This window comes from Zonotrichia leucophrys, chromosome 2 (genome assembly GCF_028769735.1).
Source record: "Zonotrichia leucophrys gambelii isolate GWCS_2022_RI chromosome 2, RI_Zleu_2.0, whole genome shotgun sequence".
NCBI lineage: Eukaryota > Metazoa > Chordata > Aves > Passeriformes > Passerellidae > Zonotrichia > Zonotrichia leucophrys.
Genome location: NC_088171.1, coordinates 123818788 through 123890876, shown reverse-complemented (window position 1 = coordinate 123890876; position 72089 = coordinate 123818788). Strand labels below are relative to the sequence as shown.

The 72089-nt window shown below is 38.9% G+C and overlaps 2 protein-coding genes across 2 annotated transcripts; one reads left to right on the top strand and one right to left on the bottom strand.

The window, feature by feature from the left end:
• The first annotated feature begins 15783 nt into the window (after positions 1-15783).
• LOC135443347 (interleukin-7-like) lies at positions 15784-22221 on the top strand. The gene is made up of 4 exons (XM_064703560.1): positions 15784-15897; positions 18905-18991; positions 19759-19911; positions 21253-22221. The coding sequence occupies exons 1-4, from the start codon at positions 15829-15831 to the stop codon at positions 21397-21399; spliced, it is 456 nt and encodes a 151-aa protein (XP_064559630.1). The 5' UTR covers positions 15784-15828; the 3' UTR covers positions 21400-22221.
• Positions 22222-24799: 2578 nt separating this feature from the next.
• On the bottom strand, positions 24800-59782 carry ZC2HC1A (zinc finger C2HC-type containing 1A). Its single transcript, XM_064706257.1, has 9 exons — positions 59670-59782; positions 48035-48108; positions 47197-47313; positions 46852-46987; positions 43702-43850; positions 42797-42896; positions 41988-42096; positions 30836-30943; positions 24800-30181 (listed from the first exon to the last, which is right to left on the bottom strand). Exons 1-9 carry the CDS (start codon positions 59683-59685, stop codon positions 29995-29997), a joined length of 996 nt encoding a protein of 331 aa, XP_064562327.1. The 5' UTR covers positions 59686-59782; the 3' UTR covers positions 24800-29994.
• Positions 59783-72089: the final 12307 nt, after the last annotated feature.

The following is a 72089-nucleotide window of genomic DNA, read 5'->3' as shown; positions in this document are numbered from 1 at the left end:
TATTCATGGGCAATCTGTATTCAAGGGCAAAACAACAGTCTCACAGGTGACACAGAAAGGGGAAAGCAAACAAAGTCTCCATTGGTTATTGAAAAGGAGGATAGGGAATCAAATCACTTGTTGATAAAGGACAAAACAAACAATAAATTACATAAGAAACAGCATGCAAATGTTTCCACTGTATGCAACACCTTTTATTTTGGCCCTAACTCCGCTGAGCAATGAAACACTTTCCATAAAGCTTTTGCCACTAATTTCCAAGCTGCTCCAAAGCAGGCCCTTCTCTCCCATCCTACTGTAAGCACTGTGAAACAGCAAGAGAAGGAAGGCCATCCTTCAACTTTGGCACACACAGACAGATGCAGCCAGCACTGACAGATACCTGCAAAAGCCAGAACAAATATTTACTACAGATGACAGATCATTTCAAGTTTTAACTGGAACGTTAGAAATGTTTTGTGTGAGCTATGCCAATTTTCTCCTACCTGTGGGCAGCTAGAGTGAACAAGTTCCATCCTAGCAAGTATTTTTCTTCAGTGCTTCTCCTTTCAGAAGTCAACCAGCCTGTTTTTACTTAAATTTTCCTAAAATAATCTATCAATAGTATTGTTGGGTTGGAAACAAACCTCTTTATTCAGCTTAAAGGTAAAGGGACATAAGAAGAAAGCAGAAGCCGAGAAGATCTTGAATCAAGACTTTTACGTATAACTAATGATAAAAATAATCAGGGTGGGGGGTGCAGGGGGTGTTCCAGCTTAAAAGCTCTATTCTAGTCTAATTCCTCCCCTCAAAGTAGCCTTGGAAAAAAAAAAGATGTTCAACCTTTTTTGGTGAAGATACTAGTAAAGGATGACACTTGAGATATCCTGATAATAATAGAAGATAAAGGCATCTGACTTAGAGAAACATGCTTTATTCACTTTTAGTGAAATTTTTTTAATCTCCTAATTCTTCAGCATTCATTACAGAAGTATTGAAAACTATACCCTGTATGTCAATCTCAGCTGTCACTTCCAAAAGTGTTTTCAAATAGTAAGAAACGGACAATTTAATTTTTAAAAGCACAAGCCCTGCGGAGAGCACCAACAGGCAGATCTCTCCTCCTAAGCGAGATGACATATTAGCAACTTCCTTCTCTTGGGGTTAAAGTATGCTGCATTCCTGATTGCACCTTAAGCTTTTTCAGAGTGCTTAGCTTACAGCCTTGCTCCAGAAGTCACCGTGAGGCACAGAAACCTGTGCAGCAGCCACTGCACCTTCACACACGCTGCTGCCCTTCCAGCCTGCCCTGCTTCGGGCACGTTTCTCCCCTGTCTCACTGGTTGGTTTAGCTGCTGACTCTGTCTGATTGCCATGTGGCATGTGGCAGGGTTTCACATGTGGCACAACCACAGCATCATGCAGAGAGTTGCCTGCCTGAAAGGTGAAAGCCATTCCCACACTACCCACTCCTTGCCCTTCTCCTGTTATTTGGTGCCCCTGTTCAGACAGGAACAGCCAACTGTGGAGATGTAATTTAACAAGGAGAAACCTATGCGGGAGCTGGCTGGGGCTGACACTGCACACTTATGCATGGCTTTGTCATTTTATTCTCAAACAACTTCTTTCTTTGTTTCCTTTGAGTGCAGTGATGCCAACACATTGTGAGAGGTCAAGGTGCTGAGCAGTGCCTCAGTCTTTGACAGGCACACATGGCCCCAGGCCACAGAGATTCATCCCTTACCCCTGGGGCAGTCAGCACAGGAAAGTCAGGAACCAACCCCACCTCCATGACACCCAGCCATCAGCCCATCTCCTGCCATGATAACCAGACTCACATCTGTGTTTCAGGCTATCTCTGAAGAAGGAGTTATCATCAGACTGATTTCATTCTGGCAGGCTCCCTATAGAGTGAGGAGAACTGATAATGGAAAAAAACAGGCTAGCCCTTAAGCTTTTCCAAAGGAGATCTCCAACATTTTAATATTAATGTTGTACCAGAAAAATCATGAACACTTTACCTTCTTGCTATTCTTTTAAATATTATTTTAAAAGAAGTAGGAATCTGCCTTATTTATAATCTTCAATTCGTGTCTGTGGTGAGGCAAAATAACCAAAAATATTCTCACAAAGTGTTTTTGGAGCAAAAAGCAAAATGCTGTAGCCTTCTACTCCCCTGTGCCCACAAATTGAGCAGAAAATCTGGGAAGGGGAGGTTGTCACATCCCACGGCCTGTAAACGTGGGACACTTTATCATTTCCATGGAGCCAGTTCCCTTTCAGCCCCCTCAGGCTGGCACACCAAGCCATCCATCCCTGGTGCACACCCTGGGCATAGGAATGAAAAGGGAGGGAGGAATCCCTGAATATTTGATAACTTTCTTACCAGCTGGTCTGGCACTGCCTTGCCTTTGGATAATCCTCCTGGTTCGACCTAAGCCTCTCACCCAAACTGTGCTCCAGGGCTTGGTAGTGGTAACTCCAATCTCGACAATCCAGAGCACTTCTAAAATTTCTGGACCTGGCATCTTTTTGAGATACTTCTAGAAAAGGGCAATGAATAGACTTAATTGTCACCAGAAGGACCTGAGAGGCAGGTGTCCCACTGAATCCAGACATCCAAGGGAGGGAAGCTGGCTTCCCATTGAATTTTCTATAAATGTGCCTTGTGGAAAATGTCTTGATCACTTTCTGAGGCTTATGTTGGAAGCACCTCTCCAGACAAGGAGCAGAAGGATGTCCTCCAGTTCCCCCTCCCTAATGGGGCTGTCCTATCTTGTTCTGATCAATTTCTGACAGCAATTTCTGGTCAATGCCTGGGTAGATCTCCATCTGGGATGGAAACAAGCTTGAAAGGTCACTGTAGGATGTAAGTTTTCTTGACAGGCTCTTAGATAATACGCCAAGGCAGAAGTTACTGACAATGGAGGGCTTCTTCACAGGTGAATGGCCAAAAAGATCTTTTGACAGTGTCACTCTTGTGCCGAGAATGACACAGGAACAGGTGAGAGGCAGTATTGCAGAAAGAGCAAAGAAGGCTTTATTAAAGAGAACCACGTGGTTTATACAGAGTGATACCACGCATTCTATTCGATTGGCTAGTTAACAAAAACACCTTTCTCATACTCCATCCTTGAGAATAACAGAGAGATGAAGTAGAAAAACACTGCCTGCAGATTGTTCATACTTAACAAGTTATTTTATTCTTACAACTCCCTGAAAATTCTCGCAAGCTGCTGTGAGAAACACTAGTTTCTCTCTCTCTGTGTCCCATGGCATCCACACAGAATCAGGGAGAGGCAGTCTTCCAGGGACCTTAAGATTCTGGTTAACTTTTAACCTGGTTAGAAGTTATTCCAGAATCCTTCCTCAGGTGGCTTCTAGATGACCAGAAGACACTTGTGACTTGACTTGTTACAGCCTTGTGCCACACATTGACTCCAAACAGTGTGATCAGGAAGGACAGAATAGGAAGGGACTGATCATCTTTGAAGAAGAAAAATGGAAAAGCTGGTGATTCCCTAGTATTTCCCATGCACTAAGCAGCTCTTGGTAAGCTGTGTACATACAAACAGCCACATGTCAAAGTGCACTGAGAACCCAGCCCAAGAGAAATCAGATGGAAGATGGGAGATGGTGTCTTACTGGGGGGATGACAGTGATGCCCACGCACCATCATGTCCTCATGTTGTTCTTTGCGCAATCCAGCATCAAAGGAATGTACTTCTGGTATTCCAGTCCAAACTCTCGTATAATGTTGTCTTTGCAGTTTCATACGCTCCACTGTATCAACTGAAACATTTCTTGTGAGACAAACTTGGCTTTTAAACAGTTTTGTGACCCATTTGGATAGCACTGGTTTGTTTCTGCTATTTTACTCAGCTATGGTGAGGCAGCAGGAGCGGGCCTTCAGGGTCCTTGGCTGCTGTGGGACCAATAGAGTTCATGCAATAGTTTGGGCTGGGAAGGGACCTTAAAGATCATCTTTTTCCAACCTCCCTGCTGTGGGCAGGGACACCTTTCACTAGAGGAGGTTGGTCAATGCCTCAGCTGACCTGGCCTGGCTATCTCCATACTGAGACCCTGTGTGCAACTTCTTCTGGGTCCACTCTCTATTCACCATCTCCAAGTGCTAACAAGCCAAGGCGTCTCGGTTTATACAACAGTAAAAATTTATTTTATTCCTTTACAAGAGTCAGAGAATTTGGTGCTTTCTTTGCATCTGTCTCCTAGACTCACATAGAAACTCTTTTCCTAAAAGCACACAAACCAAGGAAGTTCCCATTCTTCTACCTGACAAACAGTAACAGTGAGCTCTGATTCCCACTGAGGAGAGGCTTACATGGCAGGGAAATGGAGGATATAGCAATTTGAGCTTGTGTCCCAGATCTGCAACTAGTGGAAGCAGTCCTTACATCTCCTGAACACCTCAGTCCAAATCCATGGAAGCAAAGGTGCTAGTTTATTCACCAACTGGCACTGGGGAGGACTCTTGTCCAGGTTCACAAGCTGTGTTATGACCACCACTGGGTAAAGAATTTGCATTCAAAAAAAAACAGAGCAGGGCACAGGAATATTAAGCTGGGGCAGGATAAATGCAAGAAGAATGTCCCATGGATTTGAGACTGGTATTTTTCCCAAGAGTGCTCCAAGTAAGGTTGCATTTGCTGTGCCAGAAGTCCCTTAAGGGATCACAAATAAATGTGCAAACACTGTGGCACAGGATCTCTTGCCAGGGTGTTCTTCAGAAGCAGCTCAAGGCAGTGTGTGTGATGTCCCAGTATCTGCAAGGCTCTGTCTCTGTGGAAGATACTGCAGCTCCAGCAAAAGCCCTCCTGATTTAGGGGCCCAGGTTGGGAATGCTAGCCCACCACTGGCAAAGAGACCCCTAACTCCCTGCTGAAACCCCCGTCCACCTCCTGAAATGTCCCAGTCACACAGTCTTACCTAAACACATCTTCAGCTGCCTTGCTCACAGCCCTGCCCTAATCTTAGCCGTACACAGACAAAAGGCACTAAATTCTATCATCTGGGTCAGGAAAGATAACAGATAACTCTGGGTGTGACATACAGAGAAAATGCGACAGCTTCTCAGTTCCCCTATAAAAACACATTAAATAAAGCATGAGGCAAAATGGAACTCTGTCTGCGGAATAACTTGTGAATTACTGGCCAGTTATTTTTCCTTCCAAAACTGTACAGCCCAGAATTCCAACAAATAAACCAGGGATAAGAATGAAGAGATGTGTAGTATATTTCTTTAATACCTCTAGAGAGGAAGGGGTTAAAAATTGCAGAATCAGGAAGCCTTTACTATTAATATACCAACCTTTATTAGCTGCATATCCTATTGTTTCTTCATAATGACATGCCTTTTTAATGAAAGAGAAAGAGACCCAAATCTTCAATACAAGGTGGGAAATTCAAGAATATGTTTCTGAAATCACAACAGCCTATTAAAGACCAAGTAATTCAACAGCAGTAATTGAGGATGCAAGGTATGGAGAGTCTCAACAGTCATGTTTAGATCGAGTCTTCATCACCATTCTGAAAAATGTCACTCTTGAATATTTTGGGAACAATTTGTTAATGAAATTTAAAACAATAAAAATAAAGATCTACTACTGGCACTCACTTTTTTGATCCATTTTCTGTAGGTAAGAATTATTTCAGGTCTTTTTTTAAAGCTAGTGGTGTTATCTCTGCTGAGGGAAACAACACAAACCAAAGGCAATAAAAGCCCAAACATCTCAGAACAAGCACACACATATCCATTCAAATTTAGCCCTTTAAAATGGATGGATAAAACAAAAAACACAGTACCTGCACACTGTTCTTACGAAATACTGTGGCTAGATCTTCATGTAATATATAAGCATACATTGTTAAAAAAAGAAATTCAAGTCTCAGCGTGTGCTGACTGTTTTGATTTGCCAGGTGATGGTTATTGGGCAAACTGCATTATTAGATCATATCTTAATTGTAGTTTTTCTCTTTCTTAACCACCCCCTCCCACTGTAACCACACACAGATCACACACTCAAGGAAGAAAGACCCATTTGTAATGGTCTCCACTACTATTACAACATAATTTGTAATCTTCAATGATAGAAATGTGTTTGGAATTATTTCAAGGCAACTCCAGGCAGCAACAAAATAATTTTAAGAAATAATTCAAATATTCGAAGGGGAAATCTCAAAGTTCAAGTTTCAAATCTGCAAATTAATCTTTTGCTTACAAATAAGCTAGGTATGGTAAATTGGGGATAAGCAGGCACAGGTTGCAGGATTAGGCCCACAAAATCCACACTTACAATAAGAATTCTCTATTTAAAACCATTGTATTCAAACCATTTGTATAGATTTTTTTAAATTAAATAAATTTTAATTTAATTAAAAATTAAATTAAAATTAATTAAAAAAAATAGGTTTTAAGAACAGGATTCCTCTTCAGGATAGTTTACCATCATGCAATAAACGCATCTTCTTGATAGTTAAGTGTTCATCTCATAAGGTTTTTTAAGTGGATAAATTTAAATCAAGTAAAAGTTGATAAAGTAAAACCATACCAAGGCTGGAAAGGTATGATTAGCAAAATCAAAAAGCCTGAAGTTCACAGAATTCATCATATTTAAGTAAGATTTCACACTATGAAAAAGGAGTCAGCTTTATGTTATGTAGGAAGGACACAGAATATTTCTTCCTAAAATAAACATTTAATCAGAGAGGAGATTTCACAGCAAAAACCATAGAAAAACTAACAAACCCTCCCCTCAAATACCTCTTTCAGATGCAGAAAAAATGTCTTTTAATTAATTTAGGAACAGACCTAAACCCTTCATTGGATCTGTAATTGAACACACAGTCATTTATTAATCCAAAGCAATGATAAAAATAACCTTTAGCACTTGTATCATATTTCCAAGATTTAAGACCTAGTAATCATTCCTCAGGTAGTCTTCTGGTTCTAAAAAATTTGTAAATATTTAATTTTACTCCCTATCACAGTGGCTCCAATTAAGTTGCTGTGACTTTTCAGGGTGATTTTCTGGCTGCCTTTAAAACTACCCTGGAGGAAGACTTCCAGTTCTTTTTAAAAAAAAATAAATTTAAAAGCATATTAAAAGAAAAAAAGGAAAAGCTAAAAACTGGAAGAAATTGAGTATTATTTCAGGGTCAGTTTGCCTGAAACCAACTCACTAACCACATTTTCTCAAAACAAATCATGGGCAATGAAGGAGAGGAGAAAATTAAAAAGTTCAATAAATGCGTTTTTGTACTTGTATATATAACATTGTAAAAAGAAATACCACTAAGACACATAGGTTTACTCAAATCATAAGAAATATTTTATTATAATTTTGGAAAACAAACTCCTTAAAGCACAGCACCAAACTGAAAGGAGATTTCACGACCCTGAAATACAATGAAATTGTCATAATTTCAATATGGGTTAATATCTGCAATGATTATTGCTGTTACCAGACCTCCCCTCCTCCCTAAAAAGTCACTTATTGAAGTGGGAAAAGTAGAAGAATATGCACTGACAGAAACTAACAACCAACCCCTTCTTTCTTCTAGGCCTCCCTAAAGCAGGAACAGTATTTTCATATTTTTCCTGGCTGAAATATTCATTTCTCCCACACTCAGCCTCATCTGAGGCACTGAAACAAACAAGAATCTGCTCAAAAGCTGGTGTGGTGAGCAGCACTGTCCCACTGGAGCTGCCACCCGGCAGTGATGTGAGCCGGGGCACGGTCCCAGCTGGGTTTCGGGCACACCCCAGCACCAGCAGACACCACTGTGGGGAGGCTGGGGTACAGCCTGACCCATGCACCGGGCTGGGGGCACAGCCCTGGCAGCCAGGAGCGAGAAGCCTGAGTGCCACCATCTCCTCACCACTGCTGGTGCTGCTGCCCTTCCTCATGGTGTTTTCTCAAAACACACTTATTTGGCATATTGCTCTTGATAAAATCTTTATTGGCATCATCCTGCACAGCAAGACAGGAAGATAAAGTAATTACCCTTTCCATTCTGCAGCTTGATAACAAAACATTCCTGTGAGTTTCCCACATGCCCACAAATCTTATCTTAATAGTTTTCCAGAAATGGTTTTTCTCTTTAATTCTTGCCAAAGAAAAAGAGATCCATACATTACATTTGAAAGAACTGAAGATCTAATTCCACATTAAAATCTGTTTATCAGTCAGTTTGTGTGTTTTTTTCAGTGCTCACCTCAGTGACAGGGCAAACAATTTGTACACAAAAAGTACCAACAATAATTTATAAAAAGTGAGTGTTCTAGTGCCATGATAATATTAGGTCCTTTGGTCTAGCCCAAATGCAGCAGATTAGAACTTCCCAGACCAGAGCATCAATGAGAGTTTTGGGTGCACAATAAACATAACTCTGAATCCCAGCTAAGCAGGGATTCTCTTGTGGATTCAGATCCATTTAGTGGAAGGAATAGGGGCCAATATGTCTCTTTTTCTCCCCACCTTCCCCATGTTAATTACAAAAAATTTAACAATCAGACATATTTATTCTTAAAAATAAGAGCGTAACAGTGGTCATACTTTTCTGAACTCCACCAGTTTGCAGCAACTGGAGCACATATTTTTTATTCCAAAATGACATAAAAATATTTATGGCTTTTTAACTAATGTTATTCAATAATTCTAATGGTACTGTAAATTTGCAAGAAGCCTAAAGTCAAATCTAAAGTCATGATCAAAAGAGCTTTTCAAGCTGACAAGCAACATCTGGAATAAGACAGCAACAATCCCAGACATACTTAGTCTTTGGAGAACTGAATCGTAACAAGAAATTATGTGCTTTGCAATCATGTAGTTCTCATGTAGCAATATCAGTATTCTGGTAGAGGTTAATATGTAATGCCTGCTTTTCTAAGAATGAATTTGACCATGTCAGCATGATCTCTAAATTTAAACTCGTTTGGAGAAATTGTCCTCAGGAAATGTATTGAACGTGACATATGTTCATACACAAACAGCTAAAATTACTGGTGCCTTTCAGTTGTTAGATACACAATTTGCAGTACTCTCTTTTATGGTTTAAAAAGCTATTTTCAAAAATAGTGTGAAAGAGAAAACTACACACATTTGCAGCAAAGCCCTGTATTGGACTACATCTTTCCAGAGACTGTTTAATTGGAATCTTACTTAGTCAAATTATCTACATAATAAAGCTAATATATCTCCTATTGACACAGTCAGCTCTGTAAATTCTCCAGGTATGAAAGTGAAAAGGGACACCTCATGTCTTGGAAATTCTACAGAAATATTTCAGTTTTTTTCTACCTCCAAAGGTTCTACCCACAGCCCCAGACAAGCTGCACCTTAATTCCACTCCAGAGGAAGATGTCTCTAGTACAGTTCGGCATCAACTGTGTTTTGCAAAACAGGTAAAATTATACCAGTCATTTATTTAAACAAATAGTTGGGATAGACTTTTATATGTTCAGGACTCTTTTCATGATTTCTTGATTTAAATGGGTTGTTAAGACAATAGTCACATAATCAATTTTAAATTCCTTCATTTAATTTTTCAACTGGTTGGTGTTTGGTTTTCCTTTAAAAAAATACAGAATTCTTTTGAACACTTGAATTTGATCTTTTGGCAAGTAATCTTTTCAGAAAGAAGCCCCAAAATAATCCTAAATCACTAAAGAAACACTTTGAAAACAAAATTAATATAGGGATTTAAGATATTTTTAAAAACACATAAAAGTTACAAAGTTTGAATATTTTGCATACAAATACATCAAATACAAGTTTATGCCATGGTCCAGGGTTAGGTCACATAAGAGGGATTGACTGGATCTAAACACACTATATGGGGCAAAGTACAGATTACACCATCTATTTTACACTTTGACTGAATAAAAAGTTTCCCATACATTTACCAGACTTCACCTTAAAGAAAAAAATCAAATCCTGCCACTACTGAAGAAAAGAGCAAAACTCCTGCAAAAGACTCCAGCACCACCTTTCAGTCATGTTTTCATTAATGCATTAAGCTATTATACTGACTTCTTCCATCAATTACATTATTAAAAGAAAAAAATTAAATTGAAGCAATTACCAGTCTTTCTGATGTTTCAGCCAGAAAACTAACATAAACAAAGAAGTTAAAAAAAAAAAAATTCCTATATATTTTGCACCCTGACAATCTGCATAAATGATCTCATTTTGTGAACACACACCTACTGCTGTAAGAAATTGGAAGAACTACCTGCCTAGAAGGAAAGTTGATTTTGGTGACAGTTTTGTGTGACTGGAGCTTCACAGTGCAACGTTTTCAAAACATCTGACTATTGACAGTGCAAGTCTCTAAGTACCAGACCATAGAACAGATATTCACAAATTTGCTTGCATTACACCAGGTGCTAATCTCCCCCCATAAGAAGAGTCCTGTGTCATTCTCTGAGTTGCACATGCCAGCAAATTGAAATGCACAGAGATGTTTTCAGACAACATTTGACAGAAGAGAAAACAAGAAAACAGTAAATGAAAACAAGCAAAAAAGTGACACCTTAAGACACAATAAGAACTAGATAATCTAGCCATGAAAGAGGAAAAATCCTTGTTCAAATTCAAGAACTGAACACTACATCACATCCAAGCTGGCACTCACTTAAGGAACAAGCAAGCACAGGCGCTCCTTGTGTTGATACTGATCCCTGCTCTCGGCCCAAATCGTAGTCATGGGTAATCATTAGTGAAATCAAGCAGCTCAAAGCTGAAGGGGTGGAAAACCTCCTGTCTCTTGAATCTTGACAGAATACTTCTGAAGAAGAATTGACTAAATTCTTTTCCAAAGAAAAAGAAATGAGAAATGTATAGCCAATCTAAAGCAGAGTCTAATTCACAGACAATAAAGGGGACGAAGGACCTCCTCACACAGGAAGGAAGCAGCACGATTTCACTTCAAGAGAATGGGAGGAAGCCATCCTGAGCATTCCACATATTTGCTCCTTAATATTCTCACCTCAACCTCTATCTCCCCTTAGAAAAGCACTCTTGTGAGAAGAAAGAGAGGTTATGGAATCAGCTCTCTGTGCTCATGCAGAGCAAGAAGAGTGGTGCTGAACTTGAAACTCAGAAAGTTTTTGGGCAGGAGATGTGAAGGGGACTCTACGAAGGCATTTTATACCCTGTTTTATTCCAAGCCTTTTGAACCGCACATGACAATTTTTGCATTTTGAATTTACCAAGAAATGCACATCTTTCTACATGTTTGCCTTATAGAATTTGGGTGTCTTCCAGGCTGAAACACCTTCCTGAGCCATCCACCATTCTTTCTCAATCCTTTCAGATTCCACAAAATGATTTTGTGGAGGAAGAGAGCAGGAGGGTGGGGGGGAAAGGGTGCAGACGACAAACTGTGCAGAAACCGTCCATCTTTCGCTTCTGAGCCCATGCCAAGAGTCTGGGGTAACCCTTGACCGGAGACAGAGCCCTCTTGGCAGTCCCGCCTTCCACAACCCCTCCAAGGGCAGCTGAGGGAGCGAAAGGGCAGCGCATCAGCTTTCAAGCTAAGCCGCTCCCCTCTGAAAAAGACACTCCACAACACGCAGTGATTTTTTTTTTCTTTTTCTTTTCTTTTTTTTTTTTTTTTTTGCAAGGATATCCTCCCCGCGGATGAGCGGCTCTTTCCACGCGTAGTGCCAAGATCCATCCTTCCCTCCCCGGCCGCACACACGGCACTCGCTGGGCGTGTAGCCGGGGCTCTATGTAACCCCTGGCGGCACAGCCCGGCCCGCCACAGCCGCTCTCGGGGATGCCGCCCGCCCCGGGGGCCGCGCCGCCGCCCCTGTCCGCCGCCGGCCCGCGGGCAGCACCGCCGCGGCGGAGCAGAAAGTGAAAGTGCGGCGGCCGGCGGAGCCCCATGGGAAAGGCGAAGCGCGGCCGTCCCGCCGCCGCTCCGGACAGCGCCGCGGTGCCCGCGGGCGGGCGGGCGCCGGGGGGCTGCTGAGCCCGGCCCGGCCCCTCCCGGCCCCTGCGCGGCGCTCCGCGGGCTGCGGCCGTCATGGCCCAGGCGGCGCCGCCACCATGACCGCGGACCCGTCGGCGCAGCTCCCCGACAGCCTCCGCACGGACCATGTTCCATGGTAAGGAGCGCGCCCCGCACCGCCCCGCTCCGTAGGAGGCGCCCGCCTCACCTGCCCCCGGGCCGGCCGCGCTCCGCTCCGCACCCCGGCTGCGCTGGCTGCTCACCTGCTCCGCTGCCTCCGAGCCGGCCCGCCCGCTCTGCCGGCGCGGTGCTTCCCGGTGCCTTTTAAACCCTTGGTGACGGCTGGGGAAATTCCCGGTTTTGCTTTTTTTTTCTCTTTTCCCCGTAGAATGAAAGTAAAAGAGTCCGGTTCCCATCACGCCTGCTGCCGGGAAGGGCGGCTCGGGAGTGGCAGAGGCAGCGGGACAGCGTGGGGCGGGGGATCTGCGGGAGGCACTGCTCCGCGCCGGTCCGCGCTGCTCCCACCGCCCTTCCCGTGGGCACCTGCCTGCCGTGGGCACCTCCTTTCCCGTGGGCACCTGCCTGCCGTGGGCAGCTGCAGCCCCGTGGGTGCCCGGGGAGCAGGTGCGGCGCAGCGCCGGGGGTGCCTCGCCCCCGGGCGGGAGCGCTCGCCGCTCGCCCCTCCGCACGGGTGCAGCGGGACCAGGAGGGAAAAGAACGGCAGTGACCCGTCCCGTTCCCCGCGGGAATTGCGGGCTGCGGAGAGGGGAAGGGGGCAGAGGGAGCGGCCCCCGCCGAGATTGGGGTTGTGAGACACAGGGGCTGCTGCGAGGATCCCGCTGGGTGCCGCCGAGGACGTGCCCCCGGGTGTATGCACAGGAGGGTGTTTTAACGTTAAAAAGCCAAGAGGTTTTGGGATTTTTTTGTTTCCTTTTTTTTTTTTTTTTTTTTTTTTTTTTTTTTAAATATGTGGAAATACTGGAAAACTAGCTCTTCCTGGATATTTTCTAGGAGAATTTTTGGGGCTTTCCAGATATGACTTTTGAGTTTCTGGGAGTTTACTGGAAAAATGGGTTATTACCAGTAATGCTGTCTTTCTTTTGAATTGCTGGCCATATGGAGCGCCATAAACTCCCATTCTTTCGAAGTTACCCAACTTCAAGAAAATCCCTTTCAATTTTCAGTCTAGATCTCATAGAATTTTTTAATGACACATGTCTAATATTTTTTCCAGAGGACTCATTTAGGAATGTCTGAAAAATTTTGATTACCATCCTGCAGTGGCTCAAGGGACCTCATGAGTGTGCATGTGATCTACTTTTATTCTGTAATTTCGTCATTTAAAAAAGATTGGTGATCTGTACAATATCTTATCTGTACTCGTTGCTGCGCAAGCCAAGTTTAAAGTGATGGAGTCAGATTGTTTTAATTTAGAGGATTGCTATTTTCGTCCCTTCAAGTATGTTTGTGAAGCAGCATATCCAAATTGTTTGTATTACCCTACTGGTGAACAAACATTGCAGTTCATCTTTTGCACTGGAATCAAGAGGTGCAATGGGAGATTGGAAAAATGTTGCCCTATTGTTGAATTCTTCAATATTTTTTGTGTCTTTTAAAATACTAAATCTTAATCCTTCAAACTGTTAAATCATTCAGCAGAGATACAGTTAGCATAGAGATTTACAAAGATAAAGCTCTGTGGAAGTCAGGTGTGTCCACTTGGAGTTTGAAGATCATAATAGTCACAGAGTTTTAAAATTTACTACATGTAGCATCCATTTAAGATTCACTTAGCCCATCAGGTTAGATTTCTTGAGACATTAATAGACCTCAGTTGATCAGTATATGAAAAGGTCAGAAAATCTGGTTTTCAACCTGTGAAATTTCCAATTAGAATTTCTCAGGCAGCTTGCTCAAGAATTCTGTGATTCAGCTTGTACGGGTAAGATTTTTCCAGTCCTGTTTCTAGGACAGAGGTGTACATAACCACACGTTCACATGCAATCTATCAGAAAGAGAAGGCTTCACTAGTCACTATGCATTCTTCTTTGAGGATTCAGTCTGCTGTGTGTGGTGGGAGCTGGCTGGGATGGGCTGTAAGGGACTGTGTTTCCTTTAATGGCAGTGAGCATGTGCTGTGCCTGTGGTTCTTGCATTTTGCATTGCAGAGGATAGGTGGGTCAATGCAAATTATCGCCAGGTTTCATTGCTGTTTTATTAGTTGCTCAAAATTGCTCTCTGAGGCCATGATTTACTAGTGATGCCCAGGTCCAGAGGTGCCCATCTCTTGAGTGCTGGACTGGCTGTACCCAACAGCCCATCCCTGACAGAGAGGAAGGAAAGCAGCAGCTGGAGCCAGGGCATCCCCTCTTTCTTTCCTGGCTCCTGTCCCACAGCTACTCTTTGTGCAGTTGTTGTTCTTACCCAGTGGTGAAGATGGGCAGAAACACTGCATACTCCTCCAGGAACTTGCTGTGATCTTTGCTAGTCCTCCATCATAAATTTCTACCTTTGTTTTTCCCAAACCTTCAATTTAAGCATTCTCCTAGTCAGACTAGCAATAGGCCTGAGTCCAGTTATTCCTGATCATGTATTATCACGTACTTGGTCTCCTTCTTTCCCAGCACCAGGTGAGTCACCTGCAGCCTCCTGTCAGTCTCTTCAGGCTCTTTTGATGTTTTGGTCTTTTCTCTCTGCCCATCCTCACAGAACTTATAGTTTCCTGGATGTCATGCAAAGACAGAAGACCAGGGGTCAGAGCAAGGGAAAGCAGTCCAGTACAGAGACAAAGAAAGTGACGGGCAGTGAAGTTTGCTCAAAAAGATTGCAGAAATCTTGTGGAGAAGGTTGTCTTGCTGCTTTATCTCATGTTATGGCCAGTAAGCATGGATTTGTACGTTTGGTCAGCCTGAAAATGTGTTTAAACACGCTTTTGTTATGGAGGTGTGTTCATGGGGATTTGTAGAAGTTGTCAAAGGAAAAATGGACAGTCAAGATTCAGCTGCAGGTTAAGACACTTGAATGTCTAAACATAATATGATTAAACACTTCTCTACATGTGTCCAATGTGGTTACGGTCCAATAAAATACCGTGTGAATTCGGTCAATGCTGAGGATGAATTCAGCCCAAGCAGTCACCAAGTAGCTGGTCAGCTCAATAGCTGTAGGCTCTTATCTTTCACCATAACATTTTTGGAAAATTCCTTTGCTAGGATTTTTCTCCTGAGAAGCTGAGAAGCCTCAGAAAAGAAATGTAAACAATAATTATCTGATTGCTTGGAATGTGTTCTGGAGGTGGCTTACCAACAGGTGCATCTTTGATTGGTTCCATGTGAATTGATTTTAATTAATGACACAGTCCAGCTGTGTTGGACACTCTGGTCAGTCATGGGTTTTTCTTATTCATTCTTGTCTAACCTTCTGATGTCTCCTTTGTCTTTCTTTAGTATAGTTTTAGTATATAATTTCTTTTAATATAGTATAATATAAAATCATAAAATAATAAATCAGCCTTCTGAGAACTTGGAGTCAAATTCTTATCTCTCACCTCATCCTGGGGACCCTCAACAATGCCACAACACTTATCCACACTGGCTGAATCATCTTGTGGTATGGGGGAGTTTAGACACCCAAAAAGTGTCTTAATCTGGAGATGAATCCTTCCCTCTAGCAAGGCACAAGTCATTTGGTTGTACAAAGATCCCTTTTAAATTATTTTAACAGATTACAGAATGTATTTGTTAATACAGCACACAGTCTGACATTAACTAACATGTACCTTACTGTTCTTACAATCCAGCCTTTTTTAGATCTACCTTACCAGTTCTGCCACTACTCCTTGTTCTGTCTCCAGTGAATGCATCTACTTGTGCAATGGGAAATAAAACAACAGAAATCCGTGTGAAGTATGAGAATATACTAAGTCACGACATCAATGAGCTGGTAGGTAGCAGCTCTTGGGCTTCCAAAACATGCTGATTATTTTTAGATGCTAACAATTATTCATAAAAGCTCTAATGTTAAAACATGACAAAAGACCAATTTAAAGCCACACATTATCCTGGAATGGTGGTTTTATTTGAGGAGGTGCAACAATTCAGTCTCTTTAAAGTCTCTGAAATCTGTGGATAGTGCCTATTTGCATGTACAAATACTGTGATACAGTTTTTTGTGCCTGTGCATTATGTACAGACACATGTACTATTTGGCCATACATCACATATTTGATTAAAAAGTACTTTTTTCTAAAGTAATTTCATTACTACTTCTTTTTATATGATTTTATCAAGAGAAGAAAGCATTACAGCTGTAATTTGTTCTACTACTTAGAGTTCTTGACTGAAGTTTTATGTTGTCCATTGAATACAAATGCACAGTGGCACAAAATTCATATGACAGTAAAAGTTTGTTTGTGTCCTAATAGGTTTCTTTGTACCTATTAATATATCTTATTTAGCCAAAACAAAGTATCTTTTCTAGATAGCAGCAGAGAAGAGTTTAACATTCTCATGTGTAAATCTCCTCCATTATGGCTTTATCAGCCACATTTATTATAGCTTTGCAAAATAGTTTCTTAACAGTTTACCAGTCCATGCCCAAAATTTACCTTCCAATTCTTCCTCATGAATTATTAGCAATTAAATTAATCTGTCAAGAACACTTCCAGGGGAGAACAATTAAAACAGTTGTATTAGTAGAGGCATTCCCACAAAAAATGTGATTTTCCTGACAGATTGTCACTAAATGAGAATTCACCATACTGTTGCAGTCTTAAATCAAGATCTATTTGCTTGAAATACAAATAATATGCAACCTTTTTCCAAGGGAAAAATCAGGAATCATTGCATTTCTTCACACTTATGAACTACCACCATTCTTCAGAGCATTATGGCAGTGGTCTCCAACCCAAGACACATCAACCCTCATCTGGAAACAAAATACCTTTAGGATCAAGGAATGATCTTTTAACATTTTGATCATGTTATGTTGGTTGAGATTATGAAGAGAGAAAGGTATTTCTCTGCAGATAAATGACTTTATCCTGAATGAGGCATCAAATTTAGAGAGAATATTAATGGCCATATTAGAATAGAGGAGTATTCCCTTTAGTTTGCTGTTGTATTTCTGACAAAGACAAGTAGAGAACAAAACCAAACTCTCTTGGTGAGCATTTAGAAGATAGCTGACCTGTAAGAGGAAATGATACGAAGGAATAATATCCTCTGGGAAGCAGATCCTGCTGCCTTCTGGTGCTGGGGATCCATGAGGTGCATCCCAGCCCTGCTCAGGGAGGCTGGGGGACTCTCCTGGCCTGGATAGGGCCATGCCTTGCCACTGTCCTATTGTAGGATGGAGCTTGATGTTATATATCAAAATAAATACATAAATAAAACCTTAATGAATTAATATTTGTGAAAACTAATGGGAATGTACTGAGCTCTGAAGCTTTTACTTCCTAGAAGACATACACAAGCAACTACTATGTAAGTTTCTTAATTTTTTCTGCCTTTACTTTTCACTGTTTAAGAGAAATTAAGAGTTGTTTCCTGCAACTGCAGAGCCAAAGTCAGTAGCTTTCAGTTCCTTAGCCAGATGTTTGGAGCAGCTGTGGGTTTGCTACAGAGCAGGATAGTGAGTCATATACTAGATCTCTGTAAGGTAATTAAATTTTCACTAATGCCTTTTCTGAGCTCAGGATTTCCCTTAGGTTGGTTTAGACACAGCCAATGAACTGCCTTCAGATGTGGTTACTGTACATTATAATAAAGGTGATCTCAGGAAGCTAGAGAGGATGGGAAAATCTCATAGGAGTTAGCAAATAAAGTGACAGATCTATAGCTTCTGGATGATTATATATATACATATATATATATATATCTGTAATTATAAATTTTGGTGCTGTGACTGGAGCAATACCTGTTGTGGTGCAAGAAAAGATGTGCATTAGCTTCCTGATGTTTGTGGTTTGGGCTTTTTAATTTGGTTTTGCTGTTTTGTGGTTTTTCCTTTGTCAGTGAATATTTGATTCCTAAACTCTTGGTTTAAAAATGCATTTTGGATAAAGTTCTGTTTATCTTGGGTGACCTTCTGAAATTCAGGCAATTTCTGCAGAAAAACTTTAGGAATTAACTGTCTGATGTGCTCATACGCATGGCTAAGTGAAGAGATCTAAAACAATACTGTTGTGAGCTGCCTTTTTTAAAGCCCTTTGGCTTAACTAGAATGTCTTGATACAGGCTGAAGACAAAGTTTCTATTGAGTTGACTTCCATTGTCATCTTGATGACAAGTGTGAAAGTGGAACAAAAAACTACAAGAGAGGATAAAGTGTTGATAAAATATTATAATCAGGCAAAAGACCATGTGATGTTGCTTAGGCCATCTTCTGTTATTACATATACAAAGTGGGTGCTGCCATCTGTTTAGAGCTGAGACATGTATTTATTGAGACAAACATTGACAAACACTGTATTCAATGCTACAATTCAATTGTAAGATTTAAACATTGCTCTCTGTCTCAAAATTTCCAAAGAACAAAGCAATTTGATAGAATGTGAAGATTTAAATTGAACAGTTTTGTGTCCATTTCTGGGCTCCCCAGTATGAGAGAAATATGGAGCTACTGGAGAGAGTACAGCAAAGGGTCATGAAGATGCTGCAGGGACTGGAGCATCCCTCTGATGAGGAAAGCTGAGAGAGCTGGGGCTGTTCAGCCTGGAGAAGAGAAGGCTCACAGGAATTTCATCCATGTGTGGAAATACTTCAAGTGAGTGGGCAAAGAGTGCAGAGCCAGGCTCTTATCCACAGTGCCCAGTGATGGGACCGGGGCAGTGGGCACACACCAGCACACAGGAGGTTCCTTCTGAACATCAGGAAAGAGCTTTTTACTGTCAGGGTGACTGAGCACTGACACAATACTTCCATGTCTAAACATATATGATATTTTACAGGTAAATATGTCTGCAGAGAATTATGACTCGTGCTGCAGGAAGAGAAAATATGAAAATATCAAAGTGTTTTTCTGCAATGATACTGAGGTAAAATTTAACTTTTCAGAATGTAGAGAATACAAGCCCAAGTGAGTTCTTTTTGCAGTCCAGGATAAAATAGGGTGATAGGGTAGTATTTGGTTTTAAAAGTCAAATCACAGTGTTCAGGATGGTTTGTTTTTTGAATCTGGAATTATGTGTTTTGAGTAAATTGATATTTTAAACATTTAAATATTAAGCAATTCCAGATTCAATAAATATGGGGTTTTATTCCCTACTATGAAGATTTTTCTATATTTTTTAAACAAAATAGATACTTTTCTTTTTACCAATGGAAGTAAATATTACAATTTCCCAATCTCTTTTTTAAATTTTTTTACAGAAAGTTTTATTAGCTAAACTTTTCACTTCAGACCTGAAAGCTTTACAATAGTAGTTTGGGCAGATCTCAAATGCCAGAAAGCACAATTGTCAGCTGTTGCTACAGATGTTTTCACGACTTGGTAAAAGGACTGGCTGCATAAATCATTTGTTTTCCTAACTGCATCAATTGATTTGATTACAGCTGTGATTTCTCCCTAACATACTTATGCTACTATTACTACTACTAAAAATTGCTGCTTTAAATATCTCAAAAAGATGGCAGGTAAGTCAGATTACTTATGTATTTTATTGAAAAAGATGTATACTATGAAAACAAGAGAAACCAATAGTAATTGATTGAGAGTTTGGGGTTTTTTAAAGATAGACCAACATTACAAATAATTAATGGTGCACAAACTTTTCAGGACATATTTTCCTTGCTCTCTTGACAGGAAATAGAATCACTACAGAGCATGGCGTGCAACATGCTCAGGTTCTTTTATAAGCAGAGGATCAACAAAGCCTTTAGACAGAAAGCAGCATTTGTCTCATGTGGGACATTACAAGTTCTACAGTGTAAATGTGAAAGACGTAAAAAAGAAAAGGTGAGTTGTACTCAACTTTAGTGAGTAATAGTTTAACTACTTGCCTTATTTTCAAGAGCTCTTCAACACAGACTGCTCTTCAACACAGACTGCTCTTCAATACATTTGCCTCTAAAAGATACAACCATCTTGCACATGTTCCATGCCAAAGGAAGTTTCCTCTGTATAGTATTTGTCTTGTAATAGACATTAAGCCCAGTGCAAAGACTCAGAAAATCATCTGGAGGTCTATGGTGAAGATACCTGCTCTGGTCCAGTGGTGAAATGAATTTCACTAACTAATTCTCCAGTGAGAGACAAGGACCAGACCTGTGCAAAGAAGGCTTTTAAACTTCTCTGGAGTATTGTCAGAGTTGTAACTTCTCACTAACTCTAAGAGTAATGTTTAATTTGGTTTCTTTCAAAAAACAATTAGGGTGAGATTCTCTCTTTTCTGTAATATCTTTGGTCTTTATTTTAACCACAATCTCTCAAATTCAACAAGAACAATTGGGTATGATAATATTTAGGTTTTTAGTCTTTGCAGAATCTTCTTTTTGAGGTGCTACTTAAATGTAGCACAGTGTTCTACCGACTGCTGTAGCAAAGGAAGAATGTTCTTTTAAGTGTGGCTCAGTGTTACCTATTGAACACAAAAATATTAACCAGCATCAAAAAGTCTCCTCATCGGCACGAAAAATATAATGTTTAAACAGATGGATTGAAGGCTTCATTTAGCTTTTTATTTTTCTCTTTGAAGTAGAGAGACAGCCTGGGACACTATCTTCAAAGAAATGTTGGTGTTTATATTTTGCTTTGTCACCTCTGGTGAATCCAACATTTGCCTTACTTTAAAGGTATCCCAGTCAAGTCACAGAAGTCAGTATCACCCTTGCAACTTCTGCCTAACCTTATGGATTCCTGCTTTTATTTAAAAATTTAATTTCAATTAAAGTAATTTAGAAAAAAAATATGAGCAGTCATTGAATATGAACAAGAACTACAGTAGTTTTGTCTGGCTGAGATCTTGAACATTAGAGCACAGCATCAGCCCCTGGAACTGTTCTGTCTTGTTCCATTGGTCTTGACACATATAGTCAAAGTTTACCTCACAAATTAATTTTCTCAGTCCTTCAGACAATGGAGGATAAATTTTAATCTGTGATGGAGGATGTACATGTTCTTGGTTGGACACGCTTGTTTCAGATGTCCTTATTTGCTCTGAGTTAAACCACATTCTTACAGTCCCATGGGCAGGGTCTCTCCAGTATTCAGGTGTAAAGCAATTGGTTTGCTTTGAAAGGTGGCTACAAAAATAGAATAAGCACTTCTCAGATAACAATTCAATCTGTTCTCTTTCAGGTTTGCTCAGATGTATTTAGTTTAGAAGATACAGAGACAGGTGAACAGTCCAAAAAGAAATGTAACCAAGAAGTTTGTGAACTGAAAGAAAATATATCTAGCCTTCGATCCTGCTGGAATAAATTTGAAAAAATAATTTCCAGGTGATTCCAGGTGAATCCTGCTCTTTTCTTTCAAAGTGGCATTACTTGGTACCTTTGCATTTTATATGCATTCTTCAAGTAAACTTGCTCGCTTATATGAACACTTTATGCCAGAATTCTGATGAGAGGCTACTGTACCCTGTTCCTGGAGATGACAGAAGCAGAAATGGCTGAACCAAGCTGCTGAAGTCTGAGAAGTGAAAATAGAAGACCAGCATTTGAAAAAAAGAACTCTGCAGAAGGTCTGTGTCCACCTTTTGTGCTCTGGAAACTACCCTGAATTTTCCGATTCTTCGAGTAACTTTATAGTACTGTCATATCAAAGCAGCCACTTACATGTCTACTGGATTTTACAAAAAAACCATGGAATCTGCAGGTGAAGAAAAAAAGAGTATGAAAAAGTAGCTGGTTTCTTTATATCTATGCAAAACACACCAAGGACCAAAAGTAACAATTTACCAAAGCAGCAGATTATCTTGGATATGTTCTCCTCACACAGAAGTGGTTTTGGTATGGGTCCGATGAGTCTGCTAACTGATTTGGGTTTGGAAAAACAGGGAAAAAGTTAGCTTTTTGAAAAACTGAAGAAGGGTACTGATTTTTGAGAGATGCAGCATGCCTCTGCTGGCTGAAGCACAGGCAAGACTGAATCCTGTGGAAGAAGAAAAAGATGCCTGAATGTAAGTTGTTCAGTTGACTGGAAACAGCACTACACTCATTCATTTTATCAACCCAGTGTTAGCTGCAGGAGGAGCTAGAATTCCTTAGCTTCAGATTGTGATTTCTTATATACAAATATTTTATGTAACATGTTTTAAGATGTTAGGCAAACATGACTTAAAATATGTGAATATTGTCAGAGAATAATATATTGGCATTTAACTGATAAAGTGCTCATATTTTATTTTGAATAAATAGAAGTATTTTTATAGTTATTACACTTTTGCAGTTTCTTACTTTGATATAACTCCTTTGGTAATAAAATATTTGTCTTCTATGAAATTGGGCTGTTCACTTTTTGGCTACCATTACTCGTTTTTTAGGTTTTATTCAGAGATAGTCAGTCATTTGAAGCCCAGCTTCAAATTCTCATCCTGAAATACCCATTTCTTAGCTGCTTGTAACCTGCCCAATTTAGGTAAACATTTTCATACCTGCCTTGGACTGACTACTTCAGGAAAGCTTTAGTTTAGTCAGCCTGTTGTTTCCTGGTTTGAAGTAAACTAACATAAATTGTTTTATCCATGCTAAAAGAATTTTTCTGTAAAAGTACTCTGTAAAAATGTTGGTATTCAGAACAAACACCCTAAAAACCAGTAGGATGTGCTTCAAAGACATGTTTGCTCAGTTGATTGTAAACAGCACTAGTTTATGTATTTTACTGGAATAAGATTGCTGTACTGAATCTGAGAGGGAAGAGGTTAAGAGCAAAGCATGCCATGCTTTCCTGAAATACACCCTCTCCACCCCCCCATGTATTTATGGTGACAATGAGGCAGGAGTGGTAGCTTTGTAAACTGTGACTGAGAATTTCAGATATCCTCTAGCTCTTTGTACAAGAGATAGCAACTTGCTCCAAACACCTTAAAAAACTGAAACCAACCCCAACCCATAAATCTTTATGGAACAGGGAAACATTTCCCAGTATCAACTGCAGATAAAGATAATGTAACCACAATTGTAAGGACTTCACTGGAAATCCTTTCTTCTGAAAGAGGACCCAGGAGACTGCGGATTCAGTTGGTCTCCAAGACTGAAGAACAGTTGTTTTGCTATTTTTTTGGAAATTCAACAACAGTTGAAAGCCAGCACTTATTTCCTAATAACCATTTGGCAAGCAAAGAGCAGTGTGAGTTAAAACAAAAATACACAGATGCAGTATTAGCTACTACAAAACTGAAAGGTCAGTCAGTTTAAGTTACTTAAGCAGCAGTCCACAACTTAAGTCTTGAGAGAAATAAAGCAATTCCAGGATCACCCTGGGCCAAAGACCAAGGATAGATCCAGAGCAGAAATTTAAATGAAGTGATTATGAAATTGTGGATTTCTTCTGATTACTTCTCTTAATAAATATCCTGTCTGTCTGATTTTTGTTGCCAAATTTCCTGTTGTCACCACTTACATGTAAACATTAACTGCTAAATGCATTGACTTGTGCTCTTTGATTTGTTCCTTCAGTTTGAGAACTTCCTCAGGTTTCCTGAACTTGCAAATGTGGCACTAAAGCGCTTTTCAGCAACTGGCAAAGGAATGAAAACCGTGCATGGTATCATCACCATCATGCCTACCTCCCTGCCACCTTCACTTATGCATTTAGTTACTTATTTGGCCACAGAAAAGAAATGAGTAGGTCAAAACCATGATTTAGAAGTACATGGAATTTATGGGAAAGTGTCAAGGATAAAAATAGAGGTATTTAAATGGAAAGGATTTTCACAATGTTGTTGCAAGAGGTTCAGGTTTGAGACCATCTAAAGAACCTACACAAGTCCATGGGACCTGATGTAATACACCTGTGGGTTCTGAGGGAACTGGCAGAGGAAGTGTCCAAGTCACTATCCATGATATTCGAGAAGTCATGGCAGTCCAGTCCCTTTGGATGGCATCCTGTCCTTCAGCTTGCTCAGGGTGCACTCAATCTCACTGTGTCATTGATGAAGATACTAAAAGAGCACCAAAACAAGAGTTTTAAAACAAGAGTCCTGAGGGACAGCACTAGACACCAGCCTCCATATTGACCACAACTTTCCAGCTGAATCCATTCAGTCAGTTCCTTTTCCACTGAACAGTCCACCCTTCAAATCTATATCTTTCCAAGTACATTAAAGAGCTCAGTAGAAGGAAGTTTCACGCAAAAAAAGAATGATAAGAGGCATTGATCTCTATTCATCCATATTTAGCAAAAAAAAAAAAAGCAATCCAAACCCTTATTGAAATTTTTGCTCACATAAATGAACTTCTGAAGAAAAATATAAACAACTCTCCTTTTTTCTTAATAATTTCATCAATACAACAGTGCTCTAATGTCATGAAGGAGAACAAACCCAGATCAAGCTAAGTATCCCTTACAGTTTTATTATTAAGAAGAAGAAAAAAAGAAATACTAAAGATGTCACGGTGATGGGCTCTACATAAAGTAAATTCTCAGTATAGCTGGGGAAATAGAGGAGATAGTGGGTTAACTTTATATAAGCAGATCACACTGATTTAGATATCTGGTACGTTTTTCAAGGTGATTTAGGAATTCAAATCTCATCTCACTAAATTAAAACCCCTATTCTTTTTGTACCTGAGATCAGACATCACAATACGACTGAAATTATATTACCTACCTGTATTGCTATGTTATAGAAGATAATTTTACATTTCACTACAAAAAATTGCACATCACAAGAAGCTTTCTTGGCATATTTGCTTTATTGTTAACAAGTGCCAAATTAGCATTAGGTGGTGATTTACATTTATTAATTAAAACACAACTGACACTTTAAAATAAACATAATATAAAAAGTAAGAGGCAAACAAATCAAGGAATTCTGGCAAAAAAACACCTCACTGGATGGTCGCAAACAAATATTCCATGTACTGAGGGGCAAGGCAAACATAATAAATGCAATGGTGAAAAAATTAATCACGTCCAACACATGAATGAACACACAATTTAAAAACACAGAACATTAATAAATAAACTTATGAAGAGAAACATTTATGTGTCATATGAAGGATGAACACCAAGAGTTAAAGCAATTAAATAAAGTAGGTTTTGTAACAGTTGTACTGTACTCAGCACTTTACAGATCCCACCCAAATCCATTCATGGTTCTGCCAGAAAGCCAAACTGAAATACAGAACTATGGTAAACCATGCACTTCTGTTTAGAACGTGGGTTCAGCCATATTAAACTGAGCATTTGATTTGCTGACTAAAATGTTTAAATTAGGAAAATATAATTTCCCTATTGATTATTTTTGTTAAGAATGAACACTTATTAAGAGAAAATATGAGGAAGCTGCTTTCTGGCAAGATGAAGTAGAATGGGACTGAATAGGATCCTCCAGAAATGTATATTATTCTGGACTGATGTAACACCAAAAAACCAAACCCAAAACAAAACAAAAAATGAACTAGTATGCAAGAGTAATCTCTTATACTGTGAATACTGGAACGAAAATATCAACCAAGTAACTACTGAATTCAGCTAATGAAGTCTTTTACCTAACGCTTCTTCCAACAACACAATTAGGTCACTCAAACCTTACTTAGCAAGATGGAAAAAAAACCAACCAAACCAACCAGCAACAAAACAATCACAAGTTAGAATAAGCTGTACTTGAAAGCCAATTAAACTATTTTCACCAGTCACTGAAACAAATTTTACCAAAGATGAAAATTCCACCTTCTCATACAACCCATTTAACTATTCATAGCTTAGTCAAACTGGATAGAAATAAAATTGAAAAAAGTGCTCTTACTAAACACAATTTCTTCAGCCAAGATTAAAAACACTCATAACAGGTTTGTTCTTTGCAGATATACAAAGTCTATGTGATGGAAACTAGCACTTCTTGTGACCTTTGTAATACATAGACAATACCATTCTATTTTATATGCAGACTGTTTACACAGTCTACATCAGTGTGCACGTATCTTGTTTATTTAAAGTACTGCAGTCATACCTCCTCCCGCTGACTTGGTAAGCAGGCATCACGGAAATGCTCTCCCTGCATTTCAGGCACCAGCTCTCAGCTGTGATGGTGAATTAGGAGCTAGTCCCTTGCAGATGGCAGAGCACTTCCATGATGCATAAAGCCTGGGTCAGGTGTTGCAATACACCCTGTGCCTTGCCCTGCTGTGAAGGCACAGGACATGTGGCTGCACTGGAGCAGCTGCTGCCCCAACATGCGGGAGAGGCCCAGAGCTGGAGCACCAAGGAGAGCTGCCCGTGCCTGATCCCCTCCCAGCCAGGGAACGTCAGGTGGAGCTTTCCCCCTCCCTCCAGTCTCTTTGGCAAATTTGAAAAATTCTGCCTGTATGTCATTTCATAGTTACAACCTGAAATGGGGGTTAAGCACTTCCCTGTGCCCACCTCTCTGCAGTGGTCAGTAATTATTCATATAAATACATATTTTAATTGCTGTATATTTGGAGATTCCAGTTCTGAAACTACCTAGGGTGTGGGCATCATGCATAAATATAAGCCTGTGTAAGGTACATTATATAGCAATTAAGCTTTATGCTATGCTGTTTTTACTATTGAAGCTAGCATTTTTCATAACTCCATTGCATTTTATCAGCATAGTTCCAATGATCTTGCACTACTTCCTGGCACAGAGAGGTCCTTTGTAAAAGAGAAAATCACAAAAGTAGAATGGGAATGTAAACTCCCTCAAGCCAAACACCAAAAGCAGCCTCTTCTTGTTTCTATAAATGGAATTTTACCGTTGACCTTTTACCCCCCCACCTTCTTTAAAGACTGGAAGAACCTTAGTAAGAACATTAGGAAGATAAAATGGCAAACAGTAAATCTGTCATAAGGTTATACACTGGTATGGGAATCATCACAACGATTGCATCACTAAATTTCACTATAAACAGACAGTGCATAGTTCATGTTTTTTCCTCCCATGAAAACCAAGGCATAACGGTGTAGAGAAGACTAGGGCAAGAGGGTTTGGATGTAGATCACCAATAAATTAGATTTGGGAACTTCCTGACACATGTAATATACTAAAGATTGAAAATTCAGTCCAACTCCCTGAATTTTTTTTCTTAAATATAAAAAATTTGTTTCCCACATTCAGTTATTTGGGGATGTAATGAAAACCAATCCACTGTATGGTACAAACATCCACTGAAATGAAATTACACTGATCTGTGCTGATACCTTGAGTAATACAGGCTAGGGTCTGGAACATCGCAGAATTCAGAATACTATGTCATTCAGTAACAAAACCAGTTGATAAACACAAAATATATTGGGCCTTGTAAGTCTTACCATACAGCACCAAACTACACAGTCAAAAAGAATTTCATTGTCTGCTTATATTTACTGTGGATTACAACACATACACATTATCCAGTTTTACTATCAATAGTCAATTTTGTTTCACAGACCTTCTTTGTAGGGCCAGATAAAAAGATCAGTCTTAAAAACCTTTTTTTCTGTTCAGGTTAATTCCCTATCTAATCCTCATGATAAATCACATAAGTGTAAATGAAACAAATTATGAGCTACTCAAGTAATTTACTAAATGCTGCATTGAAAGCAAAGAATCTCACAGAAGCTCACAAAGCAGAAAATACAGTAACTGTATGAGTATTGATTTGAAATTAGGAGATCTGCCACATACAATTCAAAGGAGAAAGAGTCAATATGTTTTTTCCTGAAGTTACAACAATCCTGGAAAACCTGAAAGATATTTAGTGCTGTACTAAATATTTCCTTTGTAGAATGTATTTTTAATAAATGGAAAAATGCATTTTACAGCAGAAACAACTGCAGCTTCATCAGGCAGGAGTAGATTCACTATCTGATCAAACCTGTTCTGGATTGGTATCTTTGCTGTTGGACTCTCAGCTCACAATACACCAGTCTGCAGACCTCCATGGCCCAAGTCCAGGGCAAGATCTCCAAAGCAGGGTTATCTAAGTAAAGAATGTAGAATTCCAGTTTTTTCTAAATACAAACATGAATGTGCCGTAATATGGATCCTAGAATCTAAACTCCTAGAAAATAAACTGGCCAGGATTTGTCAGTTCTAAGTATCATTACCAGTCATCCATCCTATCATGCTCAGTAGCCAGTTTACACCAATTGTGAAAAGATTAAATTGAATGAAGTAGAATTTATTTAAAAAAATGTATAAAAAGTACAAGATATTCACTGAACTTATTTTAAAACATGAATAGCTTGTGGCCTGCAACAAAACTACATAGTCTCTTAAATCACTCACTCATAGATTGGTATCTGCTTTGAAGATGTTTTTCTTCAATCATGCTTTCTTCCAAACTGGCACCATTGATAACCACAATTTTTGACAATGTAAGCAAGGACCATAAAACTATCATGGAGTACTACATTATATTTTATCTAAGTTGTAAAGAAATTAAATGAATTGAAACTAATGGTGTTTGTGAGCTGAAAGTACCAGTTTCTGATAAAAAATGTATTTACTGTGGGAAAGGCACAGTTAAGTTATTTCAGATTGTTCTGTTACAAATAATGAAGATGGTGCAAGTACTTCAAAGCAAAACTTCACAAAATAAATTACAACATTAAGATACAAGTTAAGTGATTTGGTCTTGTGAATGGTTTTATTACTAAATGTGTAATTTACTAATTTACTGAGTAATTAGTAAAAAACCCTACAACTTTGAGTCTCTCCCTTCTTCCCAATGGATTAATGTGAAGTCTATTACTAACTTGAAGAAACTGCTGCTTTGGGATCAGAAATACATAAAATTACCAAAAAAATTAAAATTTAGGTATTGACACATATAGCAGTGAAGCACAGTTACTCTCCTATTCATTCATATGTGTAAGCTGTGTTATTTTCACAGGAATAAGAATAAAAAAGACTCACTACTTACATCAAGACCTACTGCTCTAATAGCATTCCTTTTTATAGAACTATTATTTTTTTGGTATTGGATACATCAAGAAGGCTGTTTTCAAAATAAGAGTTCAACATTTAGGTAGGATAAGCATAGACTTCGACTTTGCTTGAGGAAATGAGGTAAAAGGAAAAAACTAGGAGGACCTTTGGAAACAGGTCAAAGCACAACACCTTTAGATATGGTGGAGCACAGGAGGAGGAAGACAAGTATTTTGAAACAAAAGGAACTTAATAAAATGAATAATAATAAAATTAATACCATATTTTTCCTTATAAATACATAAAAATATTAACACATTTTTACTGAAAAACAGAACATGGAAAGCCACAAAAAGAAAATCTTGCCTTTCTTCTTAGATGCAAAGGGAATTCTCAGGTAGTCTTTCCACTTTGATTCTTTAAAAAATCCTAGGAAGCAACTGGAAAGTCCAATTAGCATATTACTGTTAAAGAGTTTAAAGATCTAAACTTTTTACACTTTTATCTAGGAATTTATAAGGAGTTCCTCATGTTGTTTTCACTTAGAACACAGCATCTAAGTTATTGTCATAGATGAAAGAAATGCCTCCACAGAGAAACTTTTGAAGCCCAAGTTTTTCATGGCTAGTTCCCCATAGGTAAGCATTACCCTACATAAGAGATTTAAAAAATCCTTTGCCTAGTAGGATTTACAAAGAAAAACAGCATTGAACCTCTTCTGCTACCTAGGTTATTTAAAGCATTTTTACCTTACTTTTAAATATTTTCAACGAAGAGTAAAGAGTATTTCCTTGAATGGCACAGTTTTAGGTAGCTGCTATTTTATATACAGTATATATCATTGTTTATAAATAACTTTGTAACCAGAAGATTGCACTCAGAAAATTACAAAGTGATGTTTTGACTTTTTCAGCATGAAGTCTAACTGGATGGAGTACTCAAGCTTTCCATGCACAGTACATAGCAGATGTTCCAATTTCTTGTTTCTGCTTTAAAGAATGTGTTCACACAGCCATTCTTCGAATTCCACACTCACAGCAGAACTTTGCCCATTCCACTGGATACTTTGTTCCACATTCATGGCAGAACTTGGATAACTGTACAGGTGAAATTCCTTCGCTGCTTTTTGCACTTCCTCCATTCACTGAGGATGCGCAGTCTCCATTGTCATACCCAGTTTTCCCATCAGACCTGAAAATTCCCAGATGAAGAACATTCTCTGTTAGTCAGTTCAGTATAACAATGTAAAATTAGTATAATCCTTGCAATGAATATAGATACTGTTACTGTCATTTTAATTCCATCACTTCCTATAGAGAGTGGTACATTTTATATACAATGCTAGCTAGGCTCCCATACATATCTCCAGATACCCACCTTCCCTGCAAGAAAATAAAAACCACTAGAGTTTGAGGAGCAGGATCAAATATTTCATTGACTACTTAGATTAACTGGAGTGTTTGAAAACTTAAAACTTAGCTTGTCAAAAAAGAAAGACTAAACCAGCAATACAATTTTCATCCTACCTTTTAAAAGGGCAAGACAATTTGTGTGCTTAGCATGCAGATTTAATTCTACTGAAATAATATTTGGTTATTTTTTCAACAGCTCCCAAGCAGTTTTTCACATTTCCAACAGGGAAAATGCACATCTGAGACAGCTGATGACAAAGGTGTGCTGTCAGATGATAAACATGCAAAATATATCGAGCACCTTATACAAACCAAATAATATTGAACATCAATTAACTGCAGAGAAGAATACATTCCCTAACCTCTTTTGTGGTAGGTAATCCCCTTTAATGAAGGCTTTATCAATGACAAAGTCCACAAAGTCAAAAGCTACCTTAAGTGAATGTCTGAATTGCTAGTTTTCCTTCTGTTTGTCAAAGCACCCGTGCTCATGGCTCTTGCCACACCAGGAGGGGTTGATGTCCGGGTTTTTGTTGCGCCTCTAAAATAGAAGAAATATCTGATGTTTTATACACACAGAGAGAAATACATCCAAATATATATGTAGATATGTACACACATAAAAAAGTGCATCAATCTACACATTAGTTATCTGTATGAAAAATAACTCATTTCCTACCAGCAGACAGAGGAGCTTTGGCACAAACTTGCATGGTTTAAACTGTTATGAATTAAAACCTTACAATGACAAGCTAAATGATACAGTAAGTCCCTTCCTGTTCATGTGTCTTACTTACTAACAGGTAGATCCTGCATTATTGGTTGCTCAGTACATTCTAATGTCTACCTTGACAAATTGTAAGTCACTTTTTAGGACTGGCAGGTCTCTTAGGGAAATAGAGAGCAGATGACTGTGGCTTTTAATAGTTTAAGATCTGTAGAAAGGATACCATATTTTCAATACTTTGTGACCAATATGAAGTGAGCGAACAAGACTTTTTTTCTTTTTAGATAATGATGTAAATCCTTTTTCTTCAAAGAACAATTATATTTATGAATACAAATAGAAGAAGAAAGAAAGTGTATCCAGGTGGGCATTAGGGCCTCAATTTTTTCTAAACTGTCACAGTGTTCATTAAGTTGGGATCAATAGTATGACCACACAGATATGGAAGCTGCTCCCCTCTAGACTCATGAGTATTATGAGAAGTCAGTATACAATGACCAGCACATCTCAAATACTGAGAACATCTTGCTGCTGGCTTGATGAGTAGAGGAACACCAGAATATCCCAAAAAATCTGAGGAGCACTAAGAAAAATAAATTGGAAGGGGCATCATTTTATCATTAGTGATCAAGGACAGAAGTTTTCATCATTGCTCAAAAGAACTACAATTCACTGGGATTTCTTGTTTTTTGGCAAATTTTCAGACTATGAAATCTTGTGCATGACCAAGTTTTTCTGTTCTCATTCTTGAACACCAATACATAAATAATATTTAAGTTGGGACTCACTCAAGGACATTAAAAAAAATTAAAACAAGACTCCATAAAAAAAATTAGTCACCAAGAGACCATTCACTCCCTTCAGATAAACCTAACTGCTCCTTTAAGAATTATAAACTGCCTGGTCTTGGTTTGGTTTTCAAACTACATACAAGGAAATGCATTCAACTCCAGTAACTTCAAATGCAACGCTGACACAATTAAGGAACATGTAATAACTCCTTAATTATAGACATGCTGCATAAAACATTTCTCCCTTCATATCATGCACATGGAATAAAGATGGCTTTTCAGCTCCTTCTATCACTTCAACCAGTGGAGAAGTGATAAAATAATTAAGCACAAAGGTGGAAACCAGCAACTAAATGCAAGATTATTTAAATTGAAATTATATCTAATTAAAGCATTCAAGTTTAAAAATAATGGCTTCTACTTGTAGCAGGTAAAGTGGAATGACCAAAGATTATGGATCACTGGGCAGAACACTAACCTTCTCCATTAGTTTCCCTGTCTGCCCCCTTATTTTGCAAGGAGATTCTAAAGATGGACTTAACTGAAAAAAAAAAATTGTGCAGACTGAAAAGCACTACATCAGCTATATCAGAATTAAACTTAGTAGAAGTTGTCAGTCTTTCAGGAGTTACAGAATTCTAGAATAAAAGTTCTAAATGTAACCTAAGTTACACTGCTGTGATGTACAGATGCTCAATACTCATTTTGTGCTATTTTCCCCATCTCATTATACAGTGAAGAGGGACCTTTACTTAAAATTGAGTAAAACTCTTTAGAGCTCCATAGTAGAAAGAACATACTGGACTGTTACTTTACCTGTTATGGAAGATAGAAAAGCATATAAAGAAAAAAAAGAACATTATGGGAAACATAGTAACACAGAAACATTATGGGATCATCATGGATCAGGGATGATCACACAATGAAGCTAAGAATAGAATTGTGCCTCAATTCCTGTTCAGACAGTTTAAAGTAATTGGAAAACAAAAATTCAAAATTATTACTGATGCCGTTTTCTCTGCATTTTCACCTTGGGACCAACATGCTACTTTTTCAAAACTAACAACATTAATTTCCTAAATTGAAGTCTCTTCAGAGTGTACTTTGAATCAATTTTGAACATTATGTTAGGAGTCCCAGATATTTGAAATAAACTGATGTGAAAACCAGTCCACTATTCTTCCCTGTATTTCAAGTGTATCAAACACCCTTATCTCACTAAGTACTCTGATAATTCACATGGTGCTTTTGTACTAGGTGTATAGTAAAGAAATGTCAGAGAAATCAGTGTCTTAATACAGCATTCAGGCCACTGAGCTGGGGAGGGGAGGACATCAAAATACTGAAAAGCAGAGTGCAGAGTCCACCCTGTATAAAGGAGGCAAAGTCTCATGAACAGATAAAACATGGTTCATTAAAGGTTTAACAGGACATCTTCATTCCAAGATGTTTAAAAACAGCTTTTTGCATATTTCTGCAGTCTTTTTCCACAACTAGTTTTCTAAAAATATAGAAGAAACCTAATATATGTTTTCAGAACAGAAACTTCCCTTCCAACCCTACCCCTTCCGTGATTTCTGACATTTCTGATGAGCAAATGAACACAAGGAGTAGGCTGCCACTGTCTACAACTTTACTCAGCCTAAATCTGGACACAAAATTAGCATCAGGTTTCATGTATGTTTGGTGACAAATCTTGAAATTGCATCCTTAAGTAACAATCTGATCTCTAGAGACAGTTGCCTTCCAACAAAGTCAGGCATTTTTGGTTATTTCAACTTGTCCCACCACAGCTTGTTTTCTTCTGATCTGCCCCATCTCTGCCTTCTCTATATCCTTGTCCACTTCTGTTACATTTCCTGTTTGGTTGGGTTTTGTGTTTTGTTTTTGAAAAGATATATAAATTCCTGCTCTACACTGTATCACATGAAGTATGAATAGAGCCTGACAGCAGATGAGGCTGTGTACGAAGACCAGCAGGAATTCCTGAAATCTAGACATATTCTGAAGAAATTTATTATCCACTTTCTATTTCAAAAGAAGTAAGATTGAAAGTGACTACCCTTCCTAAAGCAGCTCATGTTGTACATCTAGTTGAATTACCACTTCTTGCAAAATAAAAATCTGAAAGTAATTTGTAAAAGAAGCCTGTATTTTTCTATGTATGCATGTATGATTTGGTTGAATTCTATCATAAAACACTGATATATAAATCTTGCTTCTTAGAGTGCTTTCAGATATCCTTAACAGCTGTCACTGTTACCCACAACAGCTCATAGTTCTGTGTAAAGTCATAAATAACTTTCTGCTGACTAATGGCATGCGCCCCAAAGTCCAGAAACCTTTGCCATAAACTGCAACCACCCACACTGCTATGCTCAATTTAAGAAAGTTTACGAACTATTCACACTTGCTGAATGCTGTTGGCATGCAATATACTGAATAACTTACTACCTGTAAGCCAGATTTAATTCTTGAACTAAGTAGATACTTGAGTAACAACAGGATTCTATGAAGAGCAGAAGAAATGCCTATAACTTTTAAAGAATTTTTCTTTAGAAGAAAAATCAAATCACTGCTCTATGCATAGGGCCTGTTTTAAGCAATTGTAGTAATCCACCAAGCTAAATTTTCAACATCTTAATAATGTATTACAAAATGAAAAACAGAGCTAATTTTTGATGGTTCACAGGATTTGTAACTCTAACCAAACATGCAAAGGAGCAAATAAAAACAAAGAAATTCTGTTTGTCTAAGAAGAGTTCCCATTCCTTTTATTGCTTTTGATTCTTCAAAACCAAAGTCCCTCTCTCAAAGATACTACATCTTTGGTTACAGCATTAAGAGATTCAGACACATTTCTACTATGTAAAGCAATACATTCCACATATGTGCCACATAATTCATTACTTACTTCTCTTTTAGAATATTAAAATACAGCCTATTTGAATTTGGCATCTTCCAAAATACAACAAAAGCTTAACTACAATTTAGTATCTACTTCCTTTCTAAAAGGTTAGAATAATTGGAATAACCTTCCTTCCTAACTTAGACCTTATAAAGACTTTTGAATATCCAGAAATTTTATATGAGGTAAGTTGGACTTAACCAAAGACTTCACCTTTCATTACAAAGTCTGCATTCCTCATATTTTTGAATCATCACAGCTACCTTACAGATGTAGGAGTTAAAGAGATATTTGCCCTCAAGAGAATAAAATTACAATTTTACTTTGTCAAAAACCAGTATAGTTATCAGGCATAAATGCTTACTTCAGTTTTGCATCATGCAAATCAGTTTTATTTCATGTTTAGAAAGGCACCAGTTCATTACTTTTAATCTGCAATCAAGGTGCAAATTTGTAACTTTTAATCTGTAATCAAGCACTGACAGAAGAAATCAAATCTGAGGGAAACCTTCATCTACCCTGTCCTATGAGGCTGTTTACCTCGCTCTGATACTAATGATATCATCTACTCTTCTCCCACAGCATTTATATGGAGGGCATACTGGGAAGCTGGTGCTCGTCAAGGACACACTTTTCTCCTCAGGAGAAACATTTCTGCAAAATAGATAAACCACACTGATTTGTAATACTCACTTCTTTACTGGCAACAACTCATCTGGCCTTTTGATGGTACTGTCTGTTTTTGTATCAGTGTCATAAAACCTTTGCACATCTCTTCCAGCTCGCAGTGGTGGGCCTAACTTGTCCATCTTACTATTAAAATATATAAAGGGGTGCTCATAAAGATAGTGCTATATTGCTATTCAAGTTATGCAAAAAAAGAAATTAAAAATGCTCACAATTCAATATACTCACAATTCAATACTTATATTACCAAAGAAATCCCATTGACTTAAAAATAAAAAAGAGTACAAATCAGACTTTAATTATCCAGCAAAAAAAATGATTTCTTATTGCTTTGATGAGGAATGGATTTCATAGACATTGGATTAGGTCTCCAATATATTATTTAAAATTCTTTTTCAACAAAACACTAATGCCAGTTATTCTCAAACTCTGCGCAACATATTCACATTTGGTTTCTTTAAAGAACAGTTTCCATTATATGATACAGCTTTCCAGCTCTCATACAACACATCTAAAAAAGGGGGCTCATAATTACAAGTCACAATAAATTTAAACATTAGAAATGTTTATGAGATGTATAGAAATGTTTATGAGATGTATAAGTGCAACTGTAGAACTAGCAAGAAGAAAAATTTCCTTTTTCTTTTTTTTTTAAATTTGTAATAAGAATAGAAGACAGCCTGAAAGAAACCCAGCTTTGTTTTAACAACAAAAACCTTATTCAAAATAGATAATACTATATACACAGCCAATAATTTAATACTTATTTTTTAGTATTATGGATAACATTTCCAAACCAAAAAGAATAAATCAAAAATCAAATTTTCAAAACATTTTAAAAGAAAGGCAATCAACAAAATAATTTAAAAAAATCCCTCACATCATCATAAGGAAAACTTTTAGCTTTTCAGAAATCGCAACTTAGATTGGAAAACCAGATCTTCAAGTTAAGTTCTGCATTTTTATCATCTAATCATCATAAAGTAAAACCTACAAATAGCATCCCAAACGGATGCTGTAGTTCAAACCAATTAACTCCTGTTTGACTCAATATATACTCTCTACATACTCCCAAGAAACTGAGAAGCAAGACTGAGGTCTTTGACACTGTAAGAAACACACTCCAACCTAACAGGATTTTCTTAGTTATTTTTGAACTTTAACAAATTATCAGCATAATCTGTGAACTCCAGGCACATACTGAGTAGGACGTCAAAGAAATATCCTAGAAGCCATCATAATACTGTCAAAACAAAGCACTACAGTATTCTTTCACACCTTAACAAAACCAAAAAACCAAAGTTGACAGCGCTTTCACATTCTGATGAAAAAAAACGTGATTACAAGAATTTTTGAAATGCAAAGATCTTGAAGACAACTACTTACATATTTTGATTTCATTAAACAAAGTCCTGTAAGTTACGGTCTTCATAAAAGAAACAAACTGCTTTAAAAAGATAATGCTTTTAAAGGTTACAAATGCTTTATGGCAAACATGTAAGTGGAATTTAAAATTTACTGTTATTGATTTGGTGTGCTGCTCATATTGTATTTCAGCTGTAAGACAGTAGTGGATGTATCACTAGCAGACATGATTCCCAGGAGGGAAACATTAACATTAAAATGTAGGTTTCATCCCCAAAATAAAACAAAAATTAAACATTAATTCCTAAGGGCTCATTTGCCATATTAAAAAATATAATTTCCAAGTCTCATTAAAAAAACCCAAACAAACATACCTGTTCACAAATGAAACATGTACAGACAATCTGTACACACAAAAGATCCCTGTCTGGCCACAAACAGTGTCTGGTTCTGATGGACAAAACAGTTTGCATGTGGGTGTGGGGTTCACTTGTTTGCTTATCCTTAGGTTAGGAAGAACCTACCCAAGTTTTTCTCCTGAACATCTGATTACTTCTGACAGCCATATACCTCAAGAAATGTAAGACACCACTAACCTGTATACTGTAAAAAAATGCATGTCAAACTTTGCTTCACAACATGATATCAAATTATAAGCCTAATGACAGATAACTTATATAGAATTAATTTTCCTTTTTTCAGTTCTTCAAGATCAAAAGGATAAAAATCTATTTTCATCCAAATGAATGAAGATTTTCCTACCGACTACAATAGTCATATGCAACTCCTCACTCGCTTCTGTATGACCCAGAAATGATGCCCTTATGCAACACTTTCATTCATACTGGAAGGACTGTCTGTGTCCTTTCTCTGTCCAGGCAGAAAAAGAAAACTCACAGCAGAACTCAGCTGACACATCCTGATCTACTCACACAAAGCCTGACTGGCACTAGCACAGCTTATGTTGATGATACTGTGCTGTGTTCTCTCAGTAGTCCTTCACTTGGGGAGCAGAATGGGAGAATTCAATTTTTTTAAAAAAAGGACAGTGCACAATGAAAATAACTTACAACAACTGAGGTCATAAGTTAGGATTTCACTCCTGCCTGTACACAGTAACAGTGCCAGCTGCTGCTGCGGTGCTGCACACGAGGTTTACAGGCGAGGATTCATAGTTAGGGTTCCACCCCTGGCCGTACACAGAAAAAGTGCCTGCTGCTGCGGTGCCGCCCACGAGCTTTACAGGCGATGGATGGGTAATTCCGAGCTCCCTCCCTGGACCGGGCTCCCCCGGCCCGGCCCGCGCTGCGCCAGCGCCACCTGGCGGGCGCGGGCGGCACTGCGCGCTCAGCACAGCGCCCCCTGCGGCCGCTCCGCGCGTCCCTGCACGAACAGCGACCGTGGCCCCACAGAACGCAGCGCTGTCCTCATCACTCGGTACACAGAATTCATCCTTGATATTGCACAACAGAATTGTAATTCTACTGTTAAGCTTCTCTTCTATTACGTCTCTGGGAAAATCCAGAATTACAAGAATCTGGGCAAAGATGGAAGGTTACACACTGAAGTAATACCTCAAAACCCACCAAAGTTACAGCTTCCCTTACTGCAAACCGCAGGAACTTGTCTCTTACAGCAAAACCTGAAATTTAACCTGGTCAAAATAACGTGTGTAGGCTCTTTAATATTTGCCAAGGAGAAAAGAAAAAGTGATTGATTAACATTCCATTTAAAAGACTGCCTTTAAAAATAACCCCACACAACACTGCTCAGCAAATTGTTTCACTATCAATTCAGAAGAGCACATCTTATCCTCCAGCATAAGCTCTGCCTGATTTCAGTGTACCAGAATCCCAGATCTCACACTAAGGCTTCATTCTACTGGTTAAATCATAAATGTAGTAAAAGAAATAGATCTTATTTAATGCTACTGAAGGGCAATGTTCAAAAGTTCTTCTATTTTAGAAAGTAATTCCAGCTGCACTTATCTATAGCCTAAATTGTAAGATGTTTTAGTGTTTAAAATCTGCCACTGCAGTATTAATTACTTTCACTCTCATGCAGGACATTGACTGTCAGTGGTAAAATTCTGTAGGTATTTCAAGAGAACCATATGTATTTCCCCTTCATGCCCCAATACTGAGTTGAGATGATTAAGGCCAAAATTGTCACCAGTGACCAATCCAACAAATCTAACTTTTCGATGATGTAACTGGCTCCTACACCTCTATGCTTCAATATAACTTCTGACAAATTTGTCCCAGAAGTGAATACAATGAAGCTAAAAAAAGAAATGCCAGGTTATAGATGCAACACTTAGGAACCAGGCACATGTAACAGCCACCTGTGGAAGGTTGGTTAGTACAAGCAGCAAATGCCAGAAGGGCGAGTTGGAAAACAGAAGACAATAAGTTTTTCAGAAGGACTGCAGGCAGAAACACATTCATCACACCCATATTCTTTAAATGTGGAAATTGTGTAGGCAATTGAGGTTATAAGCCAAGCTAACACTTACTGTCTTTCAGCAGAGATCATTATCTGAGAGCTGTGCCAGCCAGAAGCCATCTATTTGTGCTTAGCAGAATGCATAAACAGGGAGAACCTGGGCAAACACCTCCCCAGCTGCTATTTGGCTTCATCATGTCACAGATTCTTCTCCAAGCAACAGTGGAGAAAATGGAAGACTACTGAAAACAAAGTCCAGTAAGCAAATGTGGAAAATTGCCAGACTTATTATGTCAATATACAGAGATGCTGTGAGTTTCTGGGGAATTCATAAGGCTGAGCAAAAATGTGAGCTGAGTCACTTGCTTATCTTGCACCGGGCTGGAGCAAGTGACTTAACAACTGAGCGATGCCTGGGTGAGGCAGAGGTCTCTCAGCCCAGTGGTGTCTCAGGGAGGCACAGGAGTGCTCCCAGACCTCAGTATCAGCCTCACTCCACCTTAGCCATCCACAACCAGCCTCTGTCACAAATCTGCTCCTTTGGGAAGATGATGTGAGATGGTAACATTCCTGACAGGAGTAATGTCAGGTGGTCTTCACTGCTCCCTCACCTGGGTAGAGGATGATGCTGAATTATTAGGGATCTGTGCTACCTTTGTTACAACTAATTCAGCCAAAAGTGTCCAAAGATAATTAATACATTGGAAAAATGCACCCAACAATATGAAAATGAGAAAAAAGCTGCTTCTCCACCAACTAGGATCACAGTAACTGGCAAGCAATTATATTTGACTACAGTAATACCTCCACTTTTCCAAAAAGTCTAAAACTGGTATTTGAAATCCTCCATTTTTAGAGTATGAGAACATGACCTTACTTCATAGACAATGGCCTTGCTTCTCTCTCCCCTCCCCAAAGCAGGGATGACTCCTTGGTAAGATTTGTGCCTCTGGTTGCATCAACAGTATAGCTGGGAACAGTTATACAACATTTTGGAGATCTACTTCATTTATCACCAGTAATCTAACAAGAGTCAATGATCTGCTGCTTCAATAAGCTACATTACTGGTGAATCTGGAATTGTAAAAGTTCTTATTGAATATAACTAGCCACAGTGCCTAACTGGTTACAAACAGAAATGAAGCCACGCTGCACTCAGCCCCTCTGATCTCTGAGGAATAGATGGAACACAAGGGTGTTTATTTTCTACCAAATTTCATATGCTTATTGCAACACAACTGACTGGTAAAATTACATAGAACTTCCTTGTTAACAAGTGAAGATCAAAATTGCTGCATCCTCACTGACAAATACAGATTTCAATTAGGAATGTTCAACAGCAAAAAACCTTTCCCAGACAACTGGATTACACTACTGGATTCAGAAACATGCCTTCAAATTATTTCAGCTGACTTTTTTTACTGTGGTTTGCAGACCTGCTTGTTTGCCACTCATCAGTAGGTGCTAATTCAGCTTCTAAAAAATGGAGAAATAAAGAAAATGACTGAGCAAGGGGCTGGGATTTTCTGACAGTCACAGCAGAGATGCCTACAAATGGTACTGAAGCTGACCAAAGACTAGTGAGACACCAGGAGAGGGGAGAAATAAAAAAAGAAAGATATCTGTCAACCTTATGAACTCTACATGCGACCTGTGTCTGAAAGAGTTATCATGAGTAGACAGAGCAGGGAGGGACAGAATTGAATCCTGATCCGACAGGGCATTAGGAGGGAAGCATGACAGAGCTGTAATTCATATTCATACATAACCTGTAAAATTTAAGCGTGATAAATTAAAAATCTCTAGTTTTATGTAATTGCTGTCCAACCCCACAAGTTTTCAAAATGTCCTTTTTCTTCCTCATGAGCGTAAGACACTGTTTTTCTTCACATTACACTGTCTTCATCAACTGGACACTCATTTTTATAAAAATAAATCTTTTTCAATCACCAATGTTATAATTGCAATCACTTCCTTTTATGTTTTGTGTTTTCAGTGCTCCTTGGTGCTCCTCAACAATTTTTCTTCAATCCCCTCCACAGATTTCTGTCAGATTCTGTGAAATGTCTACCCCTCCAGCAAAGCATGAGTCACAGCCTTGATCACACCAGCACTTACACTGAACACTAATAAGTTTCATGTAGCACTCCTTGCTGCTGTAAGTGCACTGGTTTTCTCTTATTTGTGCTCACTAATTTGTTGCCTCTTAGGAAAGGGAAAAGAAAGCCTCCATCCTTTTGTGCTAAGAGAGAAGATCCTGTCACAATTGCCTTGTAGTCTATGGCAGAAACCTCCTTCTTATATTTCCATGCAGTGTAGGAAATTATGCCTAATATTTTCTGCTTTTCTAGGACCCTTCACTTTTACCAACAAAAAATTCATTACTCCAACCACCTCTGCCTATTCTTTCACTTTTAGTATATTTTATTTTTATCTTTTGACCTCCTTTGTTGTTAAATCAACTTGATAAAACCTCTGCCTTCTCCAATGTTCCTTAAACATTAGCTATATTTACAGATAAAGGATAAATGCAAAACACTGTACTTCCGAAGCTCATAGGAAAAAAAATAAAAAGTATGTGAACCAAACCACAAAGACTTCTAAAACTAGAACAACATAAACTTGAAATAAAGCACAAATGACAACATTAGATGGAACTCACCCTGCCTGTGGGTTCACCGCTCCCGGTGAGTTTTTATGACCTGGTGATAATGTCTGAATTTTGCTTCCACTGGATCCAGATGAAGACAGTGCTTTACTTGAAGAGACACCTTGCAGTTGAAAAGCAAGCACAAAAATGTAAGAAAATTTAAGATTTTGCTGCTGAAATTATACAATTTATTAAAACATTTTAATTGCAAAATTCATAACAAGAGTTTTAGAAATACAGAGATGTGAGTCAGTATCAAGATAATACAAAAAAAATGTTTCAAGAAATGTATAGAAAATAGGTAATTGAGATATAGTATTTTATTCTAAGAAAAACATACTGTATCTCAATTACTTTGCTCAGGAAAAAAGGGAGAAGAAAAGTCAAAGTATGTACAAACAGAACATGTTTGATATCTGATGATATCTGAAACCCAGATTAGACTGCTGTTTGCATCATTCTAATACACATACCTCGACTATACATTTTCACCAATTTATGATCATATTAAGCAGATTAGTTACACAATTAAGCATGAGAGAGATCAATTTTTGATACAATCATGCATTACTACCCCAAAAGATTTTTCATACTCAATTCAGACAAAAAAAAAACCAAAAAAACAAAAAACCGGTATATAAACCAGAATTCTAAGTACTCAAGAGTCTTTTTAGATAGATGGCAATCAATGCCCCTTCCAAATTTATTTTAAATGAGATTTTACAAACCACTATATCAAATAAACAATCAATTTTTACTACATAGTTTGAGAATTATTATTTAGAAAAGACATGGAACAATTCATAACATCCATTTCATACCTACAACAGTTTTGCTAACACCACTTGGCTGTGGTAAGCGTGACGATGGTGATGGTGTTGATCCTACAGAAGGCATCTTCTTAACTGGAGCAGGTTTGTACTGTAACAAAATACAACCTAGAAATTTAAGCAATTAAATCAAGCTATCTCTATAACACAACAGGTAGTTCTTTCAGGTACTGTGGGAGAACAGAGGATGATTTCCTACCAGGTAACCTGTTTCTGGTATGGGAACATGCAAATGGTTTCAGATAGTCTGCTTTCTAATACCTACAGGTGATACTAGCAGGAAACATTCCCTAACATAGTGGCTTTGTTAAGATTAGAAGTATCATCTCATTGCAAATTAATTAATTAATTAATAAAAACCAAAGCAAATACTCAAAGGTAGAATTATTTTTGTCTTTCAAAAATCCAAACCTTACTTTTACCTGTGTGGTCTGGACCAGTCCCTGCACTAATTCAAAGTACTGTGTAATACACCTGAATCCCTCTAAAGCCGCTAATTCACCACTATACTGCTGTCAGTTGTCCTGTATCAGGTACTTTTGTTTGCCCCTTAAGCAAGTCTTCAACTGAATTTAGAAACTAGCACAACAGAAATTCAACTTCCTTTACAAAAACTGCATCTCTCTTTCCTCCTGCTATATTTACTTGACATTTGAACATTTCTCAATTACATTTATGACTGGTTTTCATTTTGCAACTGCTGCCATCTGACTTATGGATCTCTGCAGTTTAAGAAAGCAAAAGCCTCATTCATGCTTAGTGTCTAATTTCAGAGAGTGCAAATAATAAAATTACAGAATGAAATAGTTCATTCTTTTTAAAAGCAGCACACTATTTAACCAGCTTAATTTGCTATTGAATGCAAGTTACAAGTTAAGAAAAGTGTTATAGCTCACCTGAGTTCGAGCAGGAAGCTTCCCTTTGGTATCAGCTGCCAATTTCCCCTTATTGGTAATACGTGCAGCTTGCTCCTTACAGAAATTGATGTGCCTGTCAGCTGCATTTTCATTAAATCTCCTCTGACAGTATGGACACTGAATGTAATCTTAAAAACATAGAAATATAACATTAATAGTCTGTTTTAAACATGACAGTGTTTTAAAGTCTTTCAAAGACCAGTCTCCCCTCCAGGGGAAATGATAGCTTTTTGAATCTGAAAATGAAATACAGATTGCTAGGTAAAAGCATATTCTCATTAGATGGATAAGAGTAGCTGAAGATTAGAAATAACCTAAGCAAAATCAGAAACACTTTAAGCGATGCTATTCTGCAGAGAAGGCAGCCAAAGAGGTAAAGGGACACGGCACAGAGATCACCTGGAAGGAAGCAGAGAAGAAGCTAAACAAACAAACAGTCAAAAATTTAAAGAAATTATTAACAGTTCAGTTTGTTCAAGATATGGGAATACATTAAAACCTTTCCCACACAAGCAGCAAAAGACAACAAATCTGTTTCCTCTGACAAATTTGAAAGAACTGAGAAATACTAACTGCAATACTGGAAGTGATCATTATAAAAAAAATCAGAAATTTTACAAATAAAAAGAATCAGAGGAAAATCAGCCAAAATAAGGAGCTATCTCTAGAGACATGCAAAAGAAAGTAACTGGTGGCCACGTTACTTTTGCAAGATTAATTTAGTCACATTGCAAACAGCATTACGTACATGAATATTACTCTCATTGGGGATAAAACAGAAAGGGCTACAGAAATGCTTAAAATGTTAAAAGATACATAATCTGTACACTGGAAATACACACCTTAAAATACAGTGCCCTTGGGAAATTATTTGTTTGGACTACAGTTTCAGACAACTGTGTATTTCAGTGCCCAGAGATATAAATGCTGTATGCCCCAGATTAGACCATTCAAAACCATGCAAGCATCAAAATCTTGACACTGGTAAAGCAGGTGAAATTAGCGTTTCTAGGTAATTTTAGAAATGTATTGTAGAAAATGAGATGAAATCCAACAGTCACTGCCTCCAAAATTACAATTAGATATCATAAAATCTAAAATAAGTTTTGGATTACATGTTAGTGGTCCAAATGCAGATCAAGCATAAATACTTGTTCCTTTAAATATTTATAAACAGTTTTGAGTAAGTTAAATGATGTAATGGCCACCAAACCATGAACTGTGACCCAGGAAGTGTGAGCTAAGGACAGAGGAAGAACATAGAGAAGAGACAGCATGAGAATCTCATGGGGTGAAAACAACAATTTTTTATTTATTTATTTTACATATGTTCTGCTACTGTCAGAACACTTGAAAATCAACTACACCTTAGGAGACAAAAAATCAGAAACAGAACTGTAATAGATATGCAGTCAAACCAAAATTATTTAAAAGAAACTAAAAAAAGAGGAAAAAATAAAAATGAAGCAGCTGTGAAAGCCCCTAGATAATATGCCATTTCTGGCTAGTGCAGAGCTCAATTTCTGCAGAAAACTTTCAAAGCCCACAAATGTATCAGATTAGAGAGGATGAATGTATACTTTCAGGAATCAGGAATTGTATCATTATTTTTTTGTAAACACATAGTGCCAGTCAGACACTTGGCTCTCTGAAAGTACTGCTCATACTGTCCAGAAGAACCTCTAGGATTCAACGTAAGCTTTATAAAACAAAAATGAATCAAAATAAGAGGGCAGTACACATACAGTCAAGTTCAGGGTGACTTAAGGTCCTTCTTAACCTGAGGCCATTCTGCACTTTCTCAAAAAAGTGGAAGAAAAGATGAAAGATGCAGCAATACTTGCCAGCTCAGAGCAGTTAAGTAGAAAGTATGAATATGAGACTCTTTCCATTAAAAGGAAAAAGACTTGCTGCTTATTAGAAACAAGTGTGCCCAAGACAGAGCTGAGTAGGAGAGGAGGTATACACATGGTATGTTCACAATCTTCCCACTCTCCTACATGATAAGTAGAAAAGGAGCATCAGTAGCTGCTCCTGCTCTGTTTGTAAGAAGAATATGCACTGATCATTTTGTGCATGGTCTCTTCATTCCTGGTTTCTTCTTCCTAAGTCTAGCCTACTGCAGTAGGATTGAAGCAAGAAGACTAAAACCAACTAAAACTAGGTAGAAGATAGATATGCTTTATAGATTATTAATGATTCTTTCCATGATCAGGCCTTGTGATTCTTATCCACAGCATTTGCTATTGGCTTTAAGATGGCCTTACTTTTTAAAATCGGCCATATGGTTTTTCAGGATTGTAAGTACAGAATGCTGAATAATACATTCTCTTAGAATGAATGCATCATTACAATCCTAATGCTGGACTAACACATCTTTTGCAAAGAAACAGGGTAGGGAACACTTCACATCCTCACTTGACCGCAGAGATAGGCAGAAGCAAACACGTGTTTTTTCCCAATCCTTCTGGAAATAGCCATTCAGCCAATCAAATGGTTTAGGTCTTAGGACAAAAGGAAGAAATCTATTCTTCAGCCTATTATCATATCCCAGAAGTTAAATGAAAGGTGTATTTCCTTCTCATTCACATCAAACTGCTTGAACACTTTACCCAGGCTCAGTTCAAAGATACCCAAGGACTGTCCTGCCCTTGCTAACTCCACACATCTCACATACCAAAAACACACGAGGCATTAAGGAATACACTGCATACATTAAACTAAACGTGAATTCAGCAAGAAATGGCAGAGATTACATTTGAAAAACACAAAAGTGCATTCCCACAATGTAGATATGCTGTGGGTGTCAGTTAATCAAAAAGGCAATCTGCTACTGCTGTGAGCACAAACAAGGTATTAAACAATTTGTTCAGCCTAGGGTGTACAAGACAGTAGCAAGCTGCAAACTGGCCCCAGCTATCTTTCCACACGTTAAAAACAAAGTCATGGGCTTTGAAATCTACACAGGGTGTGAGCCAGCCAGATCCAAAGTCACAATCCAGCATCTGCACAGGGATAGTAAGTCATCTTCAAGAACCTGTGAATGTTGCATTCCAACAAATTTGTTTTCAATTCAAACTTCTTCACATTAACTTAAAAATCTCTAAGGAACTTGACTGTTTTACATACCGGGGTCATATGATGGTGGAGGTGGTGGAGGAAGTTTTCCACCATCTTTGAGATTAAGTCCTTTGGCTGCTCGTATAGTTGCTATAAATTCCTCATGCTTTCGTCTCCAGTTAGAAGGTTTTTTGGGTGGTTCTGGCTAAGAGGCAAAAAAATAAAACTTTCTATATTTGAAGTTTTTACTTGAAGCTAAGTATGCACCTTATTTTAGCACATAACATCATAGTTAAGATTTCTTCCAAATCTTAGTTGATCTAATTAACACGAACTGCCAGCAGAAATAAGTCTTACTAAAATGCATACATAGTATGCCTAAAATGCTCATATTCAGAGTAAATTATAACATACCCGTGGCTTAAGAGGTTTTACTGTGGGAATGTCAGTTCCTTCTGCTCTCTGTCGGCTGGAATCGAATGTCTTCCTTTTCTTGGCAGAAGTTTTTTGGCAAATGGGTCCATGCTTTTTCTGTAAGCAGAAGCGAAATAAAAGAAGAATACAGAAATTAGTTTTGAAAACAGAACTTATTAACACATTATTTCCCTCTTTCTTGATAAAAATATTAGCGAAAAATCCCCAACTCTTGATGAATAAACTCAGACTGTTTTCCCTCAAACATTTATGCCAGCCACTACCTTTAAAACAGAACTACAGGAATTCAGAGATGTATATAGAGAGTCACAAAACCACACGTGATAATGAAGAAATGTTGAAGGCATCCACATTTGCTCCTTACACATAAAAAACTGATGATAGGTAGGCAGCTTTTAGTGGCCATTTGAGTGGCAAAACAAATCACAGGTGTCTGAAATTCATATTCACGTTGAAGGACAGACCGATTTCTATTAGCAATGGAGATGACAGTCATGGAAATGGCAAACAAAACACTTCATTTACTAGCTGAGACTCAAAACTACAGAAGACAAGGATTGATTTTGTAATCCTAGAAAAAATGCTTTTAGAGGCATGTATTTCAGAAAATGATGGGATCTTAAAAGAAAATTAAACCCCTTCTAAGGAGCTTCAAACCTGAGCCAACTGGAATCAGTAATTACTTGGGAGGGGAAAAAACACAAAACCCCTACCAAAACAAAGCACCTAGATCCATTTTATTTAGCTATAGTAAGCCCTGCTTAACTTTCATATCAACTTATCAAATCTAAAAGACAACAGGGCTCACACCACTTACCAGCGCTGCTGGAAAGAAAGTTCTTCCACAAATCTTGCATGGCAACAGATCTCCAGTTTGCACTGCAACCTCACCTTAAAAATAAAACATACTTCTTTAAGAAAATTTGATTAATGACTAAACATTATTTAAAAAAATGCTAACCTCATATACACTTAGCCCTAATAACATTTGTTACTGTAACACTATACATCCTTTAACGTGTGCAGAGGCTATGCAGATGAGAAAGGCAAAAATTATACCAAAGTCTTTAGGTACTTTTGGAAGCTGTCAGGCCCAGCAACAAGTCACCAGCAATTCTGTTTACTTATAATACATAACTCCCCTCCCTTAAAAGGATGCATATCAATATGGAACTAAAAAATCCCTTGTAAGTCCCAATTACAGCTCAAATACACATCAAGAATAAAGCTGGTTAGTGGGTATTTCTGTGCCTTTGAAAAAGATCAAATTTAGTATCAAATACAGAAAGGACACATTCCATTATTTATTTTGCTCTGCTAAGACAAACTACTCCACTTTCCCTGGTAAAGAAAACAGTCTTGATGCTGTTTTTACTATATATTTTATTCAGATTATTACTGATGATTTACAGAAGTATTTCTGATGTTGTTACTCAAGCTTTGGTAACAAAAATATAAACAGCACATTTGACATACAGCAGATCCACAGAACCAGACAAAAGACCAACAAGTCTAAGTATCAAGACCTGTGCAAGCAAATATATTTATATGACATGCATTATGCAACAGAGTTGTGGCAGAGACAAAAAACTGCAGGGTTTCCCAATAAAAGGCATCAATTATATCCAGTAGTATACCTGAGGAATACAGAGATGTTTTTATATCATGTATACATCAAGAAAGAAGCAGTAAATTAGGATTATGTTTGAGATGTACAAGTAGCTTTCTCTGTACTCAATATGAACATGGCAGACAATACAACTGCCTCTATTTACACCACATTAAAATAAAACCACTGCAAATTGACTTGTATTTTAGGTGAAGCAGCATCTTGAAGTAACAAAGTTATTAACACAGCAATGTTCAATCATTTCATCAGCTTTTGTTCCCAGCTTCCCAGTACAAAACTGTTTTCCATCTAAACATACACATTTGCTAACTAAGTGTATGACCAGTCCTAAAAAATGAATCATTTAATTAAATACTTCACAGCAAACATTCAGGCAGCCATGTTCCCCACTGAAAACCTTTTTTGCCCAAATGCAAAGATTAAAACTGAGTGAAAAGTGTATTACCAATAAGCAATTATTGTCTATTTCTGATTTTCTCAATTACTTAAAGCAAATTCAACTCCAGTAACTAACTGTATGCAATGTAATAGTTTCATGAACATACTACAGAGCACAATGCATTTTAAGAATGATAAATCACATGAAAAGTGCAGTTTAAAACATTTAGTCCATACCTTTAATTAATTTATATACCTTTTTCATGTAGATATGAATACAACTATCCTTACCACAGCACAGCAGGACTGCACAGACAGTAACCAAGTTCTACAAATGGAAACCATAATCAAGTTTCCTTTTGTGCCATCTAAATAGCTGTGCATTTAGATGCACACAAGTATGAAAAGTAGGAAAAAAGCAAAACAGGCAGATGAATCTTGGTTTTTTTCTATTCATGTATTTGAAGTGGACTTGAATGCGATGAGGATTTACTAGGAACTTGTTTTTTAACTGTATTTTTTCAAACTCTTTTTTAAAAAATCAGGTTTGAAATTTTTTCCATAGGTACCAGTGTTCATGAGCCACAAACCTGGGCTCATGAACACTGGTACAAAGCTTTGATGGCTGGGAACCTGCCCTCACCACTGATCTGAATGAAGGGTAAGCAGCAATGATTTTAACCTTTTCTCAATTAGTTCACTCAAAAATACAAAATATGCACAGATTTGTTTATTTTATTACTTCATTCTTCAGAGTCCCTAGCACTCTTAATAATGATAACCTACATCACTGCAAACTCACTTCTGCTAAAGAGTTCAACTTCTTTTTATGACATCATTCTGATAGAGCCCTCAACTTTGCAGAAACAAATGGGAGAGGTATTTTCCAAAAATATGAAGTGAAATGCTTGTGTCTTCAATAAATTAGCTGAAATAAATCAGAATTAGTGGTCTTGATACAAGGTATACAGTATGTGATTAAGAATTTGGCTGAGAAGAGAATAATTTCAAATATCTGCCTTAGTAAAAAAAGTTGCATATCACAGTTTTCTTCTGAGTTGTAGAATTTGAGCTAGTGTTTAAATTACACATGAAAAGAGGCAGACTTGAGAGCTGCTGACCCGAATGAGCAGCATTTACATGTGACATACCAAAGCACAAGGAATGCCAGTTACCACTTAGTGCAGCTGCAGTTACAGAGCTGGATTTCCTCACAGCATTCCCACCTTCCCCTAGTGCTGGCAGGTAATCACATCTGCCTAGAGCTATTTCTACTGCCAACACCTCCCACATAACCAAATCACTGACCCAAAGCACATAAGGAAGTTATTTTTAAAAAATGAAAGTTCCTGAAGTTTTGTTGAAAATGGGAAGCCAAGTGTCTTTTATGAAGGGGCACACCCCTTCAGCTTAACTCCTCTGTGATTTTCCTCACTTTCAAAGCAAAAACACCTCAAAACCAAATAAATCAAAGCCACAAAACCTTAACATTTCTTTCTAGGAGTCCATGAATCTTCCCTTACAGAAGGGTTAGCAATGTTATCCACATGAAATTTGATAACTTAAAATGAAGGCATGGGAATAAAATTGTAAAAGTTGCAATTGAGTTAATTTTGGCTTTGTTTATTTTTTTAAAAAAGACATTAATGTGTGATATCTACTGCAATTTTTTTTCCTGGAAAAGTTAACTGAAATAGTTTTTAATCTGGGATGCACTGCAGAGAGGAGGTTAAGAAAAAAAAAAAAAGGAACACTCAAATCAAGAATCAGAAAGAGGATATGCTTGAGAAATTGGTCTTGAGAATAGAAATTGGTAGTAAGATAGTGTCATGGCAATTTTCTTCAGTCTCTTTAAATTTAGCAACAATGCAGGACTTTTTAAAATAATTTTATTTATACAGCAGCTACACTTCTTTTCCTTTTTACCAACTTTAATATCGCTAATCACCAGCAGTTGAGATGCTTGTATTAAACAGGAATGAATCTAGTTAACTTGAAGAAGGACTGAAATATTTATTACTGTTTATCTAATCAAAACGCACCTTGAGAAAAGATAGACATGATCAAAATTGTTATGTGAATACCACAGAATACTGAGATAAGCTCACAAGATGCTGAGCTTTACATCCTATTCTACTGCCTTCCTGAGACCAGGTCTCAGACAAAAACACAATACACAACCTACTATGATGCTCAACCAGACTGGAAGCTCATTAGCAGGACTACAATAATCTTATCATTCATGTTTGTAAACTGCCCCTGTCAGGGCTCCTCCTCCTTCAGCTCTACTTCCAAATCACAGGGTTGGTAGCTACACAAGTTGCTGCACACATCCCTTCTGAGTATGGCTACAGTCTAGTTGCCTGTACTTTCTGATCTTGAAGTTAAGAGTTCAGCAGTAAATTCTGAGTGGACCACTAAGTCTGACAGCACAGCTATACAGTCTCCAGATGTATCATAGTACTTTCAGTATTATAGATAAGCTTAGACTTCCTTGAAACCTAGATTTCAAGAGAACAGCTTCATTCTTTCTCTTCTCTCATATTCAAACAGCACAATTGATTTACAGCAGAAAGGGCAAGCTGCCAGTTCTATTTATCTTTCTCAGTACAATGTGGGGACCCATCAATACACACAAATTTGATCTGACACAGTCACAGCCATAGCTGTCACAGTCACCTGTTCTTGCTGTCATGCTTACAGATAAAGCAGTTGTGTAAATAGACTTCACACCTAGAGGGAGCAGAAGCCTCCAGTATTGCTGAATAACTGAAATTTTGTTACACTTTACTCATCTGGAGAGCTCTATATACCCAAATATGTGGGTGAACTTAGATACAAATTGCAGAAAACAAGACTGCTCCTTGTAACAGTATTTCATCAGGTTGTAAAATCTGCCCATCAAAATCTTTTATTTAAGGACAGCAGTGATAGTAGTAAACTGTTCAGGCCAGACAACAGTGATAATCAGAATCATCAAGCCTCAATTCAAACATGCAGAAACAGCCTAGTACAATTCCCTGCCTTGGGACCACTTGAAACCAGCAAGTAATCTGCAAGTGTTGAAAATCATCACTTGAAGAGCACTTGCCAAATTCTTCTACTAAACTGTATTTATTGCTTTTAGCGTAACTCCATTCTCATCTCCAAAGGCAAGGTATTTGTCACTTAAGAGTTCCACATATTTATAGTACAATAAAAAATGCTGTTCATTCCCCACATTAGTTAGAATCTGCATCATCAAGCCACAGCATCTGCTTCTCTGAGGACTGCCCAGTCTCTAACATATGTCCAACAACCAATAACAACTGGGTTATATTTTTTAATCAACACACTAACTAACCATAGCCTAACCAATGGCAAATACTACAAGCAAGAGCCACCTAAAAATTAAACCAATGCAGTGACACAGGTAGGGAACCCTTCACAGAATCATAGAATGGTTTGGGTTGGAAGGGGACCTTGAAGATCATCTAGGTCCAACTCCCCTCCTGTGGGAAGGAACACCTCCAACTAGATCAGGTTGCACAGACCCTTGAACATTCCTTTAAATGAGAGCATTAATTTTTTTAATTTATAGCATTAATTTTTTAAAAGCAGTTTTGAAGAGAATTAAATAACATAATGGAAATATGAATGTACCAAAGTAGGAAAAAAGTATTCAAATTACGATCAAAGTTTTGCAAATTTGCATTATTTTGCCAAAATGAATTTTGAAATGAAAATGCAAGTAAGGTAAATACACTGACTGTAATTCTTAACAACAGACAGTACTTGCTATACCTTGGTCAAGTCTGCTTGATAAATGACACTGTGCATGTTTTATCCCACCAAGCACATCCCTTCTCACCTGTGCTATTCTGCAGTTCGCAGGAAAGACAGAGGAAATCATAGTAAGTCCTGCTTCTTAGTATTCAACCATCCATCTACTTTGACATTTTTAAGCAGGTAAGTTTTGACAATTGTCTAACAAATAGCAAATTAATCTACTTTTATCTATCTACTCCCAATTTTATAGGAAAGCCTCATGAATTCTCCTGTACTCCTGCATTGACAATCTTGTATAAACCTGTCACTTCTGTTTCCAAAAGATAACACCTTAGCACTGTAGCATCCATTCCCTCAAGCTGAAAAGACTTTCATAGTACTTCTGCACATTTTTGTACCAGCTTTTCAGTCTGACAATGCAAATGCATTATATTTCAAAAACCCTGTTATTGCACTGAACATGAATGAGTCTGATGATGGCAAATTTCGTTTGCATTTCTTGAAAATAACACATCAAGGTGAGACCCATTGCCTCAAAGTGACAGCCTGGAGGAGGATTCTGTATAGGTTTTTTTGGTGACTGAGAAATTAGTTCCGTGCAGTCAAGAATGATTGTAACAGCAGCACGCACAACTAACATCATAGTGAGTTTACTATAACTTTTACTGTAACTGTCTGTCCTTCTTTGCTTCCTTCCTCATATGAAGTGTAACTTTTAATGTGAAAACGTGCCACTCACATTACAGATCCTTAAAAATAACCAGCTCTCTCTATGGTTGTTTCTCATGGGACTCTTGCAAGCATATCCCTGAAGTCACAGACTGCATTCCTGAACTCTGGGGCTGAGATCTATTTACCCACCTCCCTCCTCTCAGGATCCTGAATTCAACCATCCTACAGTCACTGCAGGAAAGGCTGCCCCTGACCTTTACATCTCACATGTCTGTGCTTATGAAGTACTGCAGCACTGCCTCCCCTTGCCAGCTCCTTGATCACCTGGGTCAGGAGTTTGCCATCAATGCATACCAGAAGCCTCCTAGCTGCTTGCACCTTACTGATTTGTCCCTCCAGCAGATTAAAAGTCTCTTCAGAGGTTAAAGTCTCTCATGAGGACCAAGGCCTGTGAATACACTGATCTCTCCAATTATGAGGGAGACTTCACCTTTTTCCTGATCAAGTGGCTTTTAGCAGACAGCCACAATAGCTGTTCCCACACTGGTCTGCCTGCTAAGCCTGATTCATACTCCCCAGGTGGTTCTACAGCAAAGCTCCATTGCATTCTCACTGCTCTCCCACGTAAAGGCCAACTTCCCCCCATGCTGTCCAGCTGGTTCTTCCTGAAGAGCCTGTAGTCATCCACCACAGCAGTCCTGTGTAGGTCTGTGAGCTGTCCTACCACCTACACATGATCCCAAACAGATCCTAGCCCTGCAACAGAGAGCAGACCTCTGACTGTTCCCATTTGTTCCCATACTGAGGGTTAATGTGCAGGCATTCTAGAGAGTCACTCAGTCACCCAGAAAAATCTATGAAACCTTCCCCTGCAAAGCCTACAGAAATGCAACTCAACCAAAATGGTGAACAAGAAGTACAATTTGACAGATCTGAATTCCAGATAAAGCTTGTTAATAGAAAGCCAGATGATGTAAGATCAACTAGAAGCACTAGAAAGCATGTGACCTGCAAAACCTATGTAAATGTTACACAGTTCTGCTCTGGCTTCATAAACACACTGTTCTCCTGTATTAGGCTACAGGCACTGAGATGATGAGAAGGCAGTCAGGGAAACACTTGCCTTCTCACACCAGCCTTAAACCAAGACTGTCTTGCCATAGTGATCCCCAAAGCAAATCTGGGCTCATGCACTCTACAACAAGTGTAATTGGACACAATAATCCATACCTAAGTCTGCTTGCTTATCAGAATCTTAATTGGCAAAATATGATGTGTTAAAAAAAATGATAATAAACCTAATTTATAATATATTGATTCCTAGTTTGCCCCTCCCTCAGGATTTCTTTAGAAAGCAAGCCCACTCCTCAGCTGCTCCGGTCAAGTGCTTACCATAGTCCTGAAACAGGTTTCAATGAGATGCAACACCTGCCTTTGATGACAGTCACACCGTGCTGTGTGCAGGTAAAACATGTTCATCTTTCCACTATATTCAACCAACTGACGTCAATTAGGAGATCAATCTAGCTTCTGCAATTTAAGTTAAAAATGCAAGAAATCTAAAAAAAACTATAGAAAAGGGCATAAAATCTATTACTTCTAAGAAACTGAAGAAAGTAATCTGAAACATTTCAATTCCTGTCTACACACATTCCTGTCTACTTCCTCTCCTTTAAAGGTGAAACATATTCTGGTAGTGCACTTCTCCATATTGTATCAGCCTAAACTAGCTTTTGGGATTTTTCCTTAAGTAAAATAACCATTAATCAAAAAAATAAAAACATTATGGCCTTAAAAAGAGTAAAATAAATTGACCAGTTATAGAGTGCTCAATGTCAAATTCAGATCACTTAACGGAGGTTCGAGTATGCCCAGTGAAGCATCAGTTCAGTGCAGACACATTTATCTTTGTGTTTAAATGGCTACCAGAGACAAATAACTTATTTTAAAAACTTACTAAAAATTGTGTACATTAATATCAGTTTTGCATTTCAATCTTTAATAGTTTCCAAGTTGCTGATTTAAGAACAGTGCACAATAAAACAAATTCTTTCTTCTGTTGGACAAAAGATACACCTATTAAAAAAAATAAAAGCTGAAGCCTGAAGTCAAATGGAACTAAAGAAAATGGCCACCAAAGCAAGGAAGCTGCTGCATGGATCCAGTGACACAAGACAAAGATCAACTCTAAAAGGAAAAGAACACTCACATTAACATTATTTTTAAAACCTAATAATTTTCTGTACTATTAAGGAAAAAAATACGATTGGGCATTCAGAAATTCTGACAAAGCAAGAATTTGCAAGCACTTGCTCTCAAGAGTCACATTACTAACATAAAGCCCTAAAGATCTCTATCTTGCGCTGTTAGGGGTGGAGCAGGGCATCTCAGACATTCCCCATGCCAGGGACAAGTGCTGTAACAGCACAGACCCAGCTCTCAGCAGAAGGTGCTGTACAGAGAGACCTCGAGGACACACCCAGACTGCTCAGGGTGTAGTCCCTAGGCAGACCAGCAAGGGAAAGCTCTGGGTTTGACACTGCAGGCTATTTCCTGAGGCAGCAGCCAGCCAGCCCCTTCCAACCACAACCAGCCTTCCCTGGCTGCTCGAGCTGGGGCTGGGCAAGCGATGCCATCACCTACCACAGAGAGCTGGGCTTCTGCCCTCGGACACAGCTGCCCTCCGCCCCTTATTCCTTCTGCCCTCGGACACAGCTGCCCTCCGCCCCTTATTCCTTCTGCCCTCGGACACAGCTGCCCTCTGCCCCTTATTCCTTCAGCCCTCGGACACAGCTGCCCCTCTGCCCCTTATTCCTCCTGCCCCTAATTCCTTAGGCTGGGATGGGCTGTGAACAAGTGTGGGAAGCGGCATTTAGCTGGCTCAAGCAGCTGTTGTCGGCATCCTCCCAGAAAAAACAACAGACTGGAGAGAAGCCGATCAAACACCACCATTGGACTGCTCTGGCTTAAATGAAGTCAGGAATTCAGTGCTTGGTTCCATCTCGCTCAAGCAAAGCAAAGAGCAACAAACAAGCCAGTGTGACAGTTTTCTTCCTGACATCCAGCAGTGAAAGCAACAAGAACATGTTAATCCATCAAAAACGGCCCTGAGATTCAACACATGGTGAACTACTCATGAACAGATTTTTAAGCTCACCTTAGAGATCACTACATTGTCAGACAGAGCCAGTCTGTGGCTCTATTTTCATCAGTAAATTAAATGAAAATTAAAAACCAGCCAAGCAGCATGCAAGCTGCAAAGTAACAAATGTTGAGGTAGCGACTTTAGACTTAATATCAGATTTGTCATCTCTAATGACAAGTATGCACTCATTACTTTTACAAACCTTTAAAAGTACAAAGTTGACTCAATCTAGTACTACAACAATACTGATAAAAAATAACCTAATAGAGCAACAGCCTTAAAGGAGCAACAAAAATAAACTTTAGAAGGAACTTTAAAGTGACATAGAAACATACTTTACCATCTCACAGACATTTAAACTTGCACAGAGTGAGAAAATGCAACTGTGACACTGAAAATATTATTGAGCTTTTTAAATGTCATTAATGCAGCTCCACATGCCAACCATTACACAATCATCTCTCCACTTTTTGGAAAGATCATTATAAACTGGGTAGAGCTCTTTCTTATTAATAGCATGCTTATATAAACCGAAGTAAAACAGATCTCTCATCTATAATGCTGATCCTCAGCAAAGTGAAAGCACCAGCACCTTTCTGAGGCTGGGAAGTCCAGGACAAGCATCTTGAGCCTGAGGGTGTCTGCCACCATCACAGACTCACCAAGAGACTGCTGCCAACAAAGTCCTGCCCTTCCCCATCCCCACGACCCTCGCAGGCACAGCTGCCAAGCTCCTACTGCCCCAGCCAGCTCTGGGACATGACATTACTAAGCACTAATATAATGAGGCAGCAGGCCGAGCCAGATTTCAGAAGCTGCCCATACTTCTATGTCAGATGGGTATGACTGTGCAATTGCACATCCAAATATAAATTTAATACAAGATGGCAGACAGCAACGCTCTTCTGAGTTGCCAGTGGAGCAATGACTGAATAAAAGTGCAATATCCAATGAAGTAATTTATTATTATTGTTACTGGCTTTGCTTACATTTCTTCTGTGCTAGGGCAACCTTTCTACAAAAACTTAATCTGAGCCTAAGCTAATATACATGAACAGAGACAACCTAAACTGAAAAACTGTAAATATAAGAAAACCCACTTGCTTCACACGTTTTGAAGCAGAAAGAGAAGTATTTTATTTTGTGGTGATTTAAAAAAATAAAAACATGGCATAAAATGACCCATAAAAATGCAGAAAATTGTTCTTCAGTTTCAAAAACTTCCGCATTTAAGGACAGTGGATAACAGTGAGATATGAGTTTTCACAAGGCAAGGATAACTGGAGTTTTAGATATAACTTATGTCCTGTGATAGTCTGAAATTCATCTCAAGCATTCAGAAGAAAAATTTCACATGATGGAAAAAAGCTTTGACAAGCTCTAGCTTTTGAAAGTACTTTCAAAAAAAAGGTTAAGTAAAACATGAGATTTCACCTATGATTTAGCAGTTCCCTCCACTCTCAGTACCTCCTGAAATACAAGCCAAAAACAAAGGCAGGAGCTGGACAAACTTTATGAAAAAAATCCCAAGTTTTTTTAGGATTCTGCTGTTATCTGTAGAGACTTTCCTCCTACCCCTGCAATTAAAGTGCTAGAGCTTACACAACACAGCAAGCATAGCTGGTCTTGGTAAATCAGCACACAGCCAAATCAATTGATAGATGTGCTGCAGATGATGTGCAGTCTCAATTGCAGTCAAATGCACAGCTTACTCAAAATCAAGGCAAGCTCTTCCCTTCTGGAGAGGTAACATACCATTGTCCTGAGAGCTGGAATGCCTGATAAGGGCATTATTTGATAAACACTTGACACTACGTTTCAAATTTCAAAGGCATTAATAGTCAGCAAAGAATGCCAAGTGAATCAAAGAAAGCTCTTGGGATTTTAATGCCAAGTTATGTCCAAATTTAGAGTCTTGATGAAGTCACTAGGCTCAGGAACAGGGTCTGATTACTGTAAAATCTACTAAAGACAGAACACAGGTATTCTGTGAAAATTACTTCAGTTCTCCAACTGTTCCAGAAGGGATAAAGAACAAAGGCTAGTTTGTGCATACTCCTATTTAAGCACTTAGTTACCTCTAGAGAAGTAGAGCATGAAGACTTAATGACTCTGTTGTACAGTTTTTCAGAACAGGTATTTTTTAAAGTAGTATGGTTAAAGCAGCTTGCAAAATGTAGTAATGACAGGCCTACAAAAATGCCCAGATTGCAAGCTGTAACTTCATGAATTCCAAGCTCACATCCATGTTATGACGGACAACATCATCGATGAAAATGATGCTATCACTCCAGAGAGCAAGAACGTTTCCATTAATTGAACCGGCACAGGATAAAGTTGAAAATACCCTGTCAGCAAATTCATACCTAGTTTTCTTCACCGCACCGAACATTTCCCTAGCACGATAAGCGGATCTTAACACCCACCGCAGCCATCTGTTAGCAAAAAGAAAAACAACCACGGGCTCCTGGCAGAGATGCCCGCACGCCGCGCCGCACCCAGCCCAGCCCGCAGGGCCCCGGCGAGCGGGCTCGGAGCGCGGCCGCCGCAGGGAGGGGCCGCCGGGGCCGCTGCGGGAGGGGAGGGGAGCGGAGCAGCGGGAGACAAAGCGCGGGGAGCCTGCTCTGCCGCCGCCCGGCCCCGCCGCCTCCCGTCCCTGCCCGCTGCCCCCCCGCCGCCTCAGCCCCGCCGCCCCCAGCACTGCCGGCCGCGGGGGCTCCGCCAACGGGCAAGGCGGCGCCCGGGCCCCGTTCCCACCGCCGCCACCGCCCGAGCACGCCCCGGCTGCAGCACAAAGGACCCGCCCGGCCCCGGGCGCCCGCCGGCTGCCCCAGCCCCGGCCCCGCCGCTGCCGCTCACCTTCCAGCCCCTCCATGGCGCGCCCCCACCGCCGGCTCGGGCTGGGCTCGGTTTCCGACCGCCGCTGCTGTGGCAACGCCGCCACCGCCCGGCCCGCCAACAACCGCCGCTCCCATTGGCCGGGCGGGCAGGCGGGCGGGCGGCCTCTGCCTCGGCATCGGCACCGCCCCGGCCGCTGAGGGGATCGAGAACCCCGCTCCGCTCCGCAGCCCCGCTGCACCCCTCCCGCCCGCTGAGGGGATCGCGAACCCTGCTCCGCAGCCCCGCTGCACCCCGCCCACTGCGCGCCGCCCGGTACGGGGGTCGCCAGCCCCGCTCCGCCTCGCCGGGCCCGGGAGATGTCACCCGCCCTGGGAGATGTCACCCGCCCTTAGGCTGCGCCCTGGTTGGGCTCCCAAGGGAGCAGGGCACCGGGTGTGGGCATCTCCCTGCAAAAACCAGGCGAATTCTGACTCAGGTGCGATCTGACGGGTCCTGAAGCCCATTCGTTGAGGTTATGCTGTGATCAGCGATCTCCTTCCATGAAATACAGGATCACAGAATCGTTAGGGTGGAAGAGACCTCTGGGGATCGTCCTGTCCAAACCCCTGCCAAGGCAGGATCACCCAGAGCAGGTGATACAGGGACGAGTCCAGGTGGATTTTTAATATCTCCAGAGAGGGAGACTCCATGACCCTCCCTGAACACGAAGACCAAAGCGAAGAACACAAGGAGAAATAATCGTCTAGTCGGCAAAGCATCCAGCGTCTCTGGATGGATACAGGCAGCAGCTCGGATGGTGTCAGGGTCCCTCCACCCTCAGCACCCAGTAGCTGCACAGATGGGTGCTGATGTGTGGCCTTACTGAGTGTCCCCTTGCTAATGAGAAAACTAGGGCAACTACAGGAAAAACAGAGAAAAAAATGTTTTCAGGTTCATGTCCTGAAAACAGACAATGTGTTCCTGCACCCTTTCCCCCCCTTATTTTCTTAACTGAAAGAGATGCTAATTAAAGATTAGTTATCTGTCGGATCTCAAGATCTCAGTCCTGAGATACTGAGTCACCGAGACCCTGGGGGGGCTCGGGACTCCTGGAATGTTGCCAGAAGTGTCTGGTGGCAGGACTTTAACCCTGCGCAGGAGACGACAAGGATGAGGGCTTCACAGGGTGAAGGGATTAGTTAATTAGAGAGTGAGACACAAGGTTTAGGATTTATGTACAGGGGGGTTTAGAGGAGTAAGATGGAGGAATTGGGGTGTGTCCTGTCCTTCTTCTTCTTCCTCTTCTCCTCCATCTTCTTTGGCCACGGTGGCACCTTTCGATTGGTTTTTACTAAGAGTACACCGAGTTATAAGAATAGATGGTATTGGGGAAAAATGATAAATATTGTACACGTCACAAAGGGTATAAAGATACGTGGCTGCCCGGGAGGGCAGAGACAGTGTGCCCATGGCTGACTGCTGAGCAGATCTCTGCTGGCTGAAAGAACATCTTTTAGATAAACAATTAATAAACATAAAACCAGAAAGAAGAACTGAAGCCTCTTCTCGTCCTTCGATTCGCGGGCTGCCCCAAGGCCACCTCCGGGCCTTTCAGGCCCCTCAAACAGCCGAGATAAACCGGACAGTTATCTTGATGGAATCTCCTGCTACAGGAGAACATTTGAGTATGGATGTTTTTGGAAAATAGTGCTGCTAAATTGCCGTTGGCTAATGAATATAAATAATGCTTGATACATATGGAATTTTTTTCTGATTCTTTTACAAAAGGTCTCCACATTTTTAGCAACCAAAGCATTTCAATCTTTCTTTCTTCAAGCCATTATTTTAGAATTACTTCTTAAGAACTTTTATTTGTCTTTCTCGTGGCAATATGCCATGAGCAACTAATAAAGTTTTTCTGAAGTACAATAAATCTTACAGAAATTACTGCTGTCTTCACAGGCACATGCAAATAATTTCTCTTCTTATGCTAGACAAGTTGTTTGATACAGATTCACTTGTCCATAGAATCACAGTTACTGTCCTTATCACAGCACATCTGTGAATGCAACACAAAGAAACAAATACATTAAAACTACATTAAATTGGAGATTATGGTCATGTTGTCATTTCTGCATCCCCTTAGCACAGAACAAATAGATCCAGATGCTGCATGCCAAACAGCCAGCATGTAAATCATGACTAATATATGATTAAAATCATTTGAGACCAAAAGCATGGGTACATATGGTAGTTCCAGCTGCAATTTTTTCTAGTTAATTTAGTAAAAGTACATTTCAAATTTGCCTTTGGTCTCCAGAGTTTATGCTTATAAAATTACAGGCCATGCCAGAAGTAACTAGTTTGCCACCAAGTTGCAAAGTTCTAAACTTTGCAAATGATCCTTTAAATCTTTGACACAGAACTTAAACAAGCCTATAGCTAGCAAGCATTTCCTGATAAACTTACGATTTGGACAGTGTACCAGAAGTGCACTTCCTTTCATAATATTTCCATATGTGGATTGCAAATCCAAAACCAGAGGAGATGTTCTGCATTTTGTTTGGTTTTGTTTATTGTTTCTCTTTGGAATTTTGGGTTATTTTTTTAAAAGCAGGGACATATATATAACAGGGGCATAATAACTTCAGGCCACCTACCTTCAAGTGTCTACAGTGTGCTGTTCACATCTGAGGTAACGGTCAAGTTCCCCAGCACAGTCTGTAGAGATTTGTCCCTGTTGTTGATATGGTCTATGGGATCTGCCTGGCCAAATTATCATCTGTTCCAGGATAAGAGACAAGTGAATCACCAACACTTGCCTCAGAGCAGGATTCTGCTGAAAAACTGAAAGATTCTTTTGGCTCTTGTGGCTGGTATCTGAACATGAGTTGTGCAACTGTAACTGTGGACAGCACACTTTAAAGGACTCCTGATGCTGAACAGGAGCTGTCTTTTAACTGTGGTGTCGTATGGGGAGCGGGGGACAACTCCTCTGTGATCACAGCCACTGTGCTACATGAATGCCTTCACAAATTTATCTTCATGCTGACTGAAAAAACCCAAGCCCGTGTTTTCCTTCTGTAGACCTACTGTGCCAAACTCAAGTTTTTGATGCAATGACATTCGTATAACATTTAGGATTTTTTTTTTCAAACCATATGCTAAATTTATTAATTGCTTGTTAGCATCATGTATACTTGTGCCAAGATTTATTTCTGGCTTATGTATTTTATTGTTTATCTCTTTGATGCATTTATAGGGAACTAGCATCCGTTCTGTTTCAGTATTTGGCTTGTCAGCCTAAATAAAATAGAGCTCTTCTGCACTGTCTTCAGAATCTATGCTTCCCATTTCCATAGCCACCATGGTACCCTGTATTGGGCCTATTCCTTGTTAGTTCATATTTCATGTCTGATCAGAATCTTAAACTGTCCTGGGGAGGTGATCTTATTGCATCACTGAGACCTCTTTGCCTCTGCTGGGAATGTTTCTATGAATACATCTTAGGTTACATTTGCTATGCTATGGTAAGCCTGTAGGCACCAGTATATATTTAGCTCCTCTTCCATATCAGTTGTTTTGTGGAGTCAGCAATGATGATAGAAATTTTTGCCTCTAAAAAGTAATGCAGTCTGAACAGCTTCCATCCTGAGTGTTCAAAGTCCTGAGTGTCTCTGAGAAGAATCAGGAAAACACAGCCTTAAATCCAAAAGCTATATATTCCTTACTTGAACTTTTTTCAAAGAATTGAAATATAAATGCTAGCACAGCCATGCTCACCTGTGCCCAAACTTCAGAAGCAGTTCCAAAGAAGAGAGATAAAAGTCAATCTGAGGTTTGCTCAAATATTAAGCAGGTGTCACAGTTTCCAAAAATACTCTGGTCTCCTTCTGCTGGCCAGTAAAGGGACAGTTTTTCATTTTTTGTTGGTTAAAAAAGGAACCTGACCACAGGGATAAGTTGCAAGACATAAATGATGAGTTTGTGATATATTAGAAAAACCCATTTTCCCTATGGTACGTGGGCATAGATAAAAGTTACAGGTTAGTCTAGATCATTGGTTGCATAAGTCAGTCATTTTCAAGTGCTTAGAGACACGGAGTCATGACCTAAGATTTGAAAGTGTCCTGAATTTCAAAACTTAGGGAAGCAGTGACACCAAATCTTTCTTCCAGAATCTGTCAAGGCCTCTTGCAGAAGGACTGGAGGACGATCTTCACAGGTCCCAGGTGTATTGCTGAGATGTAAAGTTGTCTTTTTGCTTGTTTGTGACCAGCAGATGTTTATGGCTGGCACAGCCTGACTGGCAACAATAAACTCATTTCCTATATGTAAGCCCTGTTTGTCATGTAACCACTCTTGTGTGAGAGATGCTTGGAAAGGTAAAGGATATATTTGGTAAAATGTAATGCAAAAAGCTCTGACATTTAGAAATACTCATAGGTCCAACAGTCACTCCATGTGAAGGGGGTTTGCTGTAGGAAATGGGCTATGAATCTTATAAGCAGTTTAAACAAGCCAAGAGGAGCTGTGGAATAAATATGTCTACCTGTATATATCAATATAGAAAAATCCCTACACTGTACTTTTCCAAATCTTTAGTCACTTTAGAAAAAGATTCTGGGATCCAGAGTTTTGACAATACCTGGCCCCTGGTTTTTGTGAAGTAGTGCAAATAATTTCTTTGGGGTGGAAGTGTCAAAAAACTACTAAGTCCTGTAAAATGATCAAATTTCATTAACATTTCAAATGCTCTTTTTCACCATTTGAATCCCTGTCACAATGACTAAAATCTTTATAAAAAATCAAAACCTTTCCACTATCTTTCATGTTAATAATGAACACTGGATAAAGAAGGATCTCCCAGAGCAGTATTTTAATTAATACACTTCGCACTGTAACTAGCTTCTGGGAATTCAGATATGCTTGCACAGGGGGACTTTAAAATTTAAATATTCCTAATAAGCTTTTTCTTACAGTTAACGTTAGTTGAGGACTACAGACAAGAATGATTACTCTCCTACTAAAATAATTCCTCAGTTGAATTCCTGCAAGAATGCCTTTTGTTCCTTTGTGGGTTATAGTCAGAATTTATATTCAGGAATGGAGTATTGTGATTTTGCTATCAATCTTTTTAGCTACCCAATTTTTTTTCAGTACAGTTCTGTAGTTTTGTTTGGTGTGGTTGTCCCAGATTAGACAGAACAAGACCAGAAACCACAATAAAACCTGGTAAGCAGTACTGGAGTAAACAGCTTTTGCTCTCTCAGAACATGAACTGCTCAATTTATAAAGCTGATTCTAATCTGAAAAAAATAAGAGTAAATTACTTATAATAATGCCCAAAGGACCAAGAAAATATGAGTTTAAATTCTTGTTTGTCAGCTGTTGGGTAGATCTTCTCAAACTGAGTAGCCAGTAATAGAAGAAGACAAGCGACTGTGACTTTATCACTGGATGTAGTATCTCTGCTGGTTTCTTTTTTCCATATATTGGCTTTTGCAACCTGTATAACAGTCTTATATATGTTGGGATGTTATCTTTTAGAATTCTACTAGCAGGGTAGTTCTTAAAAAATAAGAGGGCAATTCAGAATACAGAATGTGTAAGCTGAACAAATTGACTTTTGGTAAATCCCCCGGACTGTGTTTATTTCCCAACACACTTTCATGCTTCAGCTTGCTGGTTTATGACATAATCTGTTTTATAAGGCAAAACACATGCCAAAAGTGAGAGATTACTGAGAAAAAAAACAATGCTGCAAAGTTGATTTTGCAAAGCCAGAGAGTTCCACAGAGCACTTTATGTGTTTGTCTTTCCTAAATGCTCAATTAGAAGATGGACTTTGCTAGGCAGACGTAAAACTGGGGTGCATCTATGTATTCTATGATCAAATTCATCACCCAGCTGGTGAAATACTCTGCTCTTCTGGAACCCTGCAAATGCCTTGCACGGTGAATAAAATTAAATTTATACATATGTACCATGATTCTGTCAACAAGATGAGGTGATTTCACCCTTCAAGGCATTTTTTTTTTAGATTAAGAAATTAAAATGGCTTTATAAATTAATCTACTTTTATATTGTAATTTGGTAGTTTATTTCTTCACTATGCAGATGAACAGGTCATATTGGACAATGGTAAGACTAGAAATTCTGGCTGAACTTAGATTTTGTTTCAGAATAAAATATTCTGAAGGGGTAGATGGAAAAGTTTCCTTTTTTATTTATCACCTAAGATACTCAGTTTTTTTCCCAGAATGTGATCTTGTGATCCATCTGTTCTTCAACAAAAACCTGGACATATTATGCAGTGCACATCATCCCTTATCACACTGTGAGATATGACTGAATTTGCACATTTGCAGTTCTTTCAGAATACTTAGCCATGAATATGCCAGTAGAAGACCTTCTTAAATCATTTTTACCTAATAGTTTTGCAAAGAAAGAAAACACTAAAGTTTCATCTAGTTGTAGATGAACATTTATTTTTGTCTAATCCAAGTATCATTAAATTGAATGCACTTTTCCTTAAGTTAAACAAAGAGCCCAGCGAGTGAATTCTCCAGGCCTGTTCCAGTTGTAGCTGATTTCCCTGTGATTGTCTCTTTTTATTTTTCCTTTCAAAGCCACAGCCTCACTCTCTACATTTCTTTGGCCTTTCTTGCTCTATTTCTTACCAGTAATATTTGTGCATGGCCAAGCTGAGAATTCCCAGTTCCTCATAATGATTTGTGATTTTTTTCCCCCAAATGCTAGATATCTGCATGCCCTGTGTTGTTTTCTAGTATTAAGATGTGTCAGTGATTACATCTACTGAGAGTGTGGGATGAAAACTGATGCTCCAGCCTCTCTCACACCCAGCTCCACAGGGTATTGCAATCAATTTCTTTTTAAGTATAGATCAATACACTAGAAGTTTTCAGCAAACTGAAAATAATTATGACAAATGTGGTGGCCCTCAGTCTGAGCTACTCTGAGATGGCTTTCTCTGTATAATTTTGCTTTGCTCTGTAATTAAATGCTTGGAAAAAAAATTAATTTCACCACATGATACAACTCCACTGATCTTTCCAGCTTCATGTGAGAACTTACGGAAGAATCTAGACACATTTGGCACATAGTGGATTGTAAAACATTACTTGTGGTGATGAATGGTTGCTCATGAGTGACTTTAATAATTACTGTAAATTTTAATATAAAGAAAAACATGTTGCATTTCATTTTCTAATTTGCCATCTGGCAGGAAGTCTTCCATGTCTTTATAAAAACTCACCAAATATACACAGGCTTGAGCAAGAAACACAGAAATATTAGTCCATGCTTTCACTCTGGGGAATGGGCCCATCAAACTGAATCATACTGGAATATATCAGCAACTGGGCTGTGGCATAATTCTATTTTTAATCTCAGAAACAGAGGGGACATATGCGAGGTTAGAATAATTTTCACAATGTATTTTTAAATATTTCATGCCATTTGATCAAGCTGTAGAATTTAGAGATTTAAAAAAATCTTTAATTATTTGATTCACTGGTTAATATTTGATAAGACGTAGCTTTTCCTTGATTCTTCTTTGGCTTACTGTGATATTTCATATTGATTTAAAAGATTTACATACATTGATCTCAGAAATTGAGTCAAGGTTTCTGTTTTTATTCAACAGCATGAGACACACTTTGAATTCAGAGCCTGCTTAAAGTGATATTTGCTCTAAGATACTGAGTGTAAAAAACCCACTATTTATATATAATAGCTGTTACTTGTGAAAATAATGTCCAGCAACTATGGAAGTTTCTTGATCTCAAGCTATTACTGACACTGGCAGAGTAAGACATGGAAAGAGGAAATGAAAGCATGAAAAACCACAAACAGAATGAAGAGGTGAAATTGTCCCTTCTGCCTCTTGTTCACAATCATCTTCCTTTTGCTTGAGGAGAGGTAAATATTTACAAAATAAAAGCTTAAGTATGTGATTTTGGCTTTTATATCATAATGGGCTGATTATTAATGAAGGAGATTTTGAGAATCAATGTATAACACTTTAAGATGGAATTTTTGTTTCTTTCATTTTCCTGATGCCACTTCTGTGATATTTGTGAGAATTTTGTTGATTTTAAGTGGGATTTAATTTTATTTTCTCAAGAGATTTTATATAAAATAAGGTAAAATGGGCTGGGCAAAATTCCTCCAATAAGTACTTTTTTATTTTGTGTCTCTGTACATCAATATTTCTTATGGGCCTCTTCTTAGTCTTTAACACATAAACATGTTTTAAGTGTTTAGTGGATTTTTATGTCCATTTGGGAAGGCCATTTAGATCATAAACTTATCAGGTGGTGCCAAGTATTGTCAATTAAAATGCAAAGGTGTCAGTTAGAGATCAAACATAGGGAGTAATGAAAGAAGAATAGTGTTTTGCTGACAGGCACTGCTGGTTGTCTCTTTCCTTATTGAACCCTCCCTTAGATTTTTCTTTAAATACTTTTGGAGAACTAATTCTATAAAACGTCTAATTAAAACTGAAGGGAGAAACAAGGAACTGAAACTCAGCTTCAGGCCCGATTTTGTATTTTCGAATATGCTTTTTGTGTGCATCTAACCTTAACTAAGCCAGCAAAAATCTTTTACAGCACTGGATACTGCTTACACTTCCTGAAAATTTTGCAATATAGAGTTCTCTTTCCTACATCTCTGTCTACCTCCCTCTGATTCTAGGACCACTTCCTTCAATTTCCACCAGTGTGAAACTCTCGATTTTTGTGAATCTAATTCTTTAACAATAGAACAGGAAGATCTGGCTTAGCAATGCTGTAGTTCTGCATTGGCAGAACTGCCAGTAACAACTGGCAGTTCAGGGAGCAACTCCACTGAATTCTATTACTCCTCTGAATACCTTAAAATCAGTCTCTTGTGTTACTTTCATGGCTTGATTTTCTTTCAATATTTCAGATTAGGCTATTTCCTAAGTACTCTCTCCAGGTATTCAAACATCTATTTCCAGAACTTTGCTCTCAAGAATTGCTCCTGCAACCTCAGGTTCTTCTCTCTCATTATTATTTCCCTCACTGTTTTCTGTATTGTAAGCAGAATCAAATGAAGCCAGCTCCTCATTTGCACTTCTGATCTGGCTTGTATGACTATGTCTGTATAATCCCTTGTAGGCATTTTATGCACCATAAACAAAATTTGGGACAGCAGAGTCAGTAGAAACTATTTACACCTACCTTTTCCTGAAACCAAACTTATGCATACAATTGTGATTTGACCTTGTGAAAGGAGATTCTGGGGCATCTCAAAGTACCCCAAGTTCTCTCACCTGTCCAGTGTCCAAGAGAAAATCACCATATGCAGTTGGGATAGATGGAGCCTCTTCAGCCATGCCTTGAGGGGCTGGGGCTGTTTGCACTTCAGAGAAATGTGTGACTAAGTGGGTTCCAAAGTGCCCGCCGTACGAGCAGACAAATGAGGAGATTTGCTTAGAGCATGGTGGCTGAGTCACTGTAAAGCAAGGCCCATTTATGTCTTACAAGTCAGCCCTTTGCATACCTGCTGAATATAGCCTTCAGCCCATATTTACAGGTAGGCATGCCCTCCCTGCTGACCAGTCCTACAGGATATGTACCTCAAGTCTTGGTGTCTTCACCCTCATGGCAGAGAGAAGGAATGATATCCTGGGCTGCACTGACAAAGTATTGCCAGCAGAAGGGAGGAAACTGCTGCTCTGCTCAGCACTGGTACTCAGTGCCAGTGAATACCACACTGCATTGGAGTACTGCATCCCATCCTGGATAGCTCAGTGCCACAGAAATGTGGATGAACTGGGCCATCCAGTGGGGGGCCAACAGGATGCTGAAGGGACTGGAGCATCCCTCTGATGAGGAAAGCTGAGAGAGCTGGGGCTGTTCAGCCTGGAGAAGAGAAGGCTCACAGGGATTTCATCCATGTGTGGAAATACTTCAAGTCAGTGGGCAAAGAGTGCAGAGCCAGGCTCTTATCCACAGTGCGCAGTGATGGGAGGAGGGGCAGTGGGCACACACCAGCACACAGGAGGTTCCTTCTGAACATCAGAAAAGAGCTTTTTACTGTCAGGGTGACTGAGCACTGACATAGGTTACCCAGGGAGGTTGTGGAGTTTCTATTTTTCTAGATATTCAAAATTCACCTGAACATGGGCATGGTAAGCCTGCTGTATGTGGCCCTGCTTGAGCAAGGGGGTTGGAGCAAATGACCTCCAGAGGTCCCTTCCCTCCTCAACCATCCCGTGATTCTGTAATTAATTTAAAACATGAAAGTCCAGCACAGTTCCTAGCAGAACCTGAACATCCCCCTGTACTATTATTTGTCTGTCAGAACTACAGCGTTATATGAGTGCCCAGATATCTCTTAGGTCATTCAGCTTACGTTCAGACCTCAGACTTTTTGGATGTTGGACCTTATATTTGAATTGCCATTTTAGCTCTTTCCAGTTCTGTACTTCCCTCAAAGTCCTCCACAGAAATCTCAAATGTAATTTCCATCAGCTGATGTGTTTATTCATCCATTATCTTAATCAGTCAGCTTTTGTGTATGTTATCCTATAGCTGTGTGCGTGCCAGTTCAGTTAATATGCTTGATGCATAAACATCTGGTTTGCTAACATAATGATTATTATTTTTGCCATAAACAAAAACAAGAATTAGAAGCAAATGCTGCCACTGACATTCTTTGAGGTAATTGGGTTTTTCTTTGCCAATGGCTTACAATTACTGTGTAGCTATTTTTGTATATAACAGATTTCATGATTCGAGTAGAAGGGATGAGGTCACTGTTTCATATCTATGGAGATATGGATCAGCATGCAGTATTCTACTTGGTACAGTAATTTACAGGAGCTCTGCATTGTTTCTGTTTGTACTATGAATTCAGAAATCTGTACTTGCTATCAAAATAGCATATGCACACCCTTTAAGGCAAATTCTCCCCCTTTTTTTTTTTGCTGAGAAATTTTTGTTTGCAGAGAAATTCTTTCTTTCCTGGTTCTTTCTTTCTTTCAAGGCTTTTGTTTTCACATTTAAAACTCCTGCCATTCCTAGTTTGAGGAAATGCCATTTTAACAAAAAGCATTACTTATTTATGAAATATTCCCATTATTGCTATGCATCATTAAATCACCATGAAAACACCAGAGAAGCTGAATTTGGATGCTGCTGTGGTGCAGATGATTTTCATCCTTATGCTTCTTTTAGTAATGCTTTGTGAAGTGATATTGACAGACACAAGGTTTTCTGTTTTCTATGGTTGTAGGCCTTGGCAATGAAAGTATTCTAGCTTCATTTTCAGATAGACAAGATTTTTTTAAAAACAAAAATTTTTCTTTTCCCAGTAATCACATTTAGCTACAGTTCTTTTAAATGAACACTCACCTTTGTGTGAGTGGAAGGACATCCCTTAAAGTATGAAAAAATTTCTTGGTCCAGTGAGCTGCATGCTAAATAATAAAGACTGCAAAGTACTATCCAACCAAAACTAGGTGAAAACCTGGTGACTCGATATGGGTATGCATTGTTGCTGAGTATCAGAATAACAAAACAAGCTTATTGTGCCTTTTTCTCACAGCAACTCCATTTTCCAGAAATATTGATAATAAAAAAATATAAATTCTTCTCTATGCTTAAGAATAGATGTGAAATACCATTTTTATATGTTTTGATCATGCTGCCTATGCCTATTAATCTATCTGCTGTGGGCTAGAACAACAGACTGCAAAATCGCTTTTTTTTCAGGCTCTGCCTTTCATTTTGCAAGATGTGAATTTTTTTTTCCCTTAAGAATAGCTAGAAAAGTTGTTCTTAAAAGGCTTGACCTGTGTGCTTGACTTTCTGTCTAAAGAAGGCTACACCCACATAATTGGTGCAGAAAAAATGTGACCCCTTGTTATCGGCAGATGCTAAAGCTCTGTTTTATCTTTTCATGGGTTCAGTATGTGCTTCCAAAGCCATCAGCCTGAGATCTGACCTCACATTCTTACAGTTTCTGATGTTATTCTGAGATTCTTATAGTTACTATGCAAACCTTTCCTTCATTTCAAAGAGGATTTTGCTTGAAGGAGTTGTGAGGAAATGCTGCTGTTCTTTATTAGAGGTGAATTCCTAAATTTGTATAGGTTCAGTGCAGTTAGGAAACTTGTAAGTAGGAGTAGAGAGTGAAACAATGATGTGGCCAAATGCCATTAGAAAAATTATATTGGTATTTGCCTAACAACCCTCTTGAAATCCAGGCAGGCCCTTAAAAAGTACTCCTTTTCCTTCTCACAGCAAAGGCATTCAATCCCACAGCTTTTTAGTAAGGCACGAAGGGATTGCTCCATGCTCTCCCCTTCTACATTCTTTAACCAGTAAGACTTTGTTAGTAAGGGTTATCATTCTCTATCCAAGTCTTACTAACAGGTTACAAAAAGCAAATGTCACCAATTAC

Bases quoted from the DNA above. Each gene is read 5' to 3' on its own strand.
- LOC135443347 (XM_064703560.1), top strand. From the start codon at position 15,829: ATGGGAAATAAAACAACAGAAATCCGTGTGAAGTATGAGAATATACTA. The intron at 18,992-19,758 runs GTAAAATTTAAC...CTCTCTTGACAG, and splicing joins TTTTCTGCAATGATACTGAG to GAAATAGAATCACTACAGAG. The intron at 19,912-21,252 runs GTGAGTTGTACT...GTTCTCTTTCAG, and splicing joins AAAGACGTAAAAAAGAAAAG to GTTTGCTCAGATGTATTTAG.
- ZC2HC1A (XM_064706257.1), bottom strand. The intron at 43,851-46,851 runs GTATGTAAAACA...TATGTTTTTAAG, and splicing joins TCCACCATCATATGACCCCG to ATTACATTCAGTGTCCATAC. The intron at 30,182-30,835 runs GTAGCTTTTGAC...GGGAATTTTCAG, and splicing joins AATTCAGACATTCACTTAAG to GTCTGATGGGAAAACTGGGT.